Consider the following 72,089-nt stretch of genomic DNA (forward strand, 5'->3'; position numbering starts at 1 on the left):
CGATTAGGCCACAGCTTCATCCAAGGAAACGGTGATGATGACGCTCTTCCGGTGGTGCAGGTGAAGACGATGGTGTGGGAATGGAGGTGACGCGAAAGACGAGGGGAACGTCGGGGCAGCTCCTTCGAGGTGGAGGACGGGGTGGCTGAACTAGCGGTACGATGAGATCGACGACGGATCCTCATCTGGTACGGTGGATGAGGGACGTCGAGATGTTGCTGTGGACGACGTCATCGGGGAAGAGGCTCCGGCTGGGTGGCGGACGGAGCTGGGTGTGGGGTTTCGTCGCGGGTTTTCGCGGCCTCGGTGTATGAATGGGTGGGCGGATGGGATGGCAGTGGGGAACCATGGCTTAGAGACGCGCTTGTTCGAAATGTGGGGTAAGTTACGAAAGTACCCCCACCGATTTCAGGCGGTTCTTTCGGTTCAGGGGTACCACGGGCATTTCGCATGTCGGGATTTCACAGGAGGTGGGATTTTTCGCACGTGTTGTAATTTCGGAATAGCAAGGCCCGGGTTGAGATGGAGGGAGTTGTCAGAGCACAACGAGACAAAGGTATATCTTAAATATTTTGGGCTAACAAGGCGCGGGTTGAAATTTTCGGACAAGCCTAACGTGTATTCTACCAAATCAATGCGCACTACAAATTTCATTCAAAATTTTGAATTCATGTTATGTTCAATTAAAATATTTCACTACATGTATAATGCATGCAACCTACTACTCAAATGAACGTTTTAGTGCATTCCAAATGTATATAATACCGCTTCAATATGAACTAAATTTGAATTTGTTTCTCTATTTGAATAAGATCTACAGTAATGATTGTTGTGAAGTCAAAGCATTTGAATTCGTTTCTCTGTTTTAATAAGATCTACAATCATCATTATTGTCAAGTTAAACCATCGTTTGTGTATTATCTTCACAGCACATCACATGATTAGTCTCGAGTTACATATGAACTGTGTGTACTATATGAACTCGAACTAGATTTTTTTAATCCACTTTATTTTGATTACAAATCACATTACATTTCTAGATCTAGCTAGATCTTCATAATCTAAACCATGTCTCATATGTATAATGTGTTTATCACATTATATATGGTGCCCCGCCCCCTACGCCTACAAGTATTTAGATGTGAGTTGCAAACACCACACATTACCACAAATTCAAATAAAATGTGAGAATGTTCGATATATAGTATTGTTTAGATTGTTCGATATTTAGTTGTAAGCTGCAAATGCCACACATTATCACAAATTCAAATAAAATGTGAGATTGTTTGATGTATAGTATGGTTTAGATTGTTCGACATTTAGCTGTGAGTTGCAAACGCCATGCATTATCACATTATGGTATAACATGTGCACAGCACGTGTATCACCACTATATTCATGCATGCAATGTTTAAAATACTATGATCTCCTATTCAAATATATGAATCCGCTTTCATATCAAATTATGATCTTTGTTAGTCTCTTACACCCACACAATCCTCTAACCTTCGTAGGTACCACTAACTTTCTCTCGTGCATGCACACGCCCTCCTCGCCCTCCCCCTCCCTCGGAATTCTATACACCGGGCACATTCATTTTTTTCTTTAGGTCGTTCTCCCAGAGTCTCCACAACTCCTTTTCGACACACACCGATGTATGAACCTCTCCAGCGATGCCTGCCTACAACATACACACACACACCTTCAATCTCCTCCTTTATGTGTCATTGCCTCGTGTCTCTCATACGGTCAGACACACGTGTAAACTCTCGCCCCTCTTTTCATCGATCTCACAACCGCACACTCCTCCCCCTATCTAGCTAGTAGTTGGGCCTCTCGCACCACCTCCTAGCTCCATTCTCTCTGTCTATCTGTCTCGCTGGGCCTTATATGCCTCTAACAAATGGACGTACACCGAGCGATCTCTTGCTATACATATAGCTAGCTAGGTCCTTATAACTCGTTTTTACCCACACGTCAATCGATCTACCTCATTAGTTGTGTCTCTCCCTTCCTCCGACAAACAATAATTGATCTACCGATCTAGTTAGGTTTGCTTACCAAACACATGGTTCCCCTTCATCATCCATGGATGCATCCTGATAGATCTATCACGCACAGGCACACAAAGAAACACATCCCCACTCTTATTGATAACATTGCAGTTCCACCCTCAGTTTGTCTAGTAGGCCTCTCCCACCATCTTTGAGAAGCAACTCCATCACGCATCCAGCACTCTACCCCTCTCCCTCCCTCTCCCTCCATCTGTCTCTCCTCTCTCTCTGTCCCATCATATTTCCCGTCCTTCAGTTATGTATGGATGTTGACTGATCTCCCTCAAGACATAGCTAGGTCTCTCCTTCTCAACACATATATGAGTCGTTCTACCTCTATAGTTAGGCCTCTGCCTACCCCTCCCCCCACCCCCTCCCCCCCCACACACACCGATACATCGAGCACTCTAGTCATGTCTCCCCGCCACACACAAAGTTGACATGTGCCCTCTAACATTCCGGTAGGCCAGTCGCCCTATATCTTTGACTTGCACACACACACAATTCCGATGGCTCTCTTCATCGATCTCGCACCCACCGACTTGATCCTCTCTTTGACTCTATCGATAGCTATGACCCTCCCTCTATTCTCGTGAATTGCCCGACCCTCTATGTATGATATGGATAGGCCTCCATTTCACACATATTGCATGCAAAATTTTGTTTGAGATGTCATCGACACATATTCTCACAAATAATTCACGAAATCAACCCCCCACCCCAAAACAAAAACAACTCACGAACGCGGTTTGTATCTCTCACACACACCCACGTAGGTGGGGGACGTGCATGAAGAGAAGAGGTGCATGCACGACGCACATACTCCCGTCTCTTTCCCAACCACACCCATGCGGGTACACGGTGGAGCTCATTTCTATACAAAAAAGGCAGCCCATGTGGTAATTTGGCATGTGTACTGGTTGTCCACTTGGTGGAGGGAGGATCGTCTACCATGGGTGAACAAACAAATTGCGACTTGACGTGTTATGTTAAAAAAAGAGGCAAACCATGTGGGGCCTACCTTAGAGGCAAGGCTCTATACACTGGAGTACTTTTGATGTGTCCCGTCAACTCGCAGAATGAAGAGAAGCTTGCTTTGTATGCCATCTCCCCCGTTCCTAAATATAAGTCTTTGTAGAGATTTCACCATGAACCACATGCGGATGTATATAGATGCATTTTAAGTGTAGATTCATTCATTCTGTGCCGTATGTAGTGGAATCTCTAAAAGACTTATCTACTAGTAATAGCTAGCGACCACTACTAGGAATTCTCTATCCTCTCCTTGAGCCACATCATCAAAATTGATGTAGCCATTAGATGAAGTAAATCAGTCCATAATAGCCATCTGATCTAGACGTTGAGAGGCTCCGCACTAAGCCACATGCAAGCATGCAGAAATACAGTAGCACATGCATGTGAGTGAGTTTTAAATCACATCAACATGTCTGCATGCAAGGATGCACCGGTAGCATGCATGTAAGTGAGCTTTTATGTCCCATTAACATGTCAAAAAGAAAAATATAATCCCATTATGCAGTAGGAGTTGGCTGATCTTTTTTCCTTACGTGGATGATCTAAATGATGATGGGAGCTTATTTAGTTTGGCAACCACATTTGTCATGCGGTTATAGAGTTTTTTTAGTTCTACGAAATCGATAATTTTGCGCAGAGAGATATACCGCTGTTCCGCGGCAACGCGCGGGGACTCATCTAGTAATATTTAGGAACGGAGGGAGTACTATGTAAAGAGTTAGGTGTCGCACGGTGATAGTGTGAGGTGGGCCATGTAATCACTAAGCCTGTGTGTTTTCTCTGCTCTTGCATGCCTCCACTGTAAGAATGGAGAAAATTGTAATCTAGTAGTAGTACTCCCTCCGGTCCTTTTTACTCTGCGTATTAGGTTTGGGTCAAGTCAAAGCTTGCAAAGTTTGACCAAATACATATTAAAACATATCAACATTTACCATGCCAAATATATATTCCATGAAACTACATTTCATAATGAATCTAAAGATATTGATTTGACAATGTAAATCTTGATACCTTTTTCTATAAGTTTGGTCAAAGTAGAGATGCTTTGACTTCACACAAAACTTATATGAAAACTAAAAAGGACCGGAGGGAGTACCTCCTTTCGCTGAGAGTGTGGGACATCCAGCAGTCCTACCACCTCAGTAATAAAGACCAATGAGCCATCAAATCACATAGACCCAGCAGTAAGTTGGACAGATGAAGCAACCATCACTCTTGCGCTAGTGAGAGGTCGCGTCCGCTCTGCCAGGGCATGAATGCGGCACCGATTCTTTGTAGCGGGGCTGACCGTTTCGAGCGAGCAGCGCGCGCGGGCGATGGAGGGGATTTGGGTGGGCCAGGCTAGTCAGGAGCGGGCGTGGCAGCTATCCGCATGTCCCTACCGGTCTCGCCCAGAAACTACATGATGCACCACTCTCGCGGCTAAAATCGTACACTACACAACATCTCTCTGTAGGAGTAGGTCGATCTGTTGCTCTCTCTAACACACACATGTTGTTAAACACACGCACACACACGCACACGCACCCACCTTGGTGCCGTTGCACCTTCTAACGTGACTTATTACACCTAGACGGAGGGAGTAGTAAGTATATGAGATACGGTGGCACACTGACTTAAGTCGAATACAAGTGCCCAAAATTTGTGTGCATGTTATAATAAGGACTCACTTAAATTAGTACGTGAGCGAACAGAGGGATCAAGTGGACAGTGGTCCCGAGCAGTAGCGAGATGTGTGAGGTAAGAAACACCGCTGGCGCTTTTAATTTTTCTTATTAATTTTTTTGTTTCACACTCTAACTGGTGGGACCCAACGTACTACGTGGAGAGAGGTAAGGTGACTAAGGCTGCATTATTTCTGCACCACTGTGGATAGTCTTACCACCAAAGCCACATGACACGATTATGATTGAAATCCCAATGACTCCCACACACACAAAAAAACACGGCATGCTTGTCACACGAATGTAGGAATGTATAAAAGGTTATTTCCCCCTCGTTGGACATAACGGGAGGGTTGTGTAGCTAGTTAGCCTGTTCGCTCATCAAACTTCAGGTCTCGGTTTCGATAACTACACTTGAGCATAATTTGTGCCAAGAGGATTCTTTGACTAGTCAAAATGTTTTCTAGGGTTTGCACGCTTCACACTCTTTCTCGAGTATATATATACACGCTGGAGCCTCAGCGCTTGTAGTTGCTCTCTTCACACTCTCTCGCCCTCTCCTGCTAGAGCCTCAACGCTTGTAGTTGCTCTCTTCACACTCTCTCGCCCTCTCCAGATCTAAACAAGACTTCGTTGGCCTCTCTCTCCCTTCACTACTGCTCAAAGAGCCGGCAGGATCCATCCGCCAGGAAGGGAAGGAGGCTTAACGCCGTCGCCGTCGGCGAGGGACTACCGACGCAGTTGTTCACTTTCCACCCAACGGCGGCGCGGGAGGGCCTCCGACCCCTTCTTCTTTGTCGTCGTCCCGTCGCCCACCGACCCACACCCCAAGACCCTTAAGGTATAATTTACTTACTCCACATGCATTGCTCTAGCTGCATGTATACCATGAATCTTAGGACGTAGTTCAAATAGGAAAGGAGTGGGGGGAAGTAGTGGGAAAGGTTGTATATAGCATGAATCTAGGACGTGGTTCAAAGAGGAAACGAAGGGGGAAAGTTGTATAGAATGAATCTAGGACATGGTTCAAAGAGGAAAGGAATGGGGGAAAGTAGTGGGGAAAGTTGTATCGCATAAATCTAGGATGTGGTTCAAAGAGGAAAGGAAGGGGCGAAACTACTAGTTCAAAAAGGAAAGGAAGGGACAAGGCTATAGAGTTTGAGCAGGACTAGATTTGCTGCGCTCACATAGGGAAAGGTGTCTAAAGATAACAAAACTGGGACCAACACAAATATGCTCCTTGGTTTTTTGTTCTTTGTTGCAACAGACTATGCATGACCACAGTACATCGGTAGATGCACATGGTGCTAGTGCGTCCACTGTCACGTGCAACTCATTAGTTGTTGTTAATCTAAGGCCCTGTTTGGTTAAAAACTCCCTAGTCTCTACCTGCTTGGTTCCAGGGACTAAACATGGACTAGAGGTTATTAAATGACATGCTGAAAGACCATGTTACCCCTAGTAATGAACTAATAGAGACAAGGTGCGATGCGTGGAAGGGGCAACTATTGGAAAAAGTCCCAAAAAGACTCCCTCGGGGTCTTCTTTCTTTAGTCCCAAATTTCCCACTTTTAGTCCCTAAAAGCCTCTCCTATTTGGTTTAGATGGGACTGACACAGAGTTTTTTTAGTCCCTACACCAAAATGTCCCTGTAAACAAACACCCTATAATAATGCCGCTGGAAAATTGATGCAATGCCATAGTTAAAAGCAAATTACATGTTTAATGAATTTTATTGTTAATATAATCTCTATGTTAATATTAATCAATGCCACCGTTTGATAAATGCTATTGTCTTGCTTTCTTTCCCATTTAGATAAGGTAGATGCTTCTTTTTGTTGGCTTCTGTGTCATCCATCGTTATTGACCACTAATTGTTTCCTTTGCACCTCTATGTAAACAGGGTTATCTACTTCACCTTGTTGCCATTGTGATCTTTTGTTGCACTACACAAAACACTTTTGTTTTAAGAGTGTTTTGTGCAGTTCAACCAAAATGTCACACCGACAATGTTGCTTGATTGCTTGATCTTAGTGGAACTGCACCAGAGGAGATCTTACTTCCTATCCGTTAAGGCGAATTTGGTTTAGATCTTCTTCTTGTGAGTTGTTTGAATTCCGCATCATGAGAGGTCAGTACTAGCCTTCTTTCACATGATTCTGCAGTGTGCTTTCATATGTTGTGCTACTTGTACGATAATGTTGCTTGATTTTAGTGAACTATACAAATGGAGACAAGACTTCCAATATGTATGTGCACCATAATATCCCATTGAGGTAAGATAAGGATATTTCACAACTACTGGCCTGTATTTTGCCACTTTCATCAGAAAATTAACTTTAGTACTATACTTGTGCTCCCTAATTGACATGCCATATCTTACATTGAAGGAGAAGCTTGTCTGTTATTGAACCAAGTGATGAAAGGGAAGAACAAGCGGAAGGAAAACAAAAATCAACTCCCGGTGCTGTAATGAAGCACTAGAACTGTGATGACACAAGCAACAATATAGTTTGGCATCTTAATTTATTGCTATGGCTGGAACGAGCAATTGTTTTGCCACTGATTTGATGCCACTCTTAATGTAATATGTAATTATCTCTACTTTTGCAAACAGGGATCTTCTTTGAAGATACCATATATTTTAGTGGAACTGCACAAGAAGATGTTGGAAACATTAAACTAATTGAGGAGTATATAGTAAGCATGGCCACCATCGTAGATAGCAAAAGATGGTTCCGGAGAAGTGCTTCATCTGTATGCTCTACACAATAAGCCTCCTGACAAAGGTTGGTACTCGCCCACTGATTTCATCCATATGATTGAGCTTTGTCATCTCTATTGGTGGTGTGCTACTTTTTAGATACTGTCATGAAAAAGTGGTATTGTCCTTGAGAAGTGTTTCATCTGTGTTGTTTTAAATATTTTCTTTCCTTTTTTTCGAGCAAACAGGGATGCTAGCATTTAGTAGTCCTCTTGTCTTTTCACAATAGGATCATCTTCCTCTGAAGCAGAATATGGAGTATGTGAAGTGACTAGTTCCGATTATGCCAGGATGAAGAAGCCATGTCTATCTTATCATCAGAAGGAGCAGTTGAAGTATGGTTACATTACTCCCCACAAGACCAAACTAACTTCAGCTCAGAAGGATTGACAAATCTCCAATTTTTTTGCTGTAATGCGCGAGTACAATGTTGTTCTAGGATTATTTCTGGTGAGTTCTATTTTTCTAAAAGTTTGCTCTACATGGACCATGTATGTGCCTGTTGAAACTGTCAATTCACAGTACAGTTTGCTTTATACAAATCCCTTTTTTGTATTTGTGCAAACAGGGGTGCTCAGCTTGATTTCAATGGGAACTGCACAAAATGTTCATGAATACATCGAATCATTCATTTCCACCACAAGAAAGGAGGTGCCGATAAGTTCAAGGCGTTGCAACATATAAGGGCGAAATCATACAAGCTACGCGTGAATTTGGTTGATTTTGGTGGAACTGCACAAAAAGAACAGCTGGTTTATTTAGCATGAGGTGCCATGTCAATGTCCGAACTGATGGCAAACCCTGCCCATTCCACAATCGTAGGCATTTGATATTTTGGAATGGGACAACCTTGTCAAATTTTGCTCATTGATTTTAGCAAGACATGCGTTTGATATTTTTGAATGGGACGCCCTTTGCTGTCAGTAGTGTCGATCAATTTTTTCTTTATTCTTTAGTTGTGAAGTAAATATTGCCTCTGACATGTGAGTCACTGAGATGCATAATCATCGATTGTTTTGAATGTTCTCTATGAATTGCCAAGCTCGTGTGTTTGATTTCAATGTACAGAAACGCTAAAAAGCTGCTCAAACTCTTCATACTCCTTCTGTTCCTTTTTACTTCGCACATTGTGAAAGTGCATACTTTTTTATATAAGATTGGTCAAAGTAGAGATACTTTGACTGCAGACAAAACTTGTATGCAGACTAGAAAGGACCGGAGGGAGTACATGTGCAACTGCTGCAAACGAGGTGATCACCCTGGGAATAATGCTAGTACGTATTGTTTTGCATGTTCATCCAATGCCAGTGATACAGGAATTCGAACTAATCGAAATAAATTCATTCATACACTTTCAGATTTCATATAAACATGCCAGATTTCATTACATTTCATACATTCTTCAACTAAAAAGGGGTGCGCTGGAGGTATAATTAATTAACCGAAGCTACCCACCTGTGTCCCACTGAGCCGAATAGAAGCTTCAGTGACTTAACTGTAGGTGCAGTTGCATAACTGACATGTGGCCTGTTGGGCCCATGTGTCAGTCAGCCAACTGCACCAGCAGTTAAGTAGAAGCAGCGTTCTTCTCCAGCGCAGCTCTCCGACTCCATGTCGCCGCCAAGAAGCTAACTGGCCGTCAATGGTCAACCCACCTAGCTTGGCTTCAACTAGAGGGTAGCAGCGGTGGCCTTACTTGGACCCGAGCGGTGGCGACCTACCGTGTTCTACTCTTCCTTGTTTTCTGTGTGGTGCGGCCTTGTTGGCAGCGGGGCGGGGCCTCGACGGAGCCGGTGATGTCCTCTGTCTCGTTGCCGGCAGGGTGGGGCCTCGGTTGAGCTGGCGATATCCTCTGCCTCGTTGTTGGTTCCGCGGGGCCTCGACGGAGCAGCGCCCGTCAACGCCAGCGGAGCGGGGACTCGTCGGAGTCAACATTGTCCTATGCCTCGTCCTCGGTCTCGCCAAACAGCACCTTGCCCGCTTCATCGCCCTCTTTGCTAGCCTCTTTGTAGGCGGTCGTAGCCTCCGCCACCTGCATGCGGTACCGCCAGCGCTCGAGGCGGCCCTTGCGGGCGGAGCGGTACGAGTCGAGCAGCTCCTCCTGCTCCGCGGGGATCGGCTCCTCCGCCTGCAGGTGCTCCTGGAGGAGATGGTGGTTGTAGGCAGCGTCGGCCTGCACCTCCCGGAACTGCTGCTCATGCATCTGCCTCACCCTGTCCACATATTGGGCACGAGCGTCACCGATGGTCATGGTGCAATGCACCGAAGAGGACGGCGCAGAGGCGGGGGTTGGCGCCGGATCGTCAACTACCATGTTCTCCATTGGGACGTTATCGTCCTCCGACTGCCTGCCAGCCAGCCGATCGGCAGCAATGGCTGCCATCTCCTTGTGGTCCGTCGTCCGCCCGTCCCGAAGAGTGCTGGAGCGCTCGCTTCTACCACGGTTTTTTCCGTCATGGACGGCCCAAAGAATGTCATGCAGCTGCATCTCCGGCCCGCCCAGGACGAAAAGCCCATTTTCTGTCATGATTTTTTGTCATAGAAGTAGGAGCCCACCACATCTATGATGATACCCGGTTTTTTCACAATTATCATCATAGAAGTGTGATATGTATGACAGAAAAAAAATTTGTTCGGCCCAAAATGTCATGGATGTGTCTTTTTTGTAGTGCTTTATAACAATGAGCCTGTCCGTTGCAACGGATCCAAAGTAGAATAAAACATAATCACAAATTTGAAAGAAAACAGTTTAGTTTTGATATACATATCACTAAAAATATCTTATGTTTCACTCCAAATATATTCTTTGGGCTGTTTTGATGAATAAGGGAGGAATGTGGTTGCTTTCAAGATACTAAGGATTTTTGTGTAAACTGGAGTAGAGAAGTGGGAATTGTTGCAAAAGGCCACGACTTACACCACAACTGTTAGATATAGATCTAATGGTCAGAAATGGCAGATGGCAGACACACCATCATCACCAACTGAGTCTTCTATAGGAGTAGCAGTAGAGAAAATACCGATTTGGTGATGATGGTGTGCCTGCCGTCTTATAATATAGATTGTCCGATCTATATCTGATGGATAGAAAGCAAACAATGACAATTTTACAAAAGTTACCTGCACCTCTCTCTGCATTTATAGATAAGGCCTTGCCTCGTTCATCCTTATCTCCCACAACCTCATTGCTGATCAATTAAAAAAGGAAGTCTCTGGAATAATCTGTCATGGTGGCCGCTGTCGGCGCCGTCCATCCCCATGCATCGGCCCAGTCTGACCACCTGTCACCACCACGCCCCACTCCTCCTCACCTTATCTATCATCTTTCTTGAAATATCATTATTTTGATGAAATGGTCGACATACCATTTTTCGATAGAATTCTCAAGATATCATTAGTTTTTACAGATGGGATTACTCCTGCATGGGTCAATCACAACAGGTGTTTTGTAAAAAATGCATCTTGATGTTTCGTACAATGCATGGGCATATTGCTAATTTTTTTGCATATAATTCCAATCACCACGTAGACACGGTCTTTAACCATTTTACAACTATGTTAGTATCATTGTTAGTGCCCAGCCGGTGCAAGTTATAGCCTCGGGTGTTTTAACCTTTTTTAGTAATGATATCTGGCGATTGTTCGCCACGAGCTCAATCCTGGCAAAGCCCACGTAACTGTCAGATTTCCATCTAATGGTGGCCTGTTTTTAAGCCATAGTATTTGACAAAACCACCACCCTTACACACGTATTGTAAGTGTGTCGCGGTTCGTAGTCGTTCCATGCTCGGGCATTGAACTTTGTAACTATTTTAGATTAGAATATACTACTCCTCCAGTCCTACTCCACTAATATTACTCTACTCAAGCAAGTTTGGGCATAGTTGTAGGTACTATAGGGAGTACCAGTACTGCGATCACTCAAGCAAGTTTTCTAGCATCGATATGACCCTACGCTGCTAGTATGTGTCTCGTAAGTCAAGCGGCGTGCTATAGTCATCATCACATGTCCACTTCCCGTAGCACATATTCGCTTCTCCATATTTATTAGCACATAATCTCGTCAAATCTTCCATCCCGGCTAAGGCGCCTCCCCCTCTCATCCGAATCCCAAGCACTAACGATGGCAGAACTGAGCACCGTCCGCTGAAAGAGTGGCTGGAATTCAGTTCCCACAGAGGTAATCAAGCTCATTGTTTCGCGTGTGGACAATCTCACTACCATGGCGCTCGCCATGTGCTCGTCGGGGCTGTACCCTTTTACTCAAAGCCCTAAGGCTGGAGCTTTTTAAGCCAGGTCCTTGCTTGTTGATGCCGCCTGATCTTTAGAAACGGCGTGTCACATAGCATAACGATCATAGGGTGGTGAGGATCAACCCTCTTGACTATGATCCGATCCCCGTAACGCTCAACTACATTAACGATATGTACTGAGTCGGCATGAACACGTCTTGGATGGTGCTCGTCGACGGTCACGGTACCTGGATGCTCATGGAGGTCTACACCCGGCGATTGATCCTGCTTCCTTCAATTAACACTGCACTGCTTTGGCACCACGACCCAGAATACTCAGAATCTTATAGTAGCCAACATGATACCAAGTTCGATTTGCTCAAGGTTGTAATCTGCCAAGTGCCCACAAGATCTACGAATTATAAAGACTTCAGGCTAATTGCGTTCTTCAACCGCGGTCTCGCCTATCTGATAGGTCACTGTGGTAAATGGATAAATCTGCACGTCCATCGCAGGATCATACATCCTCCATGGTTCTCTGATGCCATTGAACACAAGGGCTTTATTTACGCTGTCGACTCCTTCTATGGCTGGACGTATTGTTGGCCTACTCCAGTCATCGCTACAAATGGCTGTTACAGCAGTATGTTACTTTCCTATGATATCATGATGCCTTCCTTATATTACTGTCTACATTTACTGAAAAAATATTCATGCTCATAACATGCTATTCTTAAGATTGACTACATTAAGAGCCCTTTTTTCACTCCAACTTGATATGATGTTGTAGACCGCATGGTATCCCTACCCTTCCTAATCCCAGAACCTTTCAAAGAAAAGCGGCATGGCAGTTGCAGGTGGTTCCTGGCTCGATCAGACGACGGTGAACGATTGATGATCATTCGCACGTACTGGCCGTGTTGTTTCGTGGAATACAATCACAGTCACTGCAAGGTCTTTAAGCAGGATCCCAGCTTCTCTGGGCCTTCAGGAATTTTTGGCTGGAGGCTAGTAAGTAGCCTTGGTACACGCTCTCTGTTTCTCAGACTGAATTATCTGATTAACCAGGAGATAACCGACGGCAAGGATCATGATGGAAGTGCAGTTTCGTTCATCAGGCAAAACTGTGTGTACACAATGTACCATGCGTCTCTGCATGCACCATACCCTGATATGTGCCGCCACGCTCTGCATCCCAATGTAGGAGAGAGGGTCACAAGTATCAGACTTCCACCTACTGGCTGGAATTTCCCCCATCAGGCACCATCTGGTTCAAGTCGTCAGCCTATCTCCACATCATAATAAATAGTAACGTCTAACTGAGCTAGTTAGTTAGATGCGTACACTTGGTGTAGTAGGATCTTTTTTTTAGTTTGATGAATACACTTGTTCTTTTTGGTAGCCATTTTGTAATGATGGCTGATGTTTGGTTTGGTAGAGAGAGTTGCATCTTTACTCTTCTGGCCTGCTTACTGTTTCTATTGCACCCCCAGCCCTGGTTGCTGCTGCTATTGTTTTCAATGTACAATCAATAGTATATTATGTCTGTTGGTTGAATAAATGTGTTGTTAGAATGACAAACACAATGTTTTGGAAGTCCTTGCACGGACCGATCCTTTGGTGCCCCGTACCGTATGTAGCGCATACTATTTTTGGTACGGAACACATTTTCCACTTGTCGATAACATGCAGCCCACTGATGAAGGCCCAATAGAGGATCCCATAAACATGAATCCGGCCCAGGTACATGCTCATGTTCCCCTAAACATAAATAAGTAAATAAATAAATAAAGCTAAATGCTCATGCACCAGTTCTTTAAATTCATGATTTAACAGGGGGCTATTATTTCCTATGATAGTGTCATTACATTCAATCGATATAATTCTTAGGAAAAGATAGCGACCAGTCTTCTTTCTCCCACCATTTTCTTCCTGCAACCAGCAGACCCATGCAAATCATAGTCAACATCGTAAATAGTTCTGGTCCATTTTTAATTTTCAATAAGAATGTCCAACCCAGCCTAACACATTGGCGACAACACTTTATCCTCCGCCTTGGTGCACTCGCCGCGGCGCCGCCGTCCGGCCTTGTCAACATAGTGAATCGGGAGAGGACTGTAGTTGTGAGTATGACAGTACGGACCCACCAGGTCCACTCCCGAACACAAGAAAGCGCCTCTTTTACTACTCAGATGCACCCCTCGTTTTTTAATCTAATCCACCCTACTGATATCTGGGACCCACATCATTTTCAATGTATAGTCAATTAATGACAGAATTGCAGAACTTTTTTTGAGTAGTAATTCGGAGGAGCAGGCTATAAACTGGGTTGTGCGGTCTCTGCCGCCCGTCTAACAATATGACCAGCCTAGCAGTTTTTTCTTTGGGAAAATAGGCAGCCCAGTATTTCTTTTTGAAGAATACCCAAGCTAAGCCTATTTGTTTTCTCCGACTTATTGGGCTGCAAATCTTTTAAGACGAGGAGGGATGCATTCTAGCCTGGCCAAAGAGTATGGTTAGTGTCTGTTAAAAGTAATATCAAAGGGGTTGCAAATTCCAAAGAAAATTATAGCAAATGGGAAATTAGTTTCTTTTTTTGTTTTTGTTCTTCACTGATATTTTATATTTCATTGGTTTTAACATGACATAGTACTAATTTATTTTTAAATTTGTTTTAGTATGGCTACTAATTTTTAGATTAAGATATTTTTGTTCCTCAGCAAAAAATTACGAATTTTAAAAATTTCGCACATATTTAGTTCAATTTTTTTACCCTGGTACTGACCAGAAAATGGGAAGTAATTTTGAAAATAGAAAATGGGCTGCAATAAATTCAATATGAATTAGAAAATGTGTAAAAATTTATAGAAATAATAGCAAATGGGATGTACACGCCACAGATTTCGAGGCTGACTTGTTTACGCAAGGCTTTGTCAGTCAATACACGATTCTAGCTGCAATGACCGTTGGATGTCCATCCAACAGCCGATGTACTTCTTCAATCTCTAATCTTCCTGCTCCAGCCACCTATACTAGCGCTGGCGGGACTGCCTGCTCCCACCTCTTGTGGCTCGCTGTGATGCCGCGCTGGCTTCACTGGCCCACCCTACTACCTCCGCTGGCCTGGCCGCGCGCAATCAACTACCTCTTTATTACGCGAAAAAATGATTCCTCCCACTGATATCTGGGGCGCACCAGTTGGGAGGCTGACCTATGGGCCTACTAAGTTGACGCGTACGCAGAGCTTGTCAACTTAGTCAACAAATGATTCTAGCAGCAGTGACCATTGGATTTGAATCAAACAGTTCTGTTGCTTCTTCAATCGCTACTCTTCTTGCACCAGCCGCCCAAACGAGCGTCGGCGAGACCGCCTGCTCCTGCCTCCCGTGGCCGGCTGTGCTGCCGCGGAAGCCTCACCGCCCCTACTACTCCAACCGCGGGTTGGGCCCTGCGGCGACTGCGGCCTCACACTTTAGTCGAACGAGTGAACCCTCATACTCCTCTCCGCGTGGGCATCCACTGTCGTGTCTTCCTCGGCTCCGCGTCGTCCCCTTCCTAGACCTCGCCGTCGTCCACCACACTGGTGCTCTCTGTGCGGCTTGGTCAACGTGGTCAAGGAACGACTTCCATCGGAAGAGTACTGTACATGGAGAGGCTGACAGCTAGATCCACGGCCGTAGGAAGGAAGTGCCTCCTTATTATGCGGAAAATAATGATTCCTCCACCTGACAGCGGGGACCCACCGGACAGGCCACCATATTTCACGAAAAAATGTTTCCCCCCTGAATGCTGGGACCCACCAGCTAGATCTTCGCATGCAAGAAAGTGCGTCCATATTATGGGCAAAAAACTTATTCGCCCCCCTGACTGCTGGGACCCACTAGCTACATCTTCGCACGCAAGGAAGTGCGTGACAGTCGGGACCCACCCGGTCGAAGCATATGTAGCTTGGTCATTCTAGTCACGAACGTGTACATACATACTGGTCGATCGGTCTCTCTGCAGGCTGCAGCGATGAATCGTGGCCCTATAAGGAATGGCACGTGTGGTAGTAGAGGCGCGCACGTAGCATGTACACGTACATACAGCGGTCAGGGTGCAAGAAAGTAAATATTGCCACGTACGTACATACGGGTGGGGTCTCGAATGCCTAATCATGCATACGTATGGCCAGGGCTCGTGTACATGGCTGTGGCTGGGTCGGAACGAACAAATTGCGTTGTTGTCATGTTCATGGGGAGGCAACAGAATGAGTCGTGTTCATCGGGAGGCATAGGAACGCATGTTGTTCATCGGGAGCCAACTGGCTTGGACGAAACAGGCGATGGAAACGAGGCCCGACGTACCGTAGAACGGAGGAAACGGCCTTGTGTTCGACTGGCCATGGTGGAAACGGGATCCTGTTCATTGAGAGGGGTCTGGCGTACCGTAAAATGGAGGAAACGGACCTCCTACAGTCGAAACGGGATCCTGTTGATCGGGAGCGGTGTGGCGTACCGCAAAACGGAGGAAACAGACTTGTGTTGGAGCGCGACGATCGTATCGAGGGTCCTGTTCATCGAGAGGGGTGTGGTGTACCTCAAAATGGGACACCACGAGATACTGTTCATCTCCACCGTCGACCTGCTCCAGCATCCATGGGCTACTGTTCATCCACCGTCGACCTCCTCCAGCCTCCACCTGGGACAGTTCATCCACGGGCTCCCGTTCATCTAGCCTCCACCGAGCGCTCCTCCACCGGCTACTGTTCAACCATCCCTCTCCACGGGGGGCCAATTCAACCACCCCTCCACGGGCTACTATTCATCCATCCCTCCACCGTCTACTGTTCAACCAACCCTCCACCAGCTATTGTTCAACCAGCCTTCCACCGGCTATTGCTCAACTAGCACTCCACAGGGTCCTGTTCATCCACGCCCAACCGGCTCGATCGATCGGGTCCTGTTCATCCAACCCCCCCTCCAGGAATTGTTCATCCAACCCCCCCCCAACAACGCTCATTGTTCACCAAGGGAAGGAGGCAGCAGGTTCGATCGGCTTCAGTTAGCAACTGTAGCGAACGAAGGAATCGCTCGATCGGGTTCAGTTAACAGCCATCGATCGATCGCTCGGGCTCAGTAACAACTAGCCTGCAGTGCAATCACTCGTGTTCAGTAGGCGAATGCCTCGCCCGGGTTCAGTTAGAGCGCAATGCCTCGCACACACGCGCATACGTGTACGAGAGAAACGCGCATCGCTTGGCCCCCGACCACCCACCGTACCGAAAACTCTCCGATACCACGCCCTCGCTTCTAGCATGGTTTTTCCCGTCATGGACGGCCCAAAGATTGTCATGCAGCTGCGTCTCCGACCCACCCAGGACAAAAAGCACATTTTCTATCTTGATCTTTTGTCATAGAAGTAGGAGCCCACCACGTCTATGATGATACCGGGTTTTGTCACAATTATCATCATAGAAGTGTCATAAGTATGAGGGCCCAAAATGTCACGGATGTGTCTTTTTTTGTAGTGGTGCTAGGTGACGAAGCCATCATATGCAGTGCATGTGCCTAGAGGGCATCCTAGGAGGCCAGAGAGGATTGCCTCAGGAAGGAGCCTAGAGTCATCGTCCCATTCCTGGCAATGCTAGCTACTGCAACACTTCACTTGACAACTCGGCATTCTTTATACAACCTGAAATAATTCGTAGTGTCATTATAGACTGAAGTAAACTTTGATTTAAAAGTTTCTTCAGTGCTATATTTACCACTGGTATGAGGAAACCTTAGCAATAAATTAATATGGTCGGTAAGATGCATATGGTTTTTTAGTAAGAATTCACCCTTCTAAAGCACGAAACTTGCAGATTGCCACCCATCTTCAGTCACACTTGAGAATAGAGAGACTGAAATTGGAGGCACTGGAATAGACCTCATCTTCCTGGAGGTAAGAGTTATTAAAGAGCTCACTTGCAGGAAGTCTTTCATCTACAGTAGCTAGAAAAATTTCTATGAAATCCTACTTGTGTTACTGACGCTAAGTTACACTAAAGTATTTTAGCAGTAAACATTATGTTAGCGTCAGACTTACATAGTTGCTTTCGAAGAGCAAAAAGTTGAACGCAACTATATTAGCAGGTCAAAAGTAACACCCATTAACTCCATAATCCTAAATCTCAAGAAAAGACTCACCAAACAAAAGAAATAACATGTAATAAAATGTTACCAGGAGTCCAACATTGAGGACATCGCCTTTTGAAGAACAAATGCCAAGTGCACGTGAGCTAAATATACTTATACAGATCTAGGGGATACGATGAGACTATGCTTCCAAGCATAGAAAGAAGTACATGATCGGCAATGGCACAAACAAATCCGCACATAGTGAATAACCCGATGTAGTATAGACTATACTCCAAGGGAAACTGGAACAAAGCGATTCACAAAATGTACAAACTTTACTCTACAGACTCTGCAGGCTATAAAAGCAAAACATATATACTAGGTGCAGGTTCTTGAAAATAACTTCAATTGGTTGCACCTTTTCTTAGATCAAATACAAATAGTAGCTGCATTTGTTCAGAACAAAGAATGAAGCATTCATAGCTTAGCTGCCCTTTGATTCAATTAAACAATACGTGCTAGCTTGATTGATGGTTGTGCCCAAAAAATCCAGAGTGGACAACTATCAACCTGGCTCTAGCTAAAGGAACAAAATCATTGGCTTAGGTAAGCTTTACTCAGGTTGCTTGATGGTTGTGCCCAAAAAATTTAATCAACAACTCTGAACCTGAATCTGGCTAAATTACAGACACCCTGACATGAGTAGCAACCTGAGTAAAGCTTACCTAACAGAATAACATCGCAGAGGCCTTGTGATGCCCCGATTCAATCATACACTAATCATACACGCAAACATGTACAATCAAGATCAGGTACTCATGGGAAGATATCACAACACAACTCTAGACACAAATAAGTCATACAAGCTTTAATATTACAAGCCAGGGGCCTCGAGGGCTCGAATACAAGTGCTCGATCATAGACGAGTCAGTGGAAGCAACAATATATGAGTATAGACATAAGTTAAACAAGGTGCCATAAGATGGCTAGCACAAAATGGGGATACAGATCAAAAGAGGCGTGGGCCTCCTGCCTAGGATCCCCATAACTACTCCTAGTCGGCGGCGGTTTGCACCTAGTATTATGTACCCTTGATGTAGCAGGAGTTGTCGTCCATGGTGGTGTCTAGCTCCTGGGCTCCAGTAACTGGTTGCAACATCCGAGAAGAATGGAAAGGTGGAAAAAGAGGGAGCAAAGCAACTATAAGTACTCATCGAAAGTACTCGCAAGAAAGGATCTACACTACATATGAGTTGGTATCAATGAAATGGGTAGTATCTGTGGACCAAATTGTAGAATGACAGAATAATAGGGGGATAGAAAGGCCCATCAAAGACTACGCTTCTGGCAGCCGCCATCTTGAAGCATGTACAAGAGAGTAGCAAGTGCAGCATCAAGTAACATTGCATAACATAACCATTCCCGGCGATCCTCCCCTCGTCGGCCTGTGGAAGAGCGATCACCGGGTTGTATCTGGAACTTGCAAGGGGTGTGTTTTATTAACTATTCGGTTCTAGTGGTCATGAGGTCAAATACAACTCTAGGCCATCCTTTTATGAGGGACACAGTTATTCGAATAGATAAACTTCCCTGTAGGGGTGCACCACATTACCCAACATGCTTGATTACTCTGGCCGGACACAATTTCTAGCGTCATGCCCGGCCTCGGAAGATCAACACGTCGCAGCCCCACCTAGACTCTTTAGAGAGGTCAGCACGCTGGACTAAATCCTATGTGCGCAGGGGGCTTGCGCCCATCGCCCGTTGCAGACCTGCACATTGCGAATGCGGCTGGAAGCAGACCTAGCCCCCTTATTACAAGTGCAGGCCTTACGGTCCAATCCGCTGCGTGCCACTCAATCTCTAACGTCTTGAGGAGCTTCGGCTGATACCACGACGCCGAGAGCCCATAACTGTTCTTGAGTAGTTGGTTAGTGCGTATATGCTCGTAGCCAGACTCAAATCAAATACCAAGATCTTGTTAAGTGTGTTATTTGATGTATCTGCGAACGCTGAATAGGACCAGGCCCACATATCTCCTAGGTGGTCACAACCTGCCCTATCGCTTCGCCACAAAGTAACACTCGGGGACCGTCGCGAACCCAAGCCCACCACTACCTTGATGAAACCACCTGTCCTTTCAGCCCCACACATCGGAATCACTTGCAGGTACTCTACGAGTTGTAACAGCCTGGATTTTGGCTCTTTTCTTTTTCTTTTGATTTATTTGGTTTTTGCTCTGTTTTCTTTTTGGAGTGGTTCTATGGCCTTGTCACCTAGGAAATCCTCCTCATTCCCCCTCCCAAGTGGCTCATCATTCCTAAAACCTTTGCCAAGATCATGTCACTCCACTTCTTGACCAAACCCTAATTTCTTTTTCTAGGGAAAATTCATTTTTCTATTAAAGGAATAACCCTATCTGCCCTAGGTTGTGAAGGAACCTATATTTCTTCCCATCCAAAAATCCCGAAATAATACTTATAAATTGTTTGGGTCATATCTTCCTCAAATATGGAAAAATATTTCATTGGCCATATTTCTCATCATGCTCAATAAAATCATTTCCTATTTCGTCCTAAATAGCACATTGTGAAGCAAGTGCGATTTATATTTGCCCATTTGATCCCAAACTTTTTGGACATCTTTTCCCGTCCAAATAATTGACCTGTGCCAAAATTAAACTTTATTTGCCTAGCCAAACTTCCTCAGTGATTTTTCAAAGTTCTTGTCTAAGGGAAGCCATTGTGAAGGAAGTAATATCTAGGGTTATCCAAATGAGTTGATATTTTGCACACTCCTTCATGTGCTCATATTTTGACACTCCTCCAAATTTCGGATCCATCCAATCATCTATGTGAGCACAGGACCAAATGTTTGATTTTGGCAATATTTTTAGGTTGTGAAGCAAGTGCATTTTATTATGCTTCATTAATTCTTAGAAAATACCATATTGTTCTACTACCCTAATAACATCTCTCCACCAAATTTGGCATCATTTAACCAAGACAATATTTCTCTAGAATTATTGCAAGATTCTGGTCAGGGAGAATAGCTGTGAAGCAAGTACCATTCTGGTGAACCCAATTGGTATGAAATTATTACATCATCTTACTGTGACCAAATCATTAGGCCTTCCTAAATTTCAGCTCAAGAAAATCAAGTATCTGAGTGTATAATCCAAATCCCTAATTCTGGCCAGTTTTGCACTTTCTACAACAACCCTCATCTAAACACCTCCTCTTAGTCTGATTTTTGGTGATCAACATCATCTTAGCATGCGATCTTCGTCAAAAAAACTATTTACCACGTTACCAAGCTGGATTAACCACAGCAAGTTACAAGTCCCTTCCTTTTGATTTACTTTGGAGCTAAGTGCAAATCTCTTCTTTGCCCCTGGACCGATTTATTTCTTCATTTTGACTGAGGACACTAAGGTCTATCTACTGGACATGGTCGGCCCCGCCAAGACGCGCCGTTTGCACCAGTGCCCGTGGTGAGCATGCTGGCGTCACACATAGTGCAAGCTCTGGCTCGGTCCGGCCACTGTGCTCATCTCCTCCCTCCTCATCTCGACCTCAAACGTTGTCCAGGAGCTCGCCCGTGCTCTACTGCTTCTCCCTGCATCACTACTTCATTGTCGTTCGCCATCAATGCGCCGCTAGAGCTGCGCCCATGCTCGTGCCACGTCTAGCCTCTACCCGGCATTAAAGCTTGGTTGGGAGCTCTTCCGTGAGCTCTAGAGCCATCCTCCGCACCTATATAAGGACCCCCGAATCCCTCCGCACCAACCAGCCTTTCCCCAAGCCTCCTCGACCACCAGAGTGCTCCAATCTCGTTGTTAGTCGCTGTCATCCTCCGTGGCCGCCTCAGCCTCGGCATGATTCCGGCCAACCCGAGCCTCCTCTCCTCTTCCCACCACTTCCACCGAGTCCCCCTTGTTCCACTCAGCCGCCCCACCCACTTGCCCCCTCGCAGGAGTGCCTGCGTCGCCGGAGAGCACCACCACCCGCCCATCCCAGTCCTCCTCCTGGCGCCACCTCTCCCCTCCACCCCTCTCCTCCCCGGCGGCCGTGCTCCCTTTGAACGGGACCCCATCGGTGCCCCGGTCCTGCCGGTGCCCTCGGCTCGGCCAGAGATGGCCGGAGCTGACCGGCCCCCTCACTACTTCCTCCCCTGCTATTCCATTGTCCTGCACGGGAGCACAGGAGCGGGAGGAAGGAGACAAACTCTCGTGCCCCCTCCCCCTACGCCTGGGCCCCGCCTGTAAGTGGCTCCATCCACGGGTCCACGTGCATAAGTGTAGATGGGTTTCTCCCGGGTACGCTTTCCTGTCTCGAAAACGTATTTCCAATCTACTTTGGTTAAGAATACGCTTTTTGTTTCAGAAAACGTACTTCCCCTTATGCGCTTTTAGTTTTTGCTCCCACAGACCCGTTGGTGATGAAAATATTCACAGATTTGTCCCTGATCTTCAACTCCTCACAACTTCTCAACCGTAACTCCGATCGAGTTGAAACCAGTGCTCACTTCTTCGTCTCGTCGAGCTCTATGTTTTGGTAACATTTTCACCAGGTGGTCTCATAGTGAAAAAAGGCTCCGGCTGGGCAGCGGTGAGGTGGCGGATGGAGGAGGGTGGGGTTTCGCTGCTGGAACGAAGAGGTTATGGCGGCTTGGGATTTTGAATGGCGAAAAGGAGGCGATGGGAGGGGGAACCATGACTTAGGGACGCGCTTGTCCAAAATGTAGGGTGTGTTACAAAAGTACCCCCACCGATTTGAACTAGTGGCCCTTTCGGCTCAGGGTTAGAAGGGGGATTTCGCATGTCGGGATTTGCCAGCTGGAGGGAGTTTTCGCACGCGTTGTAATTTTGGGATAGCAGGGCGCAGGTTGTGAAGGCACCAGTTTTGGGAGGACGATATCTGAATTTTCGGGATATAACAAGGCGCGGGTTAAATTTAGGAACAAGCCTAACGTGTAATATTGTACTTGTACGTACCAAATCAATTTGCTCTTCCCTCAACGGAAAAGACGAAAAAAATAAAACTATTCACACCACATAAAGAGAGAGTCTTGTCCCGTTTTACTATACAAAAGCTATTCAAAGCTACTCCCTCCTTCCATCTATATAGGGTCTAATGCGTTTTTGAGGCTAACTTTGACCAAATACTAGAGCAATAATATATGACATGCAACTTACACAAAGCACACCGTTAAATCCGTGTGTGAAAGGAGCTTTCAATGAAATAATTTTCACATTGTGCATGTCATGTACTATTAATCTTGTCAATAGTCAAAGGCGGTCTTAAAAAACGCGTTAGGCCCTATATAGATGGAAGGAGGGAGTATGAATCCATGTTATGTCCAATTAAATTTTTTTGCTAGCTGTATAATGTATGTAACCTACTCATACCAACATTTTAGTGCATTCCAAATGTCTATACTACCGCTGCAATTCAAACTAAATTTGAAATTGTTTCTCTATTTCAATAAGAATCTACAATCATGATTTTTTCCAACTTCAACCATCATTCATGTATTACCTTAACAACACACCACAAGATTAGTATAGAGATAGATATGAACTATGTGTACTATATGAACTCGAATTCAATTTTTTAATACACTTAATGTTGATTCCAAATAATAGTACATTTGATGTACTAACTGTATATTCATAATCTAAACCATGTTCCATACATACACCATGTTTATCACACAAAGTATAGCGCCCCGCCCCCTACATTATGACAAGTATTTAGCCCTGAGCTGCAAAAGCCACACATTAGCCCAAATTATAATCAATGGTCTACATTATGATATCTTCTTCAAGTATCCGTATCCACTTTTTATAATGAATTATGATATTTGTTCGTCTTTTACACCTTCACGATCCTCTTATCTTTGTAGGTAGCTAGTGCTAACTTTCTATCGTGCATGCACACACCCGCCCCCCTCTCAACCTCTGTCGGCGTCCCCTCCATCGCGCACGTTCATTATTTCTCATTAGGTCATTCACCTGCGGTGTGTGTAGGCCCCCCGGCTCCTTCTTTCTGGCACACACCGATTGATATACCTCTCTAGCCAAGTGTGCCTACCACAAACACATACTTCCTATCTTCTCTTCTCATCGTCCCAGTCCCCCTATGTCCAATATGATTCCACGCAGGTGCACACTCCCGCCCCACTTTTCATCGATCTCATACTCGCACACTCCTCCCCCTCGACATGGTAGGCCTCTCGCACCACCTCCTAGCCGCACCCCTCTCCCATGTCTGTCTCTCCGGACATTATTTGCTTCTAACACATGCATGCATGTATACGTACTGTTCTCCCTACATATAGCCAGGTTGACTATAATTCGTTTTGCCCACGCACCGATAGACTTACCTCACTAGTTATGTCTCTCCCTTTCTCGGACACACGATGGTTAATCTTCCTATGTAGTTACGTATGCTTACCACAACCATATCATCTCCCCTCATCATACTTGCATACCTCCCGACCCATCTCTCACACGCACGTGCATAGACAAACAAACATCCCCTGCCCTCTCTTATTTATATTACACTCGTACCCTCCATTTGTCTAGCAGGCCTCTCCCCACCATTTGTGAGATGCCACACCATCACCAACCCTCCGACACTCTACCTTTGTCTTTCTCCCAACCTTATTCCTCTGCTACACATATCCATGGATGCCGATCGATCTCCCTCAATTCATAGCTAGGTCCCTCTCCTTCCCCACACATATACTAGTTGATTGGTCTCTGCCCCCCCCCCACACACACACCGATAGTCGAACGTTGTAGGTAGGTATCCATGCCACAGAGAAAAGCTGCACCTCTGCCCTCTCAAATTCCAGTAGGCTAGCCACCCTGTATCTTTGATGCGGAAAAAACACAAATTTGATCGCACTCTTTATCAATCGCGTAGCCACACAATTCATCCATGTTTTCAATTCTATCGATATCTCGCGTCTATGACTCCGTTTCACACACATTGCATATGTTACGTTTCTTTGTTAGAGATATCATCTACACATTGCCTCTGTTTTGCACAAACCATCTCTCTCACACCCACCCACATATGTACTTACACCTAAAGAAGAGGTGCACGCAGGACGCATGTACTCAAGTCTCGTTCCCTGCCACACCCACGCGAGTACACGATGGAGTTCGTTTCTGTACGAAAAGGCAGCCCACGTGATAATTTGACGCGTGTAGCAGTTGTTTACTCGAAGGAGGCTCGGGTACCACGCCTAGACGGAACAAAGTTCAACTTGACACGTTAGCATTAAATAAAGTTATATATTCCTCAATGGCACGTACAGAATATAAAATGATTGTTGTGGGGAAAATGGAAAAATCTGCTCCACTATATAGAACAGAGCCTGCCTGCCAGGGTTTGTCTCTCGTCACACTATCTCACACAAGGCGGTGGTGGCCTCTCTCTCACACCATTGGTCAGTGATCCGGCCGCATCCCATCGCCGGTGGAAAGGGAAGATGTGCATCATTTCTCCATTCAACAGCGTTGAGGCAGCACGTCCCGATCTGAGGTACCCGTCGTTCTCTTGGACCAAACTCCAGTGTGGTAGGGCCTTCGCCACTTGCTCGATGCCACAATATGGGTAGATTTCAGCCGCCGGCGCCCTCCTAGTAACATCCCGACGACCCTGAGGTACAACTTCCTCCGGCCTTGCTCCACTGCCCATCTTCCCACGTTGCTGCATGTGAATCTTCTTTAGTTGTTTGCTTAAAATGCATCTCGGCTGGCGTACTTTCCATCTTGCAATGTCATCCTCAAAGCATTTTGATAAACCACCATGCTGCTATCTTTCCCTTATTAAATGGAATATACTTTTTTTGTCGGCGTATGTGTCTTCCACTCATGTTATTGGGCAGTAATTGTTTCCTTTCTACCTCCTTTTGCAAACAGGGTTATCCATTTTCACCTTGCTGCTACTACGACCTTTCTACCTCACTTTTTTGTTAAGACTGTTTTGTGCAGTTCCACCAAAATGTCACACGGGCAACGTTTTTACATTTCTGTGGGACTGCAGAAAGGGATATCGGTTTTGCTATCATCCTCATCCAACTCCGTGGCTAATCTTCTCCAACAAGTAGTTAGTCCTAAAGAGAGATCGCGGAGGTGATCGGCTTCTATTTTTGTATGTGTTATGTTTCATCATCTAGTTCCACAATTATTGTAATCAGACTGACCGGATATCTTTGCAAACAGGGATGGTCTACTCAATTTTAGTGGAGCTGCACAAAATGATCAGATTTTGGTATCCTCCATACATCTCTTTTTTGGCTATAGAGCTGGGTGAAACTAGCTGCCAAGCAATGAACACTATGCCTAGGAAATGTTGCCATGCCTATGAACAACATCGCTCAATTATATATTTTTCTTCATTTGTACACCTTCTCACTACTTAGTCATTAGTTGTGATGTGAATATTGGTGCTGATCTTTGAACCATTGAGATGCATTAGCACCCATGGTAGTTTCATTTGTATTTGGTGGAATGTTGTAACGAGATAATCTTGACGCAAGAGGACACATGAATCCTAAATTGAAACCTTTTTCTTCTTGCGGGAACCAAAGTTGAAACCTTCATAGCATCATAGTACAATTTCATTAAAATTATGCGTACATATAAACAAATCCTGAAGGATTGATAGCAATGCCAGAAACAATTCAACTTCCTTTCACCGACATGTGGGACATCCTTCATCTGGCTCCACCTGCCATGCAGTAATATTGAGTGCACAACTGCAGGGAAAGATTCACCTTGGTCGTTGTGCCATAGTAGTAATGACTAGTGAGTAGTCAAATCACAGAGCCCCACCTTCCCACAGTAAGTTGCTGGGACGAAGCAACCATCACTTCCTTGAATCAGCTGGTACTCCTATATTCCTAGAGTAATATGTTGCTCGGGTGAAGAAACCATCACTTCACCTTTCCCACAGTAAGTACTAGTACCTCCTTTTTTTTACTCTAGAAACAACCACACACGAACATTGGCGGTAGCAGCACAGCAACTGAATCAAAAATCGAAACAAACGAATGAACTACTACTAATGGTGAGTGTTTGCTAGTATCATGTACTCTGTATGTCCATGTATATAGGGCTTAATGCATTTTCCAAGACTAACTTTGGACCTGTTTGGATCCATGGGTTAGAGTTAGTTTGAGCTAGTTGGGGCTCAAATAGCCCTAAAGTATCCAAGCATGAGGGTTAAGGGCTCCATTGATTCACATGGTTTAGGAACCGGAGGAATAGGAAAATCCAGGAATAGGATGTACCGTCCACTAAAATCCTACGTTGGGTAGCAAAACTGAAGATTTTTCCCAATAAGTCCAACCTCATGCTTGTTTTCCTGTAAAAATGAACCAAGAAGTCCCTATAGGATTGGTTCCTGAGGAATGCAATCCTAAGAATCAAACAACATGTAAAGGGAAAATTCTAGAGGGTTTAAATCCTGTAAAATTCCTATGCAAACCCTATAAATCAAAGGAGGCATAAATTGGAGCAAGTTGCACCAAACCGACCAAAAAAAACTAACCCACCCAAGAGGTGCTAATTGGAGATAGTTCTCATTGGGCCCACTGAAAAATCTCTTTCCTCTCTCCATCAAGTGCATTTAATGTCAATCTAACACTGTCACCCAAACACCTCTTTGCTACAGTTAGTTGAGGGTTAGTCATGAGTTAGTCTAACCTCCAGCTAATTTAGAGTATCCAAACAGGAGCAGTATAGGACATGCAAGTTGCTCAAAGCATATAGTCAAATTCGTACGTGAAAGGATCTTTCTTTTTGAAAACAGAACGTGAAAGGATCTTCGAATGATATAATTTTTAAATTATATAAAAATTTATCAATAGTCAATGGCATCCTCGAAGAATACATTAGGCCCTATATAAAATCTTATCAATAGTCAAAACCAAGTGTTTTAAACGAGATCAAAAGAAGAAACTGGACCCACTAACGACACGACACACCTGTCTCGTTTGGTCCGTCAGTCAAAGCGCTTCCTCTTCTTGGCATAACAATAGAGTACAATGTTTTTTTAGAATGCTCTTGGCATGTCGCTAACATGTGATGAGTTAACCGACCTCAATAGACGGCAAAAACGCCAGCCCGCCGCACTTTGAGAGAGACAAGGAGTGAGAAGGGATACAGGCTGCTAGATTACTAGTGCTAGGTGTCGCACGGAGGCCAAGAAGTATGGTGATAGCATGGTTTAGCCATCTGGTATGATGTAACTACACTGGTCTTCTGTGTTTCGTACTCTTCCTGTCCACTTTGGAGATGATTGGTTGATTTTATATCGCTGAATAATATAAAATATTATGAGTGCAGATGATCCACCATGAGGTTCCTTGCTCCTTCTTGGTCGTCGGGAATCTATGTTCTTCCACTCTCTTTTTTGACATGAGCTTCGTTCATCCTTTTGCCAACACGCAGCAAATCGCAGAACGACGAGAAGCTTGCTTACTATGCCTTATCCCTTGCCAACGCGTGCGCAGTGGCTCGCAGCACAAGGAGAAACTTTTTCTTACAAGCGATGGACGTGCAGTGGTTCATAGTGGGAGTAACATACTCCTAGGTAGTAACATAGCGCGGTCCAAGACATGGTTGCTTATGTGGCATGTATTTAATGAGGAGAGATGTGTTTAGAGTAACATAATATTTTACTGTAACATAGCGCTTTCCAATAGAGGATGAGTCTACAAGGTAATAAATGAAGCCAAACAATGTGACATTACTACTATGTTACTTTGTATTATGGAGGTAGTAACTTAGATTAGTTTCATATGCATGACACTAGTCTAAGTTACTCTGCACTATGACCAACCTAAGAGCATGGTTAATAGTATAGCTAGCTGATGGCTATAAGAAACTGCCATGTCATGTATAGCCATCATTTAGAGTCACTCATATAGTAGTGTGGGCTACAAGGTTGGCTATAAATTACTTAGTACTTTTTTGAACCTTCTCTCTTTCTCTTTCTTCACATTTACTTTATTTGTCTTGGAATCCGCATATAGCTAGGCTCTTGCATGAGAGACCACTCCCCATAATTTTCTTGGTCATCATTTGAGTCCTGGAAGATCTCACACACATCATCATTAGGCATGCAGCCGCCTTGATAGACAATGTGCACAGAAGGAGTAGAGGCGACTGGGGACGCACCATGTCGTGGGCACTCCGTACATGCTCATGTGTGTGCAGCATGCGTGCTTTTCCATCGGTGCTATCTCTAAGGCCGAGGTTATGATGGTCTTCGTCTCTGACTAGTCGTTGAGCAACAATGGCAAAGAGGTGCTGCAAGAGATGCGTAGGCGCCATTGTGTGCGAGCTTCGTCGTAGCATGACGAACTGGATGTCACCGTAGATGGCGCACGCCTCCATGCAGCCGAGTGTGTGCGCATGCATGTGTTATTCACGTGCATTCTATGGCCGAGTGTGTGTGCATGCATGTGTTGTGTACGTGCATTGTGTGCTCCACACTGTGCGCGTATGTGCATGAGTTGGATCGACATGAGTTAGTGTGTTGGCGTGTGTACATGCGTGGCTGTGTGCGTCCTATACATGCATGGCTTCTTGCGTGGTTATAGATATAAACTATAAAACATCTTCAACTTAGCATCCTGATGTGTCGTCTCTAGTGGTTAGTGAAGAGTTCATGTTCTTTTATTTGATTATAGGTGGGCGGGCGGCAAAAAACAGGGGAAAACATGCAAGGTTCCCTGCAGACGCTCCACCGCGAGGTTCCTTGCTCCTTCTTGGTCGTTGGGAATATATGTTCTTCAACTATTTTTTTTACGTGAGCTTTGTTCATCCTTTTGCCAACATGTGAGAGATCTAGCATCAAGGCACACGTGTCATGCAAGAAAATTGAGATAATCAGATAAGCAGTGCATAAGTGATTCGTGCACTTCGATGGCACCTACTACGCAATATTTTTTCTCCTCGATGGCATGTGAATAGTGCACATACTCAGCGTCGGAACACGGGATGGGGGGTAGTCGTGACATGCTCACCCTTTTTTGGAGAGAGTACGTACTCCCTCCAAATAACTTTGATGTGTCCTCTCAACTCGCAGAATGATGAGAAGCTTGCTTACTATGCCTTCTCCCTCACCAACGCGTGCGCGGTGGCTCGCAACACGGGGAGAAACTTTTGCTTACAAGCAGTGGACGTGCAGCAGTTCATTTGGTGTCAGATTGCTAGAAGTACTACTATAGTACCATCATTATTGTTCAACTTCTGGAAGAGGCGAAGAGCCACACGCAAGGTCACCTACTAACCTTAGTCTAGGCATAGTGGGAGCAACATAAGTAGGGGTACCTCCTTTTTTATTCTTGAAACAACCACACGTGAATATTGGACGGTAGCAGCACAACAACATAATCAAAAATCGAAACCAACCAATGAACTACTACTAATGGTGAGTGTTTGCTAGTATCATGTACTCTGTGTGTCCATGTATATAGCGCTTAATGCGTTTTCCGAGACTAACTTTGGCCCTATTTTGATCCATGGGTTAGAGTTAGTTTGAGCTAGTTGGGCTCAAATAGCCCTAAAGTATCCAAACATGAGGGTTAAATTGGAGCAAGTTGCCCCAAACCCACCAAAAAAATATCCCACCCAAGAGTCGGTAACATGTGATGAGTTAACCGACCTCAATAGACGGCAAAAACGCCAGCCCGCCGCACTTTGAAATAGACGGGCTGCTGGATTACTAGAGCTAGGTGTTGCACGGAGGCCAGGAAATATGGTGATAGCGTAGGTTAGCCATGTAGTAGTACACTGGGCTGCCGTGTTTCGTACTCTTCCGGTCTACTGTGGAGAAGATTGGTTTATTTTATATCGCTGAATAATATAAAATATTATGAGTGCAGATGCTCCACCACGAGGTTCCTTGCTCCTTCTCAGTCGTCGGCAATCTATGTTCTTCCACTCTTTTTTGACGTGAGCTTTGTTCATCCTTTCGCCGACACATGGGACATCTAGCATCAAGGTGCACGTTTCATGCAAGAAAATGGAGATAAGCAGTGCGTAAGTGAGTCCTGCACTACGATGGGACCTAGTGCTACGCAATAGTTTTCCTCCTGGATGGCACATGAATAGTGCATGTACTCAATGATAGAGTACGGGATGGTAGCCATGGACATGGTCAGACCTTTTTGGAGAGAGTACTAAATACTACGTATTAACTTTGGTGTGTCCCGTCAACTCGCAGAACGACGAGAAGCACACACTAAGACTACCCACAGTGGGAGTAACATAGGTAGTAACATCACACATGTCTAGATAAAGTAGATGATGTGGCAAGCAATAAATGAAGAAAGAGAGGAAAGTAGTAACATCACACATATCAAGGCAAGATGTGTCTATAGCCTAATAAATGAAGTGTTGTGTGTTACCACACATATGTTACTATGGAGGTAGTAACATAGACTAGTAACATGAGCATCTTACTAGTCTATGTTACTACCCTTTGTGGCTAGTCTGAGGGGTGTGTGTTCCTCAGCTCGCACCTCTTGCATCAAGGTGGTCGAGCTTGGAGTCATTCATCTGGTACATGTGGCATCTCAGATCTAGACGCAAGGTGATGTACACCGTTAAGGTCCACGGTCAAGGGGGTCAGGGTAGACGTGACCTCTCACTCTATCCGCCATTTGAAGCGGCGCGCTGGCCCAGGGTGCCGCCCGCTGCACTCCCAGTTGAACCCGCCTCCTCGCCGCATTCAAAAACCTAAATTTAAAACCGCGTGGAATGCGAGAAACCAACTCCGGCCACACACGTCGGTTCAGGAGCAGGACACCGGCCAAGATCCTCCTTCCACCATTTTGTCCAATCTTTCGACGGCATCTAACGAGTAGGAAGAGCAGTTTTCCAGCATAAAAGTCATCTGGGTGGCCCGTCGAGCCCGACAGTTACGAGCGAGGTAGCTCGCTTCTCCACCTACCTCACCTAGCCCATCGGAGGCAGTTGCCGCACTAAGGCAGCATGTGGTTCCGCAGTTGTCCTCTCCAATACAGCTCGAAGAAGAGTGCCGACTTGCTCCACGCCGGCTTGTCGGGGAGCACGGCGGCACGAGCACCATCGTTGCCCTCGACGCCGCTGTGTCGTACATCGCCTCTAGTGTCTGCGACTGCACCATCCGCCATCGACGCACTCGTAGCCGCGACATGGAGGCAGAGAAAGAAGCCGCCACAGATGTCGGCGAGGTGCTGCGGCTACGCGGATGTCGACGAGGTGACGGGTAGCACGTCCCCGCCCGCCGCCATCATCAAGGAGAAGTAGAATACTGGAGGCCACCGCCGATTGTATCCCATGAAGGACACCATCGAGTATCAGTGTACACTAATAGGGGTGCATCTTTGTACCCCTTTTCCCAGTGCACGGGCAGTCAGAGCCGCACCCACGGCCACAACAAGCAGAACTAGGGAGGTGAGCCAAGGTAAGATCGAAGCTTAAGACAATCAAAGCAACGCCAAGGCCAAGACCACAAAGAGCAGGGGGACGAAGCAAGTTCCCTCGGCAAGACCCTTGCCGGGTGGCCTCAGCGGCCCCGACAAGAATCTTGCCGGGACAGCTCGCCCCGCACCAACATCGCGAGCCACCTTTGAGCCCACGGCCCACAGTGCCATTATCAGCGTGGGGCCAGGGCTCGGGAAGGCACCCCTATGGTGGCCTGTAGTTCTTTGTGAACACATATTCAATATCAGATTAGAAGACGATGATTCTCAGCAAGATCCTTGCCAAGGAAGGCCACTAGACCCCCGGCAAGATCCTTGTCGGGGATGACAACACGCCACGGTGAGACCCTTGCCGGGACACCCGGCAAGGCCCTCGCCAAAGACACCAGCAAGGCCACCGCCAAGCCCACGTCAACCAAGCTTCCACTGCCGTTCACATGCAGCTGCCATCCCAGCCAGCTGGGCGGGCACCTGCGTGGCAACATGCAGCTCCCAGGCCAACTCATCAAGCGCCTGCGTGGCGGCATTCAGATCTTCGTGAAGGCTCCACCACCGCACCAACTCAGCTGCATGCCTGCTTACATGGCACCACACGCATCCCTGGTCAAGGCGCGTGTCGAAGCGAGGAGAAGCGGCGACGGACGGGACGGGCCTCGCCCCCTTCCCCGATAAAGCAAGAGGACACCTAAGCGATGCATTAAATGCACCTTGTCCTCTAATACGAGGGATAACCTCGTGCCATTGTAGATGTATCCAGCTCCTGTTTACCACTGTGGCAACCCCTTTTTCCTATAAAAGGAGGCCCGAGGCGACGAGGACGGGGATTCGGCTCTTTCGAACCACACGCTGACCACAGCTAGTTCAAGAGCTCAAGAACTCTCAGAAATACACCCACCAAAGCAGGACTAGGGTTTTACGCATCCTCCCGGCCCAAACCTAGGTAAACGATCCTTGTGCTGTCTACTAGCCCTGCTCTCCTCGCAATCCTGCGCCCCGGCAACCGTAGTAGGGACTCTTGTGATCCCATAGGTGTCGTTCCACACCGACATCCTTGCGCGCCAGGTAGGGGGCGCAATTGTGAGAATCTGGTCTGGTAGTTAGCCTAGCGGTTCTTCATCGCTTTCGGTTTCTGAGAAGAAGAAGGCTGGAGGAACGACGCCGTCTCGACGACAGAAAATCTAAGTCATTCAGAGCCTTGGATTATTTCCTCTTACACTTAAGGTTATCATCCTCGGAGATCTGGCCTATGTATGGGAAACCTGCATGCAAGCACCCCCCCCCACGATTGGCAATGCCTTTGTTCTATTTCGAGTCCGCTCAACAGTTCAAAGTTGCGACGTCGAGAGTGGCGGGGTAGCCTTCCGCACCTGGCAACGCTCCTGACTCTGACTCGAGTCAAACTCGATAGTTCGGGCGCCCGCGCTAAGGGCGGTAAGGTGGTTTGCCCAGCAGCAAGCACACCCGACATGCCAATGGGGATACGTCCCCATGATGCCGCCTAGGGTTTACGCACCGGCAAGCCTACCTAGTTACGTAGGGTGGACATACAAGGAAAAATCGAACATGAAAATAACATGCATAATACTAAAAAGTGCTGAAGAGTTATGTTACATCAAATTGTTGCTACGGTTCTAACTAGAGATAGCAATTGTCTTGGTTGTGAACCTGCAGCGGCGATAAACAAAAAACGGGATGCCTAATCCAGGTGCTGGCCCTCCACCCTCAGAATTTTGCCGACTCGGCTGATGATGGGCTCGATGTGCTCCCTGAGCGGCGCAAGGTCGGTTCCCTCTGGCAAGCTCTCGAGCGCGGCGTCAAAGTCGAGGTCGAGGTACCAGTGTGCCACCTTGGTGAGAACCTTGCTCATGGCAGCCTGGCAAAACCTCCGGGACTCGTCGGCCAGTGAGGCCGCCCGGTTGGCGTGGAGCCGCTCCAGAGCACCGACGACCTTCTCGAAGAACATGGTCAGGCTGCAATTGGCGCTCACACCCCACTCTGGGACATACCTCACGTCCGGCATCCCCATGATGGCCAGCTGCGCGGCGTCCTGGTTGGCGACGGTGGCATGGCGATCGAGCCAACGGCTCTCGCCCTCCACGTGGTCCGCGAAGTTGAGGCCGTCGTTCTTCCACAACAGCTTCTCGACCTCCAGCTCCTTGGCCAGGGTCCCATCTCGGGTTGAGGTCTTTGATGGAGTTGTTGGCCTCGGAGAGCTCCCCAGCCTTGCTGACGGCCGCACCCTGCGCCTCTGTCAGGGCACTGTTGAGCGTGTCCTTCTCTTGGGACAGCTTCAGGGCCTGCTCCTTCAGCCTGTCGCGCTCTGCCTCTAGCTCCTCCACCTTGCCAGCGTGAACCTGGGCCTGGGCATTGAGTGCCTCCTTGTGCCTCTGCTCCAGCTGGTCTGCTGCAGGACAAGCTTCTCCACCTCTGCATCCTTGCCGCGAAGCAAGGCGGCAAGCTTCTCCTCGCGCACAACGAGGTCATCCTCCGGGGAGTTCAGCGCGGCCTCGTGCTGGGTCCGAGCAGCTTTGGCGGCCTCGGCCAAGATTTTTACCACCTCCTGACCTTTCTCGACGTCGGCAAGCTTCATGGTGAGATCCACGTCGCGTTTGGCCTGCTCACCCTGGGCCGCCTTGAGCTCCTTGTGGGCCTCGCAGAACCAGTCATGCGCCTCCGCAACGCGCTTCTGGAGGTTCGCCTCCGCCTTCTCCACCACCGTTGTCCTGGACTTAGCCTTGTCCAAGCGGGCGCGGTGGAGCGCATGGAGCTTCCGGAAGCTGGCGCTCTTCCTGCGAGCCGTCGCCGCCAATGATCGGCTCGTCGACGACCTCAAGCCCAGCAGCAGCAAGCACCTCGTCATAGAAGACCTCTCCCTCAACGGGTGTCCTGGTGGTCGATGCGCCTGGAAGGTGGACAAACAAATTGTCACCCACCCTCAGGTACTTGCCGGAGCCGGAAGTAGCAGAGGAGGAAGGCTGGTTAGCAGCCTCCTCCTCCTCCTTGGCAAAGGTCCCGCCGGCTTCCCCGGTAGGCCCCTTGCTGGCCTCCTCAGCGGCAGCCTTGTCGGCCTCCCTGGTGGGCCCGTCGGCGGCATCCTCGGCAACATCTTTGGCGGCCTCCTCAGCGGTAATCCTCTCGGCGTCCACCTCGGCGGCCTTGGCGACGCCCTCAATGACGGCATGCATGCCCTATGGGTCCACTGAGGAAGAATCTGGGCGCCGAAGAAGGGGGTGAGGCAAGGCCAGGACCAGGAGCCAAAAAAAAGGGGTTAGCAGGGACGAATGGTAAACGACTTACCTGTGCCAGTACCTGGCTGGGAAATAGAACCCCCCTCCCTGCCAACATTTGGCATCGAGGCAAAGCCGCCGGCGCCCAAGTTCTCCTCCTCCTCCATGTGTGTGGGCCCGGTGCCTGGCGCCCTTGCCGGGGACGCCCCCGGGGAGGCATGGTCGATGTGGGCGGCATGTTGAGAGTAGCCCTCTGTGTCTCCTCCTGCTGCCGCTCTCCTCCTGCGTACTTGACAAGGTCAGCACCAAGGTGTCGTCCCCCTGACACATGTCGACGGGAGAAGAGTGATGAACTTACGTTGGGGGCTCTGTCGGGGGCTGCTGTCCGGGCTGCTCAACACCACCAATGGTACCCCCAAAGTACCAGCTGGGGGCTGGCCACCCGCAAAGACCTTGGCCCTCTTCTCTCTCTGGGCCAGCGTCTCCCCGTCCCAACAAAGATGAAAACAAGTCAAGAAAAGCAACACAGATTGAGGAGGCAGAGATAACGAAAAGGAACCAGATACTTACTCGTCGTCCGCCTCCTCCTCCGTTGTCTTCCTCTTCCTCCTCCGGCTGAGGAATCCATAATCAAAAGTAACCGCCGTGTCAACATTCGCCAGAGGAGGAGAAGGAGGTGGTGTTTGGGCATGCACAGACGAAGAAGGGGCGGCTGTCTTGTTCTTCACCGCGGCCTTCGCCAGCTTCTTTGCCGCCGCAGCCCTCGTATGGCGCCCGGGCTCCTCCACGGTCAGCTATGACCGTGCAGCCCTGCCGGGCCGGACCGGCTCGCCGGAATTGGCCCGCCACAGGATTCGCCCCCTCCTTGTAGGTACCGTCGGCTCTGCGGTCTTGGCCTCCTCGGACGACGACCCGCCGGTCAAATCCTCAACCAAAGGAGCCTCGGTGTCGGCGCTGCTGGCTCCCCTAGCGGCCCTCGCCCACCGGGAAAGCTCCTCCTCCTCCGCGGCCGCCATGGCCTTTTCCTCCACTCCGCCGGCGTTGCCGGCCTGCCTGGCGAGTTGCGCCTCCCTCGCCCTAGTGGGAGGTGTCCTGGACAAGCACCCGCTCGGCGTCGGTGTTGACATACACCTCGTGCAGGGTGTCAAAGAACTGCTACACTTGAGCGTCCTCCGGCTCCTTCTAGCTTGGGACGGGGACGGGCGCGTTGCAGTCCGGCATCATGGCGATGATCTCAAACTGACGCGAGTTGTTGCACAATGGGACCACCCCCATCGACAGCTTGAACAGAGGCCCCTTGAGGAACTTGCCGGCCTTTGCGGCGGCCCTCGCGACCTTGCCGGTCCCCTCGACCTCGCTGTCGCGGCCCACGTCGAGCTGGAAGATCCGTTGGCAGAAATGGGCGTGCACCATCACTTTGAAGTTGTGGTCGAGGCCAGGGCGGAGCGGCATGTTGTCGGCGGGGTCCGTGAAGAGCTAGGCTGGCCTCCCCTTGTTATGCAGAGGAGCGATCCGGCGACGGATGATGTCCGCCCCGATCATCTCAAGGGTGAGCCCGGCCTGGGTAAGCCGGAGAATCCTGGTGATGGCGACTGTGAGCTTTCTGTCGTCGCCGTCGTCGTCGCTCCAATCGCTTCCGCGAACCGGTGGCGCCCAGCGAACTCTGTAGAACGCCGGCGGGTCCTTCTCTTTGATCCAGCACCACCGGCCCCGCCATTCTTCCCACCTCTCCTTCATGGTGCCGTTTGGGTATGCTCACTTGGATATTGGGATCCAAGCGATGCACCCCGAGATGGCACCTCCCGTTTGGATCTGAGGGAAGAAGTAATGGCGGAAGAGCACCGTGTTGGGGTGCACCCTGGCAAAGCCTTCGCAGAGGTGCGCGAAAATGGCCATGCATGCCACCGCATTCGGAGTAAAATCCATGAGGTTGAAGCCGAAGGTGTGCATGATGTCGCTGAAGAAATCAGAGAAGGGAGGACAGAACCCGCAGGAGAAATAATCAACAAAGAAGGGGTACTGATTTGGGGCAGCCTCGGCACAGTCGGCCGGGATGACGTGCGTGGCCGGATGCCCCAAATTCACTCCCCCCATATTCACTCCCCACAGGGGCGTGATGGAGTCCCGAAGCTCGAACACGTCGACCGTCAAGGGGAAGAAGGAAGATTGCGTCCGCTGCACCGCCAGTGCACTCTCCGGCGGCTCCGCGGCTCCGGCATCCTTGGACACTCCCTTGCCCTTGGCGAATTTTGGTGCCATGGCGACTGGGGGACGAGGGAGGACAGAGGGCGGCAGAAGCGCAATGACGGCAAGCGGGGACAAAGCTTAAGGAAGAAGAAGGTAGACGGAGGTTTCCGAGATTGGGGTTGCGCGGAGGGTAAAAGGAACAGTGCGCCCGTGGTTATCCCTTTTTATGGGGAAGCCGCAGGGTGCGCTACCCATTTACTACGATGTGACGCATGCGTGTGGAAACCGCCCCATGCATGCCGCCCATGTCACGCACACCCCTCCACGCCGCGCCATGCGCGCGGGTCGTGGGAGGCGGAGCGCGTGAAGAATCTTACCATGGTAAAAACCGCCCCACCTGCCTGCGCACCGCTTTGGGCCTGACCCAACAACATCCAGGCCCGGGGGCTCCTGTCGCTGTACAAAAATAGGGGTGCATCTTTGTACCCCTTTTCCCAGTGCACGGGCAGTCACAACCGCGCCCACGGCCACACCAAGCAGAACGAGGGAGGTTAGCCAAGGTAAGATCGAAGCTCAAGACAATCAAAGCAATGCCAAGGCCAAGACCACAAAGAGCAGGGGGACAAAGCAAGTTCCCCCGGCAAGACCCTTGCCGGGTGGCCTTAGCAGCCCCGACAAGACTCTTGTCGGGACAGCTCGCCCCGCACCAACAGTGCAAGCCACCCCTGAGCCCACGGCCCGTAGTGCCATGATTAGCGTGGGGCCAGGGCTCAGGAAGGCACTCCCGTGGTGGCCTGTAGATCTTTGTGAAGACAAATTCAATATCGGACTAGAAGACGACGATTCTCGGCAAGATCCTTGCCAAGGAAGGCCACCAGACCCCCGGCAAGATCCTTGCTGGGGATGACAACATGCCACGGCGAAACCCTTGCCGGGCCACCCGGCAAGGCCCTCGCCAAAAACGCCGGCAAGGCCACCACCAAGCCCACGTCAACTAAGCTTCCACCGCCGTTCACATGCCGCTGCTAGCCCAACCAGCTGGGCGGGCACCTGCGTGGCAACATGCAGCTCACAGGCCAACTCATCAAGCGGTTGCGTGGTGGCATGCAGATCTTCATGAAGGCTTCACCACCGCACCAGCCCAGGGGCCTGCCTGCCTACATGGCACCGCACGCATCCTTGGCCAAGGCGCGTGTCAAAGTGAGGACAAGCGGCGATGGATGGGACATGCCTCACCCCCGTCCCCGATAAAGCAAGAGGACACCTAAGCGATGCATTAAATGCACCTTGTCCTGTAATACGAGGGATAACCTCGTGCCACTATAGACCTTTCCACCTCCTGTGTACCACTGTGGTAACCCCTTTTTCCTATAAAAGGAGGCCCGAGGCGACGAGGACGAGGATTCGATTCTTTCGAACCACACGCTGACCACCAAAGCAGGACTTGGGTTTTACACATCCTCGTGGCCCGAACCTGGGTAAACGATCCTTATGCTGTCTACTAGCCCTGCACCCCGGCAACCCTAGTAGGGACTCTTGTGATCCCATAGGTGCCATTCCACACCGACACCGAGGCGACGCCGATGAATACAGCCGGTGTCTTGCACGATTCTTCTTCTACCGGATTCTGAAGGAGGACAAAGAGATCGGGCGGCGACCTTTTAGATTAGGTATTTTAATTCTACCAGGCTGGTTGTAATGGGAGTATTATAAGTAGTATCATGCATGCCAACTATTAGTAGGCAAATTTGATGAGGTGGAGTAGAATTAAATGAAGAAAGAGAGAGTTGAGTATCATATTATCATACTGTATGGAATTAAGACCTCTTCCAATGCAAATGTGCTTAGATGAGGTGCTAAGTGCATTAAATGTCTTAGCAAATCAAGTCTCCAATACATAGGTGCTTAGTTTCTTGTTGCTAAGCTTGCTTCATTTAATTAGCTATAGACTCAAAATTGTCTTTCCACCGTTTCTTCCTGGGGCCACCAAACTAGTCTCTCTCTTCTTAATTAAATTGCCACATCATATTTTATGCCTACGTGACAGGCTTAGCAGCTATACATGGTGGAGCTCTGGGAGAGGCCAAGGCTAGTCATAGTGGGGATTAACTTATACTGTAACATATTACTATGTTACTCTAAAGATCTCTCTCCTCATTAACTACGTGCCACATAAGCAAAATTTTCTTGGAGTGCGCTATGTTACTAGTACCTAAGTTACTCCGACTATGACGCGGGCGTCGAGCCGACGAGGTAGCCCAACGACCACTTGTGCTTGAAAGGCACCCACATGATCTCCTCTCCTCGTACGGATGGTCGGGGTCCATTGGGTACATCTCCGACGACATCTGCGGCTTCCGACGGCGTCGTTGCCATTTCATTAGTGTAAATAATCAGTCAATTCCTAGTCAACAATCAAAACCGCCTAAACTCTAACATGTGAACACTAAAACCGTTCAAGGGGGTGATATACCCAGTTTTAGATATTTGAGGGTAAAAATCATACCGAAATTGACTTTGGGGGGATATTTGTCCATCAACTTACATTTGAGGGTGAAAAATATACTTCTTTCAATGGTCGCTGGTCATAGTATTCTTTTTAGATTTATAACATGTGGGACTGAGTGTGAGCGAACTGACCTCAAAATTGCCTACCGGACGCAATTTAAGAGAGACGAGGAGCAAGAAGCGATACGGGTTGGTCGTGTCATGCAAGAAAATGGTTGGTCTCATGTTTAAAACTTGTTGTACTATAGTAGAGGAATATGTAGATGTAGATGTAGTGTAGACGTAGATGTAGATGTAGATGCACATGTTGAGATGTAGACAAAAGTGAGACTCACCAACAGTCACCAACGTAGGCCGAGTACGGGCACGAATCACCCACAAAAAAAGGAGTATGTGAACGAAGTGAAAAATTGCACGCATGGATGCAAGTACTCTGTGCCTCATTCCCTAACACACGCGTGCAGGTACACAGTGGAACTCATTTCTGGATGAAGAGGCAACTCACATGATAATTTGACGCGTTTGGTTGTTTTTCACTTAGTGGAGGGTCGGGAATCACACATGGACGAATCAAAATTTGACCATAACGCGGTGGCGTGTTTGTTTTTAATTTTTTCTTCAATGGAACGTATGCAATTTTTTTCTTGAATGGCACGTGAATCATGCACATAATCAATGACGGAGCACGGGATGGGATGGTAGCCATGGACATGGTTGGCCCTTTTTGGAGACTACTACACTAGTACTTTGATGTACATATTGAAAAAAACTACTACTTTGATGTGTCATGTCAACTCGCAGAACGATGAGAAGCTTGCTTACTACGGCATCTACATAGCCCACACTTTGTACCGGTAGTTATAGTGGGAGTCACTTAGCGCACTCCAAGGAAGGTAGATGAGTGGTGGAATAGGGCTCAATTCCGGTTTATAGGGCTCAATTCAAAAATCTCACCAACCAAGGTAGATGATGAGTGGTGGAATACTTTTTGTAATTTGCAAGAGCACCCAATTAATGCTCTTGTTTTCCTCAAAAGTTTATTTTTACCATTGTATTAATTGCAATGCATGCATGTATAAAGTACACGCATTGGTCAATTTTCTCTTAATACTTGCATGCAATTATTTAATGCACCTTGAAATCTAAACTTGTGATGGGGAACAACCAAACTGATCCTTATAAAACGGAAAAACTATGATTTCCAGATAAGCCCTATAAAACGGAAAGGAGGGAGTAGTAACATATACTAGTGTCATATGCATGAAATTACTAGTGAGTATGGGAGCACATGATATTTCCCCCGTTCGGACCGATCCCGAGTTGGCTTCTCACTTTCTTGGCCCAACAAAAACCCCTCCCCTCCCGCGTGCGCTTCTCGCCCGGCGCCAGCTGAGCCCGCCGCTCCACATTGATGGCAAGTCAGGGCGATGCGACCTCTCACTACTTCCTCCTTTGAAGCGGTACGCCGACCAAGGGCACCGCCCGCTGCACACCCGGCATTTCAGACGACACAGTGAAGAGTAACTTTAGAGCAAGTATGACAATTAGATGACAAAAGCAGGCTATATGGATTTAAATATAGTATTTGTGCTAAGTTGAAGGAGACAGAAGAGGTGAGAGAAGAGAAGCAGATTGTAAACTTGTAGCCAGTTGTAGCAGGAGCTCCAACATACTTTGTTAGACAAAAGGTGGGGCAATTATTAATGATATAGTATTATACTAAAGGGACTAAGTATTGTACTAGCAGGTTATTAGGTTGGGTCTAGATGATGTGTCAACTTCATATAGCCGGATGTTGGTTATACTATTAACCATGCTCTAAGTGTGGTGTGAGTGGGACTAAAGTTTAGTCCCATACTGCTAGGTGAGTGTGAGTTGCACCACTTTATAATGTGATCTATTCTAGCATTTGCATTAGCATGATAATAGTAAACCTACACGCACGCTCTTCGGGAATGAGCCTATCCAAGGACAAAAGCTACCCATGTGGTCTATATTTTTGTTGGTCAGAAAATTTATTAAGTCATTAATTAGTAATTAACGGACACCTTAATTACTCAGCCATTTTGGATTTTTTTGCATAGTTGGGCTATTATTGACTTGGACCTGGGGTTTGGGCCAAAGGCCTACTATTATACTTGGTCTTACTCGCATGACCGACCTAACAGGCTCTACCCTAGCCACTGCTGTATCATATGGTTTCGCACCATTCTAGATCTTAGTGCCGCCACGCAGTTCTTCTCTAGCCCTACTTCCAGCTTGCACCGCAAGAAGGGACAATAGTCCTCCGAACCCCGCCTTTCGTGATCCTGTACGGGAGAGGGGCGATCAGGTTTTTGGGGAGCACACTCTTGTGATTGCTGCCAGCGACGACTTCCTCAATGACAACCTTCTTCCCCGACCTCGGTTACCTCTTCACCAACGACATGAGTGACAACATCAACCACATCGGTTCTGCTCCCGCTGTCCAGTATGTGATTCTGTCCTCCTGGTTTAGTCTACATCATTACTTTGATCTTTCCAATTATCCTCATAGTAAATTGCTCATATATTCAACAATCCAATCCATAAACCTGATTATAGGCAATTTACTCCGAGTGGTTTTCCTGCACTTTTAAAGCCGCCTACTTTTAAGGGGGTGCAATATAAAAGGTGGCGCAGAAGAGCAGTATATTGGTTTTAGATCATGTACTGCGATGACGCCACTAAGGGTAAGCCTGAGGGCGATCTTAATCCTACACAGCAGGAAGCTTTTGAGAAGATGAATACCCTCTTCAAAGCCGCACTGCTGAGTGTTCTTGACGATTCCATTGTGGATTCATATATGTCATTTGACAGCGGCAAAGACATGTGGGCTGCGCTCGAGGCCACCTTTGGGGCCTTGGGCGCTGGCAATGAGTCGTACGTCATGGAGCAATTCTGTGACTACAAGATGACTGATGAGCGCTCTGTTGTTCAACAGACTCATGAGATACAGTCACTCGATAAGGAACTTGAGTATTTTAAGTGTGTGTTGCCAGACAAATTTGTTTTTGGGACCATCATTGCCAAGCTTCCACCTTCGTGGAACAATTTTGCTACTTCTCTGAAAAACAAGAGACATGAGTTTTCTGTTTCGGATCTCATTAGCACTCTTGAATTTGAAGAGCAGGCGAGAGCAAAAGACACACGTGCTCGGGTCGCTGAGGGAGCTTCTAGTGCCCACATGGTTCACGAGAAGAACTTCCAGACCAACTAGCACCAAAACACCAAGAACAAATCTCAAGGGAAAGGCAAGTTTGATGCAAAGAACAAGCCGTCACATTCTACCAACTTCAAGAAGAATTCTCATAACAGGAAGGGATACAAAGCTCAATTTTGGTAGCACCACACAAAATTTATATGGCTGCATCTACCTGCTGTCACCTAACCTCATGGTGCTCCAGGTATTCCTACATTCATAACTAGGTACAATGACCACCGCAAGATGAAATAAGCTTATTCGTACGTTGACTTGCTGATTGTAGTGCGGAACGATCCTGTCATGTGTGGAGGAGAAAACAAGCAGTGTAGCCGAAGGTGGAAATCAACCAAGGACTTATGAAACTATATATAATCTTCCTCATGATCGTGTTTTGTCATGCCGAGCTATTGATTTGTGTTACTGTTTTACAACACCGTTTAAGTATATCTATTGTTTTCCTATCTTTTCAGATTTAGGACAGTGAAGATGATTTCAGGGGAACTTCATAATATGGACTCATGTTGAGTCATCTCTATTGCCTCATGTGATTGCTGCAAATGTGTCAGCATCAATTGCAAGATGAGGCAGCTAGCTAGCTCTGGAGTTGCCAACATGCTCAAAGTGCTCACAACATTGAGAAGAAACAAGCATGCCTAGGACATTAATGCGTGCTCAGAGAAGCATCGACCGATTTTCTTTATTTCCACACCTTCTCACAAATGTGTATTGGTTATAGTATGGTGAATCATTGAGATGCATAAACATGCTCAACTTTTGTTCTTCTGAATGTTAGTATGCATACCGTATCTTCTAAAGCTTAGTTTATTGTGAATGTTGACTAGCCTGTGAACCTTCACAATCTAGTAACTATATTGTAGGCCTGTTATTTGACACCTCACTTTGCAGCGCTACGCGACCAGTGTGAGTGTCTGCATCCAGTACCGCATCCTCTAATTTAGTGGATGCCAAGTTGAAAAAGGTTACCGATGAGTAGCGATAAGCTGGAGATGTCTCTTTTTTCTTTCTTTCAGATGGGCAATGAGATGGAGAGTGTCTCGGACTGCCTCTAGCACAAGGCCCTCCAGTATGAAACACGGGCAACCGACTGGGCCGATACAAAAGCCTATCCATATTAAAGCCCATTTGTTTTTGTTTTTTGCGAGGAGAAGCCCATATTTCTTGAAGAGGGGGCGATCCCAGAAAAACCCTCCTTCCTCCTCGATTCCACATATCTGTAGCTCTCTTTCCCGCTTCTCTCCGTCTCCCCCCAATTCCCCCCACTCCCCATCTTCCCCACTCGTCCAGAAAACCCCCGCTCACCTTCTTCCTCACTCGTACAGAAAATGACCGCTCCTCTTCTTCCACTCCTACAGAAAACCCCAACCCTCCTTCTTCCCCACTCGCACTACCACTAGGCTTGTCTCTGGCTACTCTGCTTAAACCCTTGAGTTCGATGCGACGCCCACAAGGAAAATGGACTCGGCTGGCCCCAGCGCCAAGAAGATGAGGCTCCCGCCAGCGGCGACGCCGGTTGTAGATCCCGCACCCAGCAGCGCGGGGAGAAGCGACGAGCCCCCCCCCCCACCTGGATGTAAGGAACCGGTAGAATCTCCGGTGGACCGCATCAGCGATCTCCTGGACGTCATCTCACTTCTCCCCACCAAGGATTGCTGCGGCACACAAGCCCTCTTAACTCGGTGGCGCCCTCTATGGTGCTCCGTGCCACTCAATCTCGGTTGTCGTTAGAAATATGTCCTTCGACTCCTTCCTGAATTTGATCTCCTCAGAGCCATCATCTCCTCTAACCAGCAGGGCCCCGTTCAACGCCTCTACTGAAGGAAATATGCCTTAGAGGCAATAATAAAGTTATTATTTTATATTTCCTTATATCATGATAAATGTTTATTATCCATGCTAGAATTGTATTAACCGGAAACTTGATACATGTGTGGATGCATAGACAAAACACAGTGTCCCTAGTAAGCCTCTACTAGACTAGCTCGTTAATCAAAGATGGTTAAGTTTCCTGACCATAGACATGTGTTGTCATTTGATAAACGGTATCACATCATTAGAGAATGATGTGATGGACAAGACCCATCCATTAGCTTAGCATAATGATCATTTAGTTTAATTGCTATTGCTTTCTTCATGACTTATACATGTTCCTCTGACTTTGAGATTGTGCAACTCCCGAATACCGAAGGAACACCTTGTGTGCTATCAAACGTCACAACGCGACTTGGTGATTATAAAGATGCTCTACATGTGTCTCTGATGGTGTTTGTTGAGTTGGTATAGATCGAGATTAGGATTTGTCACTCTGTGTATCGAAGAGGTATCTCTAGGCCCTCTCGGTAATGCACATCACTATAAGCCTTGCAAGCAATGTGACTAATGATTTAGTTGCGGGATGATGCATTACGGAATGAGTAAAGAGACTTGATGGTGATGAGATTGAACTAGGTATGCTGATACCGATGATCGAATCTCGGGCAAGTAACATACCGATGACAAAGGGAACAATGTATGTTGTTATGCGTTTGACCATTAAAGATCTTCATAGAATATGTAGGAGCCAATATGAGCATCCAGGTTCTGTTATTGGTTATTGACTGGAGATATGTCTCGGTCATGTCTACATAGTTCTTGAATCCGTGGGTTCCGCACGCTTAACGTTCGATGACGATTTGTATTACGAATTATGTGATTTGATGACCGAAGTTTGTTCGGAGTCTCGGATGAGATCATGGAGATGACAAGGAGTCTCGAAATGGTCGAGTGGTAAAGATTGATATATTGGAAGGCTATATTCGTACATCGGAAAGGTTCTGTGTGATTCGGATGTTTTTGGAGTACCGGGGAGTTAGGGTAATTCACCGGGAGAAGTAATGGGCCTTATTGGGCCATACGAGAAAAGAGGAGGCGGGCCAAGGGTAGGTGGCGCCCCCCAAGGGTCTGAATTGGACTAGGCATAGGGGCGCCGCCCCTTGCCTTTTCCTACACCCTCTCTCTTTCCCTCTTTCCTTCTCTCCTACTCCGAAAAGGAAAGGGATTCCTACTAGGACTTGGAAGTCCTAGTAGGACTCCATACTCTTGGCACGCCCCTAGGGGGCCAGCCTCTGTCCCTCCCTCCTTTGTATACATGGGCAGGGGGCACCCCAAAGACACACAAAGTTTCTCTTAGCCGTGTGCGGTGCCCCCCTCCATAGTTACACACCTCGGTCATATCGTCCTAGTGCTTAGGCGAAGCCTTGCGCCAGTAACTTCATCATCACCGTCACCACGCCATCATGCTGATAGAACTCTCCTCCATCCTCATCTAGATCAAGAGTTCGCGGGACATCATCGAGCTGAACGTGTGCTGAACACAGAGGCGCCGTACGTTCGGTGCTAGGATCGGTTGAATCACGAAGACGTTCGACTACATCAACCGCGTTACTAAACGCTTCAGCTTTCGGTCTACGAGGGTACATGGACACACTCTCCCATCTCATTAATATGCATCTCCTCAATAGATTTTTTGAAATACTGTGTTCCCCAACAGTGGCATCCGAGCTAGGTTTATGCGTAGATGTTATATGCGCGAGTAGAACACAATGAGTTGCGGGAGATAATAGTCATACTGCTTATCAGCAACGTCTGACTTTCATTCGAAGGTATTGTTGGATGAAGCGGCCTGGACCGACATTACATGACCGCATTCATGAGACTGGTTCTAACGACGTGCGTCGCACACAGGTGGCTAGCGGGTATCTGTTTCTCCAACTTTATTTGAATCGAATTTGACTATGCCATGTCCTTGTTGAAGGTTAATACAACACACTTGACAAAAAATCGTTGTGGTTTCGATGTGTAGGTAAGAACGGTTCTCGCTAGAAGCCCGTAGCAAGCACGTAAAACTTGCAACAACAAAGTAGAGGACCTCTAACTTGTTTTTCCACGGCATGTTGTGATGTGATATGGTCAAGACGTGATGAGATATAAATTGTTGTATCAGATGATCATGTTTTGTAAAAAGTTATCGGCAACTGGCAGGAGCCTTATGGTTGTCTATTTATTGTATGAAATGCAATCGCCATGTAATTGCTTTACTTTATCAATAAGTGGTAGCGATAGTCGCAGAAGCAATAGTTGGCGAGATGACAATGATGCTACGATGGAGATCAAGGTGTCAAGCCAGTGACGATGGTGATCATGACGGTGCTTTGGAGATGTAGATCAAAGGCAAAAGATGATGATAGCCATATCATCTCACTTATATTGATTGCATGTGATGTTTATCCTTTATGCATCTTATTTTTCTTAGTACGGTGGTAGCATTATAGTATGATGCCTCACTAAATTTCATGGTATAAGTGTTCTCGCTGAGTATGCACCATTGCTACAGTTCGTCGTGCAGAGACACCACGTCATGATCGGGTGTGATAAGCTCTACGTTCACGTACAATGGGTGCAAGCCAGTTTTGCACGTGCATAATACTCCATCTCACGTGAATCATATAGTAGATATGATCAACATAGTGATGTTCACCATTGAAAACTACTCCATCTCACGTGATGATCGGACATGGTTTAGTTGATATGGATCACCTGATCATTTAGATGACTAGAGGGATGTCTATCTAAGTGGTAGTTCTATGTAATATGATTAAATTGAACTTTAAAATTATCATGAACTTAGTCCTAATAGTATTTGCATATCTATGTTGTAGATGAATAGCTTGTGATGTAGCTTCCCCTTTATTTTTTAATATGTTCTTAGCGAAAATAAGTTGAAAGATAGTAGCAATGATGCGGACTAGGTCCATGATCTGAGGACTATCCTCATTGTTGCACAGAAGAATTATGTCCTTGATGCACCCCTAGGTGACGGACCTATTGCAGGAGCAGATGTAGATGTTATGAACGTTTCGCAAGCTCGGTATGATGACTACTTGATAGTTTAGTGCACCATTCTTTATGGCTTAGAACCGGGACTTCAAAAATGTTTTGAACGCCACAGAGCATATAAGATGTTCCAAGATCTGAAATTGGTATTTCGAACTCTTGCCCGAGTCAAGAAGTATGAGACCTCTGACAATTATTTTGCCTACAAGATGTAGGAGAATAGCTCAACCAGTGAGCATGTGCTCAGAATGTCTGAGTACTAGTATCACTTGAATCAAGTGGGAGTTAATCTTCTAGATAAGATAGTGATTGACAGGGTTCTCTAGTCACTATCACCAAGTTACTGGAACTTCATGATGAACTATAATATGCAAGGGATGACGAAAACGATTCCCGAGATCTTTGTGATGCTGAAATCGGCAAAGGTAGAAATCAAGAAAAGCATCAAGTGTTGATGGTTGACAAGACCACTAGATTCAAGTAAAAGGGCAAGGGAAAGAAAGGGAAATTCAAGAAGAATGGCACGAAAGTTTCCACTCCCATGAAGAAGCCCAAAGCTAGAGCCAAGCCTGAAACTGAGTGCTTCTACTACAAAGGAAATGGTCACTGGAAGCGGAACTGTCCCAAATACTTGGCGGATGAGAAAGATGGAGAAGTGAACAAAAGTGTATATGATATACATGTTATTGATGTGTACTTTACTAGTGTTGATAGTAACCCCAGGGTATTTGATACCGGTTCAGTTGCTAGGATTAGTAACTCAAAACAGGAGTTAGAAAATGAACAGTGAATAGTTGAGGGCGAGGTGACGATGTGTGTTGGATGTGATTCCATGGTTGATAAGATCACCATCGCACACTCCCTTTACCTTCGGGATTAGTGTTGAAACTAAAATAAAAGTTATTTTGCATTTTGCGTTGAGCATAATATGATTAGATCATGATTATTGCAATACGGTTATTCATTTAAGTCAAAGAATAATTCTTATTCTATTTACATGAATAAAACATTTTGTGGTCATACACCCAAGGTGAATGGTTTATTGAATCTCGATCGTAGGGATACAAATATTCATAATATTGATGCCAAAAGATGCACAGTTGATAATGATAGTGCAACATACTAGTGGCATTGCCGTTTAGGTCATATTGGTATAAAGCACATGAAGAAACTCCATGCTGATGGGCTTTTGGAATCACTTGATGCTTGTCAACCATGTTTCATGGGCAAGATGACTAAAACTCCGTTCTCCAGAACAATGGAGCGAGCCACTGACTTATTGGAAATAATACATACTGATGTATGCGGTCCGATGAGTGTTGAGGCTCGCGACGGGTATCGTTATTTTCTGACCTTCACACATGATTTAAGAAGATATGGGTATATCCACTTAATGAAACACAAGTCTGAAACATTTGAAAGGTTCAAAGAAATTCAGAGTGAAGTCAAGAATCATTGTAACAAGAAAATAAAGTTTCTACAATCTAATCGCAGAGGCAAATATTTGAGTTACGAGTTTGGCCTTCATTTAAATACAATGTGGAATAGTTTCACAACTCATGCCACTTGGAACACCACTGAGTAATGGTGTGTTCGAACGTCGTAACCGTACTTTATTAGATATGGTGCGATCTATGATGTCTTTTACCAATGTAGCATTATCGTTTTTGGGTTATGCATTAGAGACAACTGCACGTTAAATAGGGCACCATCTAAATCAATTGAGACGACACCATATATATGAACTATGGTTTGGCAAGAAACACAAGTTGTCATTTATTGAAGTTTGGGTTTGCGATGATTATGTGAAAAAGCTTCAACCTGATAAGCTTGAACCCAAATCAAAGAAATTTGTCTTCATATGATACCCAAAGGAGACTGTTGGGTACACCTTCTATCATAGATCCAAAGGCAAGATATTCGTTGCTAAGAATGGATCCTTTCTAGAGAAGGAGTTTCTCTCAAAAGAAGTGAGTGGGAGGAAAGTAGAAATTTATGAGGTAATTGTACCTTCTCCCAATTTGGAAAGTAGTCCATCACAAAAATTAGTTCCAGTGATTCCTACACCAATTAGTGAGGAAGCTAATGATGATGATCATGAAACTTCTAATCAAGTTACAACCGAACCTCGTAGGTCAACCAGAGTACGATCCGCACCAGAGTGGTACGGTAATCCTGTTCTGGAGGTCATGTTACTTGACCATGATGAACCTACGAACTATGCGGAAGCGATGATGAGCCAAGATTCTATGAAATGGCTTGAGGCCATGAAATCTAAGATGGGATCCATGTATGAGAACAAAGTGTGGACTTTGGTTGACTTGCCCGATGATCGGCAAGCCATAGAGAATAACTGGATCTTCAAGAAGAAGACTGACGATGATGGTAATATTACTGTCTACAAAGCTCGACTTGTTGCAAAAGGTTTTGGACAAGTTCAAGGAGTTGACTACGATGAGACCTTATCATCCGTAGTGATGCTTAAGTCTGTCTCAATCATGTTAGCAATTGGCGCATTTCATGATTATGAAATTTGGCAAATGGATGTCAAAACTGCATTCCTTAATTGATATCTTAAGGAAGATTTGCATATGATGCAACCAGAAGGTTTTGACGATCCTAAAGGAGCTAACAATGTGTGCAAGCTCCAGCAATCCATTTATGGACTGGTGCAAGCCTCTCGGAGTTGGAATAAACGCTTTGATAGTGTGATCAAAGCACATAGTTTGATACAGACCTGCAGTGAAGCCTGTATTTACAAGAAAGTTAGTGGGAGCACTACATCATTTATGATAAGTATATGTGAGTGACATATTGTTGATCGGAAATAATGTAGAATTTTTTGGAAAGCATAAAGGAGTGTTTGAAAGGAGTTTTTCAAAGAAAGACATCGGTGAAGCAGCTTACACATTGAGCATCAAGATCTATAGAGGTAGATCAAGACGCTTGATAAGATTTTTCAATGAGTACATACCTTGACAAGATTTTGAGGTAGTTCAAAATGGAACAGTCAAAGAAGGAGTTCTTGCCTGTGCTGCAAGGTGTGAAGTTCAGTAAGACTCAAAACCCGACCACGGCAGAAAATAGAACGAGAATGAAAGTCATTCCCTATGCCTCAGTCATAGTTCAGTCATAGTTTCTATAATAGCAATGTTGTGTACCAGACCTATTGTGTACCTCACCATGAGTTTGGCAAGAGGGTACAATAGTGATCCAGGAGTGGATCACTGGACAGCGGTCAGAATTATCCTTAGTGGAATAAGGATATGTTTCTCAATTATGGATGTGACAAAGAGTTGATCGTAAAGGGTTATGTCGATGCAAGCTTTGACACTGATTCGGATGACTCTAAATCTTAATCTGGATACATATTGAAAGTGGGAGCAATTAGCAATAGTAGCTCCGTGCGGAGCATTGTAGACATAGAAAATTTGCAAAATACATGTGGCTCCGAATATGGCAGACCCGTTGACTAAACTTCTCTCACAAGCAAAACGTGATCACACCTTAGCACTCTTGGGGTGTTAATGACATAGCGATGTGAACTGGATTATTGACTCTAGTAAACCCTTTGGGTGTTAGTCACATGGAGATGTGAACTAATCACATAAATATGTCAACTATTGGTGTTAAATCACATGACGATGTGAACTAGATTATTAACTCTAGGGCAAGTGGGAGACTGAAGGAAATATGCCCTAGAGGCAATAATAAAGTTGTTATTTAATAGTTCCTTATATAATGATAAATGTTTATTATCCATGCTAGAATTGTATTAACCAAAAACTTGATACATGTGTGGATACATAGAAAAAATGCAGTGTCCCAAGTAAGCCTCTACTAGTGTAGCGACCAGACCTCAAACGGTCTGATCTCTGTGCTCAGGTGTCATCCCTGGATCAGTAATGCTGACACCACACAGTACTTGAAGGATTTATAACAGAGTAGCAATCACACACTTATTACATCGAGTGTCTCAAAAGAGAACTTATTACAATAAATATGGCTTAAGGCCATCTAATAACAATAACAACGGAAGGCTTGGAAGATAAGTGAGTCCATCAACTCCAACGGCATCACTGAGTATAGAACCACGACCTAAAAACTCCTTAATCGTCGTCTGAAAAGTCTGCAACATTAACGTTGCAGCCTGAAATGGGTCAGCACATAGAATATGCTGGCAAGGTAACACATAGAGAGTAATGGAATGAAACAGCTATACTACATGCATATTTGGCTGGTGGAAAGCTCTATGGTTATAGTTTTGCGTAAAGCCAATTTTTCCCTACTACAAAGGAATAAACTTTTATTTAACTATCATGGTAGTTGTTAAACATTGAGAATGGTTGACAGCATTCTCAATACCAATTAAGCATCATTATTAAACAAAAACCAACAAAATTAATTTTAGAGTAACATGTTGAGATTCACATGATAATCCAAGTACTAGATACTCAAGATGTCCATAATCGGGGACATGGCTAACCATGATTAGTTTATACACTCTGCAGAGGTTTGTGCACTTTTCCCCACAAGACTCAATCGCCCCCGTTTGGTTTCCCGCACTACATCGTGTTTGAGAAGACGGATGACTGAGACATAGTCTTTCAGAAGCGCTAGCACCTTACGATGGATAGACCGTTACACCTACTTTCCCCTACATCTGCTAGTCTACCCTCTAAGAGTTCGCACGACTTAATCAACAATGCTAGAGCCCATAATAGCTTGTGGCTGCACATGGAAGTTTCTAGTATGAAAAATCTCATGATCCCTTTGGGCCTGTGTGGCGGTCCCTAAAAAACAGGCAATCCTGGAATACCCAGGTACCTCAATCCACCCAGATGTGTATTTAAGTTGCCACCTTAGATAAACCATTAATTAACAAACTCACATCTGTCATGGATATGACTCACCCAATCCACGTCTACTAGCATAGCATGGCATAATAGGCAAACATAGAAGTAACTCCCAAATGTTTGATACTACAACAGGTAATAGGTAGTACCTCAACTACTTCCAATCCCACAATTTAATTAGATCCTAATCATGCAATGTTTGAGGATTGATCCAATGCAATAAAACTGGGTAGTAGAAGGTATGATTAAAGTGTTACTTGCCTTGCTGATGATCCGCGAAACCTAGCGATTCGAAGTAGCAGGCGGCGCACTCCGGGTATTCTATCACAGACAAACAAACAAGCAAACAATAAGTATTCATCTAACACACAGGTAAAACTCGAATAAGAGATCTAACCAGAAAGTTCAACTTAAGAACTCCGGTTGGCAAAAAGAATCAAATCAAACGAAGCAACGAAAGTCAAACGGCAAAAGAAACAGGCTTCGTTTACTATTATGGATCTAGGGCAATTTTTACAGTGGAAAAAACTTGTTTAAGTTGGTTAAAAGGATAGACGGTTTCGAGACGAAACTCCAGGCGCTTGAATCGCCTGATTCCAGTAACCGAGCGAAAAGTTATACTAAAACGAAAATCGGATCAGGAATCGCGATCAGAAAAATCGTGGATTTAATCCGAGAAAAAGAAAAACGACGAACGTTCGCTAGAACGAACGAACGGACGAACGCTTGCTAATTAAATAAATCGGGAAAAGCGATCTATTTTTAAAAAAACCGAAACTAAAAAAACCGCGACTTTTTTTAACCGCGACTTTTAAAAAAAACCGGCGGCGAAAACGAGGTTGACCTCGGGCGGCGGGTCCGCCGGCGGCAGTATCGGGCGCGGTGGGCTGGGGCGGCTCGGGGCGGCGCTATTTAACGGCTGCCCCCGGGCGGAGTCCCGCTCGGGTACGGCCCGAAGTCGGTTCGCGTTTTTTTAAAATTATTCCATGCAGAAAAACAAATAAAAGAAATACTAAACGGACTCCAAAATTCCCGAAATAAATTTTCCCGGACTTCTAAAATCAAGACGCACAAGGTGAACATTTATTTGGGGCCTAAATGCAATTTTGAAAAACGCACATTTTTCCTAAATTCAAATAAAATACCAAAAAACTCCGAAATGAAATCTTGTTTGATTTTATTATTAAATCCTCAATATTTCTTTATTTTGGGAAAGTCATTTTATTCCCTCTCTCATATTTTTGTAATAGAAATAATTGACGATAAAATAATTAAAATCCAATGATCCTATCTTCAAAATTTGAGAAAACTCAAATATGAAAATAATGAATTCCCCAACTCTCTCCGTGGGTCCTTGAGTTGCGTAGAAATTTCTAGGATCAAACCAAAAGCAAAAAAAATATGATATGCATTGATGATCTAATGTATAACATTCCAAATTGAAAATTTGGGATGTTACAAACCTACCCCCCTTAAGATGAATCTCGCCCTCGAGATTCAGCTTGGCTAGAAAATAGGTGAGGGTGGTCCTTGAGCAAATCTTCCTCTCGCTCCCAGGTGGCTTCATCCTCCGTGTGGTGGCTCCACTGAACCTTACAAAACTTGATAACCTTGCTGCGGGTGACTCGGCTGGCAAACTCGAGAATCTTAACAGGTTTCTCCTCATAGGTCAAATCACTGTCCAACCGAATTGATTCCAATTGCACTGTGTCTCTCAAGGGTATGTCAGCCATCTCCGTGTGACACTTCTTCAACTGAGAAATGTGGAACACATCATGAACTCCTGACAATCCTTGAGGTAATTCCAACTTGTAGGCCACTTCTCCCATACGTTCTAATACTCGGTATGGTCCTACAAATCGTGGCGCTAACTTTCCCTTAACACCAAAGCGCTTTGTTCCCCGAAGTGGGGATACTCGAAGATAAACTCGGTCTCCGACTTCGTAAACTGTCTCCTTGCGCTTAGAATCTGCATAACTCTTTTGCCTGGATTGAGCTACCTTGAGCCTATCGCGAATTAATTTCACCTTCTGTTCAGACTCCTTAATCAAATCAGGTCCAAACAACTGGCAGTCTCCAACTTCATCCCATGAAAACGGTGTTCGGCACCTTCTTCCGTACAAGGCTTCGAAAGGGGCCATCTTTAAACTGGATTGATAACTGTTGTTGTAACAGAATTCTCCATATGGAAAATTGTCGTCCCAACTAGATCCATAATCTGGCGCACAAGCTCTCAGCATGTCCTCCAAAATCTGATTGACTCTCTCGGTCTGTCCATCGGTCTGTGGATGAAAAGTTGTGCTGAACTCTAGTCTGGTACCCAAAGTTTCGTGCAACTGATTCCAGAACTTTGAGGTAAACTGGGTTCCTCTATCCGATACAATGCTCCTTGGAACTCCATGTAAGCATACAATCCTGGTCATGTATATCTTTGCCAACTTTGCACTGGTATAAGTGGTCTTTACCGCGATGAAATGAGCTACTTTCGTCAACCGATCAACTACAACCCAAATCGAGTCATAGCCTGAACGAGTCCTGGGTAATCCCGTAATAAAGTCCATGCCTAACTTATCCCACTACCATTCGGGTATCGGCAATGGCTGTAGCAATCATGCTGGCTTCTGATGCTCTACTTTACTCTCTGACACACATCACAAACTGCTACATACTCCGCAATATCTTTCTTCATTCCGGTCCACCAGAAAATATACTTCAAATCCAAATACATCTTGGTATTTCCTGGGTGAATCGAATATGGTGAATCGTGTGCCTCTTGCAGAATCAACTTCCTGATCTCCGGGTCATTGGGTACATAAACACGGTCTTCAAACCATAGGGTGTCGTGCTCATCCTCAAGAAATCCCTTAGCCTTTCCTTCGCTTATTTTCTCCTTTATAGAGGCAATCTCCTTGTCAGTCTTCTGAGCTTCTCTGATTCTATCCATCAAGGTTGACTGAATCTCCAATGCTGCTACATAGCCTCTCGGAACTATTTCCAAACATAACTCTTGAAGATTTTCGGCTAACTCCCTTGGTATTTCTCCCGTCATTAATGTATTGACATGGCTCTTACGGCTCAATGCGTCAGCTACTACATTAGCCTTTCCGGGATGGTAATGCAATCGCATATCATAGTCCTTGATGAGCTCCAACCATCTCCTTTGTCTGAGGTTTAACTCCTTCTATGTGAAAATGTATTTCAAACTCTTGTGATCCGTGTACACCTCACAATGCTTTCCAATGAGAAAATGTCTCCATGTTTTCAATGCATGAACTACGGCTGCTAACTCCAAATCATGCGTAGCATAATTCAACTCATGGGGCTTAAGCTTTCTTGAGGCATATGAAACAACTCTCCCTTCATGCATAAGCACTGCTCCAAGTCCTCGACGTGAAGCGTCGCAATACACCTCATAGTCCTTGGTCTGGTCTGGCAAAATCAATACTGGTGAAGTAACCAAGCGTTTCTTCAACTCCTGGAAACTAGCCTCACACTCCCCAGTCCATATGAACTTGTTATCCTTCTTTAATAACTCCGTCGTAGGTTTTTAAATCTTGGAGAAATTCTCAATGAATCTCTGGTATTATCCTGCGAGTCCAAGAAAACTCCGGATCTCTCCAACCGTTGTTGGGGCTTCCCAATTTTTCGCGATATCAACCTTAGTGGGATCTACTGCTATACCTTCTCCGGATATAACGTATCCGAGGAATCCTACTTCCTTCAACCAAAACTCACATTTTCTAAACTTGGCATATAGTTGATGTTCTCTGAGCTTTCCAAGAACGAAACGCAAATGTTCCTTATGCTCCTCTTGACTTTTCAAGTAAACCAGAATATGATCAATGAACACCACGACGAACTTATCCAAGAACTCCATAAACACTTTGTTCATCATGTTCATAAAATAAGCAGGTGCGTTAGTCAGACCAAATGACATAACGGTATACTCGTACAGCCCATACCTGGTGGTAAAAGCTGTCTTAGGTATATCCTGTTCTCGAATCTTCAACTGGTGGTATCCTGATCGCAGATCGATCTTGGAAAATACCTTAGCTCCTTGCAGTTGATCAAATAGATCATTAATCATTGGTAGGGGGTACTGGTTCTTGATCATTACTTCATTCAACCCACGATAATCAACAACCATCCTTAACGATCCATCCTTCTTTTCCACTAGAAGTACTGGCGATCCCCAAGGCGAAGAACTTGGGTGAATATATCCATTATCCAGTAACTCCTTAATCTGTTTCTTAATTTCCACCAAATCCTTTGGAGGCATCCTATATGGTCTCTTCGATATTGGCCCTGTGCCTGGCAATAGCTCAATCAAAAACTCAATGTCTCTATCCGGTGTCATGCCTGGCAACTCTTCTGGAAATACTTCAGGGAAATCCCGTACCACTGGTAATTTTTCCTGCACAACTCATGTTAACAATTTACTTGAGTCCCTTTTGGCACATGCCGGGATACATACTTGATCCTTCTCCCTTCTGGGGTAGTAAGCAAAATTGTCTTACTGGCGCAATCGATGTTTCCTCCATACATCGACAGCCAATCCATACCCAGAATTACATCCAATCCTTGTGATTCCAAAATGATTAAATCCGAGGGAAACACATGCCTACCTATACTCAATGGCACTTGAAAACATCCTTGACTGGCCATATACTCCGCTCCTGGTGAGCTTACTAGCATAGGTGTTCTAAGAACCTTAGTAGGCAGGTTATACTTATCCACAAATCCCCTTGATATGTATGAATGCGATGCACCAGTATCAAAAAGAATGAGTGCAATAAATGACTTAACCAAAAACTTACCGATTACGACATCCGGCTGCTCTTCATCCTCCTCCACATTAACATGGTTCACCTGTCCCTTGTTGAAAGGGTTCGGCTTCTTGCCAGAGCTCCCATTACCATTTTGGCCTTCAGGACATTCATTGGCATAATGTCTGGTCTTCTGGCACTTAAAGCAAGTGACTTGGCTCAGGTCTTTCTTGGCTGGGGTTGATGGGTTGGTACGGTTCTGGCCGTTGCTTCCTCCATTGCCATTACCATTCTTGGTGCCACTGTGATTGTGCGAGCTACCTCCTCCATGGGTATGCTGAAAATGTCCTCCCGATCTAGGGGTAAAACGTGGCTTCTGTTGAGCTCCAGAATTGTACTTTCCTTGTCCATACTTCCTCTTGCGATTCTCAATTTGTTGCTGCTTGCCTTCAATCATAAGAGCACGATCTACGAACTCCTGGTAGTTGTTGAAGGTTGCTACCATCAACTGCATGCTCAACTCATCATTCAGTCCTTCCAGAAACCTCTCCTATTTAGTTGCATCCATAGCAACGTCATCTTGGGCATAATGTGCTAATTTACTGAAGTCCTCCACATACTGGCCAACTGTCCGTCCTCCTTGGTGCAAGTTGTGAAACTCTCGCTTCTTCATGGCCATAGCTCCTGCTGAAACATGGGCAGTACGAAAAGCCTGCTGAAACTGGTCCCATGTGACAGTGTCGACAGGGAAAGTGGCTGTGAAATTCTCCCACCATGATGTTGCGGGTCCTTCAAGATGATGTGCGGCAAACTTGACCTTCTCCGCATCTGTGCACCCTGTTGTGGTCAACTCCCTAGCTGTCTTGCGGAGCCAATCATCTGCTACTATCGGCTCGGTGCTACTGGAAAAACACCGACGGATTCAGCCTAAGAAAACGGGCTAAGTGATCAACAGGTGCTGCTGGTGGTGGTGGGTTGTTGTTGTTGTTGTTCCCTTGATTCTGATTCTGGACTAGCAACTGCATCAATGTGTTCTGCTGCTGGATCAACTGGGTGAGCTCCGGTGGAAAGGTAAATCCGGGGTCATGTCTCGGCGGCATCTTAGGGTTTAGAAAAGATGAGATTTAAGAATAGAGGGTTCTAAAGAGAAAACACTACCCATATGCACATGAGGCAAAAGCAAACAATTCACTTCATTCAATCAAACAAGGGCATACAATCGATCTAACTATTGCAAAAGTGCTCGGACTACTGTATTTACATGGTGGACTACTACTACTGATGAGGTGGTCTACTAGAAATATTCTTCGGTTGTAGACTCCATGATATCTGCTCCGACTTCATCAACATAGTCATCATCGCTATCATCTGGGTCCGAGTCGGTGTCGTCGATGATGATGTACTCTTCTGGGCGAATCTCCTTGGGTTCTTCGTCTTCTTCTACTGGTGTAGGGCCTCCCACAAATATTCCGATCTTCTTGATCAGATCGTCATTATTCTCCACTAATACTTCTATTTCCTCTTCATAATCTTCACGTGTAGCCTTGAGTTCTTCCTCCAGCTCCTTGATTCTTGTCCTTGCCTTCTTTAGGTCTATCATGTTTGCACACATCTGGTTCTCCTATCGTCGAATGTGCTGGTTTAATTCCTGGATAAAAGCTGCAATTGATCTATCCTTTCTGGTGCTGATCATCTCCCAGTGCTCATCTCGGCGCCCACAAATCTCGTAGATAGTATCCTTGAGATCATTGCGGTAGACTTCTCCAATGCGTCCCATGGCGATGTGAGCTGCCATGCTCTTTCCTAGACTCCAAGTTGGTGCATAAAAAGAAAACTCTATGGGCTCAGTGACTGGCATGAACGTCCTTCCTGGAACTTGAACTTGAATCATCCAGCGCTCTTCTTCAGGTAAAGTGGCGTTGCAGGTTCCGGTGAAGCTTGGTACTCCTATGTTCAGGTATCTAGTGACTTCCATCAAGTGACGTCCAAAGGGTGTATCTTCATCCGGTTGTGTGAACTTGTTCCTTGCATCCGCCATCATAAAGAATAGAAAAGAGGAGAGGTCAGAAGAGAATAGAGTGAATAGTGTTCTAGGTCTTTAGCTTAGTGGTCGTGCCCTACAGTCAGCGTGTGCTCTGATACCATCTCTGTAGCGACCAGACCTCAAACGGTCTGATCTTTGTGCTCAGGTGTCATCCCTGGATCAGTAATGCTGACACCTCACAATACTTGAAGGATTTATAACGGAGTAGCAATCACACACTTATTACAATGAGTGTCTCAAAAGAGAACTTATTACAATAATTATGTCTTAAGGCCATCTAATAACGATAACAACGGAAGGTTTGGAAGATAAGTGAGTCCATCAACTCCAACGACATCACTGAGTATAGAACCACGACCTAAGAACTCCTTAATCGTCGTCTGAAAAGTCTGCAACATTAACGTTGCAGCCCAAAACGGGTCAGCACATGGAATATGCTGGCAAGGTAACACATAAAGAGTAATGGAATGAAACAGCTATACTTCATGCATATTTGGCTGGTGGAAAGCTCTATGGTTACAGTTTTGCGTAAAGCCAATTTTCCCTACTACAAAGGAATAAACTTTTATTTAACTATCATGGTAGTTGTTAAACATTGAGAATGGTTGACAACATTCTCAATCCCAATTAAGCATCATTATTAAACAAAAACCAACAAAATTAATTTTAGAGTAACATGTTGAGATTCACATGATAATCCAAGTACTAGATACTCAAGATGTCCATAACCGGGGACACGGCTAACCATGATTAGTTTATACACTCTGCAGAGGTTTGCGCACTTTTCCCCACAAGACTCGATCGCCTCCATTTGGTTTCTCGCACTACATGGTGTTTGTGAAGATGGATGACCGAGACATAGTCTTTCAGAAGCGCTAGCACCTTACGATGGACAGACCGTTACACCTACTTTCCCCTACATCTGCTAGTCTACCCTGTAAGAGTTCGCACGACTTAATCAACTATGCTAGAGCCCATAATAGCTTGTGGCTGCACACAGAAGTTTCTAGTATGAAAAATCTCATGATCCCTTTGGGCCTGGGTGGCGGTCCATCAAAAAAACAGGCAATCCTGGAATACCCAGGTACCTCAATCCACCCAGATGTGTATTTAAGTTGCCACCTTAGATAAACCATTAATTAACAAACGCACATCTGTCATGGATATGACTCACCCAATCCACGTCTACTAGCATAGCATGGCATAATAGGCAAACGTAGAAGTAACTCCCAAAGGTTTGATACTACAACAGGTAATAGGTACTACCTCAACTACTTCCCATCCCACAATTTAATTATATCCTAATCATGCAATGTTTGAGGATTGATCTAATGCAATAAAACTGGGTAGTATAAGGTATGATCAAAGTGTTACTTGCGTTGCTGATGATCCGCGAAACCTAGCGATTCGAGGTAACAGGCGGCGCACTCAGGGTATTCTACCGCAGACAAACAAACAAGCATACAATAAGTATTCATCTAATGCACAGGTAAAACTCGAATAAGAGATCTAAACAGAAAGTTCAACTTAAGAACTCCGGTTGGCAAAAAGAATCAAATCAAACGAAGCAACGAAAGTCAAACGGCAAAAGAAACAGGCTTCGTTTACTATTCTGGATCTAGGGAAATTTTTAGTGGAAAAAACTTGTTTAAGTTGGTTAAACGGTTAGAGGGTTTCGAGACAAAACTCCAGGCGCTTGAATCGCCTGATTCCGATAACCGAGCGAAAAGTTATACTAATACGAAAATCGGATCAGGAATCGCGATCAGAAAAATCGCGGATTTAATCCGAGAAAAAGAAAAACGATGAACGTTCACTAGAACGAACGAACAGACGAACGCTCGCTAATTAAATAAATCGGAAAAACCGATCTATTTAAAAAAACCGAAACTAAAAAAAAACCGTGACTTTTTCTTAACCGCGACTTTTTTAAAAAAAACCGGCGACAAAAACGAGGTTGACCTCGGGCGGCGGGTCCGGCGGCGGGCGGCGGCGGCAGCGGTTTCTCATATTTTGTTTGAAATACCGAAATATGACAAAAAATTATTCCGCACAGAAAAAAAATAAAACAAATACTAAACCGACTCCAAAATTCCCGAAATATATTTTCCCGGGCTTCTAAAATCAAGCCGCACAAGGTGAACATTTATTTGGGGCCTAAATGCAATTTTGAAAAACACACATTTTTCCTAAATTCAAATAAAATACCGAAAAACTCCGAAATAAAATCCAGGTTGATTTTATTATTAAATCCTCAATATTTCTTTATTTTGGGAAAGTCATTTTATTACCTCTCTCATATTTTTGTAATAGAAATAATTGACGATAAAATAATTAAAATCGAATGATCCTATCTTCAAAATTTGAGAAAACTCAAATATGAGAATAATGAATTCCCCAACTGTCTCCGTGGGTCCTTGAGTTGCGTAGAAATTTCTAGGATCAAACCAAAAGCAAATAAAATATGATATGCATTGATGATCTAATGTATAACATTCCAAATTGAAAATTTGGGATGTTACAACTAGACTAGCTCGTTAATCAAAGATGGTTAAATTTCCTAACCATAGACATGTGTTGTCATTTGATAAACGATATCACATCAATAGAGAATGATGTGATGGACAAGACCCATCCGTTAGCTTAGCATAGTGATCGTTTAGTTTTATTTCTATTGCTTTCTTCATGACTTATACATGTTCCTCTGACTCTGAGATTATGCAAGTCCCGAATATCGGAGGAACACCATGTGCGCTATAAAACGTCACAATGTAACTGGGTGATTGTAAAGATGCTCTACAGGTGTCTCCGATGGTGTTTTTTGAGTTGGCATAGATCGAGATTACGATTTGTCACTCCGTGTAACGGAGAGGTATCTCTGGGCCCTCTAGGTAGTGCACATCACTATAAGCTTTGCAAGCAATGTTACTAATGAGTTAGTTGCGGGATGATGCATTACAAAATGAGTAAAGAGACTTGCCGGTGACGAGATTGAACTAGGTATGATGATAACAATGATCGAATCTCGGGCAAGTAACATACCGATGACAAAGGGAACAATGTATGTTGTTATGCGGTTTGACCGATAAAGATCTTCGTAGAATAGGTAGGAGCCAATATGAGCATCTAGTTTCCGCTATTGGTTATTGACGAGAGATATGTATCGGTCATGTCTACATAGTTCTCGAACCCATAGGGTCCGCACGCTTAACGTTCGATGACGATTTGTATTATGAGTTATGTGATTTGATGACCGAAGTTTGTTCGGAGTCCCGGATGATTTGACAGACATGATGAGGAGTCTCGAAATGGTTGAGTGGTAAAGATTCATATATTGTAAGGCTATATTCGGACATTGGAAAGGTTCCAACTCATTCAGGTGGTTTTCGGAGTATCGGGGAGTTACGTGAATTCACCGGGAGAAGTAATGGGCCTCATTGGGCCATACGGGAAAAGAAGAGGCAGGCCAAGGGGAGGTGGCGCGCGCCCTCCCATCGGTCCGAATTGGACTAGGGGAAGGGGGCGACGCCCCACTTTCCTTTTCCTACTCCCTCTCTCTTTCCCTCTTTCCTTCTCTCCTACTCCAGAAAGGAAAGGGATTCCTACTAGGACTTGGAAGTCCTAGTAGGACTCCATACTCTTGGCGCGCCTCTAGGGGGCCGGCCTCTCTCCCTCCCTCCTTTATATACGTGGGTAGGGGGCACCTATAGACACACACAAGTTTCTCTTAGCCGTGTGCGGTGCCCCCTCCATAGTTACACACCTCGGTCATATTGTCGTAGTGCTAGGCCGAAGCCCTGCGCCGGTAACTTCATCATCACTATCACCATGCCGTCGTGCTGACGGAACTGTCCTTCGTCCTCAACAAGATCAAGAGTTCGAGGGACATCATTGAGCTGAACATGTGCTGAACACAGATGCGTCGTACGTTCGGTGCTAGGATCAGTTGAATCACGAAGATGTTCGACTACATCAACCCCGTTAATAAACACTTCCGCTTTCGGTCTACGAGGGTACATGGACACACTGTTCCGTCTCATTGCTATCCATCTCCTAGATAGATCTTGGGTGATCGTAGGTACATTTTTTGAAATATTGCATTCCCCAACATCTGCATCCAGACATGCTACCTGTTGTCCATAACCGGCATGGTGGACGCTTGGCTGACATCCCCTGAATTCGGAAAACCACAGCAGTTTGAGTTCTACCATTACAACGAAAGTTTCGTACAATGAACACGCAAAGAATTTGTGCCCACACCGACATTTTCCATCTCGCAGTTTTCCTCCTCTCTCCACACCGCCACCTTTGCCCGATGCCATCTACCAGACGATCTAGTACAAATGCTTCGACTCCCACTGCTAATTTTTTTTTCGCTTGTGGTAGTTTATCTATCGGAGGCCTCACTGCACAGAATCATCCACTCCAGTTGCTCTGCCCTGGAGCACTTGCTGATTGTTTTGGGAATAGAAATCCCCATCAGTTGTCTCCAAATAAAGTCGCCTCACCTTAAAAGCATTGTGATTTGTTTTGAACGACAGCAGGTCATCATCGAAGATGCCCCTTCACTACAAAGGTTGCTCCTTGATAATTGTTATAGACCATTGCAAATAACTGTCGTCTCTGCGCCCAAACTGGAGACCTTAGGTGTAATTCATGATCCGTTTAATGATCACAGGAAGTTGGTGTTTGGCTCCTAACTTTTTCAGGTACCGTATATTATCATCTACACATTTGTAATCATAATCTGCATTTTCATTTGTGCGCATAAGTTTTATATCATCTCGGAGTACACTTTGGATACTAATCTTATGTTATAAGCTCAATGAACAGTTCGCCCATGGATTGCCTATCAATGTTGTTGGATTCTGTCAAGATCTTATATTCGGAATGTCTAGTTTTGATCTAAACATAATTATTGGCTTGCTGCGATGCTTTCGATCTCTAGAGAATTTATATATAGAGAGAGGTGATGATTTCATGCACACTAAAAGCCCGTATATATTGTACTAGAATTAGCCATTCAGCTGTCGCTCTTTTGACATACTATTTTTTTAGACCTTAACTGTTTTTGATCTTCATGTCTACTTAGGTACTGCGACCACATGGAGAAAAATGTATAACCAATCGGTGGTGTAATAAGAACCAGGATTTTCTCAGTTCTCATGACACTCGTTTGAGGACAATAACGATGGAAGGATATGCATCCAACCAGGCAAACAGAAGCTTTGTCACATTCTGCCTGTTGAATGCGAGGATACTATTGTCCATGAGGCTTAAGTTTTACCGCAAGAGATTTCTCATGGAAGGACATGTTCAACAACAAAAAAAGAAGTTTCAGGTGGACAAATGGGCATCTAAACGTGCTCGGCTTCTATTTACAACAAGTTGTAGTCATCCTGAAATAATTTTTTTGCATAGGATGTTGATTTTATGGATCAGACTGATCCATTTGTTTGTGACTGCGAAAAAGAGTGGTTGGGTTAGATGTTACTGCCATGTTCAATCTGGGTTTTGTCTAAAAATTTGATGAACTATTAATCCTTGGGCTTTTTGTACTGTTTTGTAAGCTTGAGTTGCATGTTGTTGCCCTCGTACTCCCTCTACCTGCCACTACAATGCCGCATCTTCCACGACTGATGTTCGTTCCTATCCGAGGACTCGCCGTCGTTCTCTGCCTTGGTTCGCTCGATGTGCCCACCGTCGTCTGGCGTTGTCAACATGGTCAACAACCAGGGTCATTGCATTACGCAAGTAGGTGCCTCGTTATTACAAGCCAACAAAACACTCCGTCCAAATTGTTTGACAACTAGGTCCCACGCCATAGTCAATGTAGTCAATAAACGGGAAAATTACACAACAAGCAGATAACACCAGGGACCCAACAGCTTGCCCAGTTGTTTTTTAGTTTCAGAGACGGAGCTCAACCGCGTGCTGTGCATTGGTTGTGGCCCGTCTAGCCCAAGCTTACACTTTTATTTAAGCACATGACGAGCCCAGTTGATATCTTTTTTCTTTCTCAAAATGCCTAGCCTAGTTCTTTTTTTTGGAGAATACCAAAACCGAGGCCTACTTGCTTTTCTCAGCCCTGCTGGGCTGCAAATCTTCCAAGACGAGGAGGGATGTAAGTAGTAAGAAATGGGCTTCCCTAGAAAATGGGCTATAAGTTGTAAGAAATGGGCTGTAAATTTTTAAACCAAAGCCAACCGACAATTAAATTAAAATATCATTTTTCTGGATTTCTCTACTCTCTACTCTTATAAAAACCAAATCCAACTAGCAATTACATTAAAATATCGTCTTTTCTCCCACAAGATAAACTACTCATACAAATCCATCTTCATGTTCCGCACAACGCACGGGCATCTTGCTAGTTAAGATTTTAAGTTTCATTCATTTATTGCATAGAATTGTTTTTTAATTTTATTTTGATATAATTTTTTAAAAATTATTGTTAACGTGACCCCACCGAAATATGCAAAATTTCGTTGAATTTTTTAGCAGTGCCCAGAATATATGGTATGTAATGCTAATAAAAAGAATACGGGCTTCAAATATACTTAAGAATTTGCAAATGGGCTGTAAATTATTGAAAATAATGGCAAATGGGTTGTATGTTGTTTTCCACAGATTTGGAGGCTGATTTCTGGGTCTACAAGGTTTTTTTACCGCATTATGGGCCTACTAGGTTGACGATGACGCTCTCCTAAAAACAATTTGATGCGTACACAAGGCTTTGTCAACTTAGTCAACACAGAGGAGTGACTGTTGGATGTCCATCCAACGGCCGCCGTTCTTTCTCAATCTCTGATATTCCTGTTCCAGCCGCCCAAACCAGCATCGGCGGGATTTCCTTCTCGCTCCTCCCGTGGCTGGTTGTGGTGCCGCCAAGCCATCCCTCTACCCACCCGCACATCCTGTTATTTTCCAGCGATGTCAGCCTCACCCCGCTGCCGACCAGGCAGTGCTCATACGACCTTTAGCGTGGGCATCTACTGAAGCTGCTTCACCGGCTCCAGGTCATTCCCTTCCTAGGCTTCGCCCTCGTCCACCGCGTTTGTGCTCTCGGCATGGCGAGGTCAACATGGTCAACATACAACATCCATCGGAACAGGCTGACAGTAGGGGGCGACACAAGGAAATGCCTCCTTATTATGCGCAAAATAATGATTCCTCCACCTGACAGCTGGGACCCACCGGAAGGGCCCTTGTATTTCGCAAAAAAATGTTCCCCCCGCTGACAGGTCGGACCCACCAACTATATCTTCGCACGCAAGTGCCTCGTTATACACACACAAAAATGAATACTCCCCCTGCTAGCTGGGACCCACCATAGTAGGAGGCTGACGTGTTGGCCTAGTAAGATGACGGGGATGGAGGGATTTGTCAACTTATTCAATATCAATGATTCTAGCTCCAGTGACCGCATGATGTCCATCCAACAGCCGTAGTGCTTCTTCAACCTCTGGTCTTCTTGCTCCAGCCGCCCGAACAAGCGTCCGTCGTGCCGCCTGCTCCTGCCTCCTGTGTCCGGCTGTGCTGCCACCGCTAGCCATGCCATCCCTCTATACTCACCCACACCTCCTATTATTCGCTGGCAACGGCAACCTCACACCGCAGACGAAGCAGTCAACCCACGTACTCCCCTCCGCCTGGGCATCCACTGCCACGTCTTCCTCGGCTCCGTGTCGTTCCCTTCCTAGGCCTCGCCGTCGTACACCGCCCTCATGCTCTCACCGCGCCATGGTCAATGAACGACATCCATTGGACGTGGACTGTACATGGAGAAGCTGACAGCTGGGTCCAGTGACCGTATTTCACGAAAAAAATATTTCCCCCCTGACTGCTGGGACCCACCAGCTACATCTTCGCACGCAAGGAAGTGCCTGACAGTCGGGACCCACCTGGTCGAGGCGTACATAGCATTGTCATTTTGGTCGCGAACGTGTACGTACATAATGTTCGATGTAGAGGCGCGCACATGTCGTAATAGAGGCACACACGTAGCATGTAAACGTATGTACAACCAGGGTGCAAGATAGAAAATACGGCCACGTAGGTACATACATGTGGGGTCTCGAATGCCTACTCGTGCATACGTACGGCCAGGGATCGTGTGCATCGCTGGGTCGGAATGGAGAAACTGCATCGTCGTCGTGTTCATGAGGAGGCAACGGAATGCGTCGTGTTCATCGAGAGGCAACGGAACGCATGCTGTTCATCGGGAGCCAATCGACTTGGACGGAACAACCGATGGAAACGAGGCCTGGCGTACCGCAGAACGGAGGAAACGGCTTTGTGTTTGACCAACCATGGTCGAAATGGGATCCTGTTCATCGAGAGGGGTCTGACATACTGCAAAACGGAGGAGACAAACTTCTCTTGGTTGAAACGGGGTCCTGTTGATCGGGAGGGGTGTGGCGTACCGCAAACCGGAGGAAACGGACTTGTGTTGGAGTGCTACGGTCGAAACAAGGGTCCTGTTCATCGGGAGGGCTATGGCGTACCGCAAAACAGGACTCCACGGGATATTGTTCATCTCCACCGTCGACCTCTGATACGTCTCCGTCGTATCTACTTTTCCAAAAACTTTTGCCCTTGTTTTGGACTCTAACTTGCATGATTTAAATGGAACTAACCCGGACTGACGCTGTTTTCAGCAGAATTACCATGGTGTTATTTATGTGCAGAAACAAAATTTCTCAGAATGACCTCAAACTTCACGGAACAACTTTTCAGAAATAATAAAAAATCCTTGCAAAAGATGAAGGCCAGGGGCCCACCACCTGTCCACGAGGGTGGGGGCGCGCCTGCCCCCTAGGGCGCGCCCCCTACCTCATGGGCCCCATGGAGCTCCTCCGACCTCGACTCCAACAATATATATTGGTTTCGGAGAGAAAAAGATCAAAGAGAATGATTCATCGTGATTTACGATACGGAGCCGCTGCCAAGCCCTAAAACCTCTAGAGAGGGTTGATCTGGAGTCCGTTCGGTGCTCCGGAGAGGGGAATCCATCGCCATCATCATCATCAACCATCCTCCATCACCAATTTCATGATGCTCACCGCTGTGTGTGAGTAATTCCATCATAGGCTTGCTGGACGTTGATGGGTTGGATGGGATCTATCATGTAATCGAGTTAGTTTTGTTAGGGTTTGATCCCTAGTATCCACTATGTTCTGAGATTGATGTTGCTATGACTTTGCTATGCTTAATGCTTGTCACTATGGCCCGAGTGTCATGATTTCAGATCTGAACCTATTATGTTTTCATCAATATATGAGTGTTCTTGATCCTATCTTGCAAGTCTATAGTCACCTATTATGTGTTATGATCCTTTGACCCCGAAGTGACAATAATCGGGATACTTACCGTTGATGACCGTAGTTTGAGGAGTTCATGTATTCACTATGTGCTAATGCTTTGTTCCGGTACTCTATTAAAAGGAGGCCTTAATATCCCTTAGTTCCCATTAGGACACCGCTGCCGCGGGAGGGTAGGACAAAATATGTCATGCAAGTTCTTTTCCATAAGCACGTATGACTATATTCAGAATACATGCCTACATTACATTGATGAACTGAAGCTAGTTCTGTGTCACCCTAGGTTATGACTGTTACATGATGAACCGCATCCGGCATAATTCTCCATCACCAATCTGTTGCCTACGAGCTTTCCATATATTGTTCTTTGCTTATTTACTTTTCCATTGCTATTGCTATCATCACTACAAAATACCAAAAACACTAATTTTACTACTGTTACCTTTTGCTATCATTACCACTACTATCATATTACTTTGCTACTAAATACTTTGCTACATATATTAAGTTTCTAGGTGTGGTTGAATTGACAACTCAGCTGCTAATACTTGAGAATATTCTTTGGCTCCCATTGTGTCGAATCAATAAATTTGGGTTGAATACTCTACCCTCGAAAACTGTTGTGATCCCCTATACTTGTGGGTTATCAAGACTATTTTCTGGTGCCGTTGCCGGGGAGCATAGCTCCATTCTTTGAGTCACTTGGGATTTATATCTGCTTATCATTATGAAGAACTTGAGAGATCTAAAAACCAAGATTTATCCCTCAACTACGAGGGGAGGTAAGGAACTGACATCTAGCTCTGCGCTTGATTCACCTTCTGTTTTGAGCAAGCTTGCGACACCTAAACCTGCTTCTGCTATTCGTTCTGATATCTCGCATGTTATTAATGATGCCACTTCTGCTATGCATGATACTTATGATGAAACTACTTCTATGCTTGATACTACTGTGCCACCTGGTGAATTTCTTGATGAACAACTTGCTAGGGCTAGAGAGAATGAAAATATTGAATTTGATAATATTGATGAAAGTGATGATGAAGACTTGCCTGTTATTCCTAAGGGTTATGTTTTTGATAAAGAAGCTTCTTTACCTATTTTAGCTTGCAAAGATATATACGAACTCAAGAGGTTATTAGCTAAATGGAATCAGCAATCTCTTAATGCTAGAATGAAATCTGACCCTGCTTTTGCTACTTCACCTATCTGTATTACTAATAAGGATTATGAATTCTATGTTGATCATGATATAATTACTTTGGTTGAATCTGATCCTTTTCATGGTTATGAATCTGAAACTGTTGTGGCACATCTTACTAAATTAAATGATATAGCCACCCTGTTCAGTACTGATGAGAGAACTCGTTACTTTTATATTCTTAAAATATTTCCGTTCTCATTAAAGGGTGGTGCTAAGATATAGTTTAATTCTCTTGATCCTGGTTGTGTGCGTAGTCCCCAGGATATGATTTATTACTTCTCTGCTAAATATTTCCCCGCTCATAAGAAACAAGCTGTTTAAGGGATATATATAATTTTGTGCAAATTGACAAAGAGAATCTCCCACAAGTTTGGGGGAGGCTTCTCAAGTTACTTAATGCTTTGCCTGATCATCCTCTTAAGAAAAATGAAAAACTTGATATCTTTTGTAATGGACTAACCGATGCCTCCAGAGATTACCTGGATAGTTGTGCTGGTTCTGTTTTCAGGGAAAGAACACCGGATGAAGCTGAAATTCTATTGAATAATATGCTGGCAAATGAAAATAATTGGACACTTCCTGAACCAGTTCCTGAGCCCATTCCTAAACCAACTCCAAAGAAGAGGGGTATTCTATTTCTCAGTCCTGAAGATATGCAAGAGGCAAAGAAATCTATGGAAGAAAAAGGTATTAAAGCTAAAGATGTTAAGAATTACCTCCTATTGAAGAAATACACGGTCTTAATTTACCGCCTGTTGAAGAAACATATAATCTTAATCCGTTACCTATTGAAGAAACTCATGGTCTTGATAACCCGACACATGTATTAAAGGTAAATTCTCTCTATATATATGATGAAGCTGAAATCCCATTTACTAAGTTTGCTATCCTATGCTTAGATGAGTTTGATAAATTTATGGCTAAGCAAGAAGACTTTGATGCTTATTTTGGTATAAAATAGAAATACAATTAAAATATGCTTGAACACTTGGGTGATTATATGGATAATGTCAAAGGTGAACTTAAACTTATTAGTAAACATGCTTCTATGGTTACCACTCAAGTAGAACAAGTACTTAAGGCTCAAAATGATTTGCTCAATGAATTGAATGGTAAGAATAATGATAATGCTGTTAGAGTTATGACTAGAGGTGGTAGAATGACTCAGGAACCTTTGTATCCTGAGGGCCACCCTAAGAGAATTGAGCAAGATTCTCAAAGAAATAATGTAGAAGCACCTAGTCCTTCTAAAAGGAAGAAAAAGAAAAATGATAGGACTTTGCATGCTTCTAGTGAACCTATTACTGAAACGCATGGGAATCCAAATGATATTTCTATTTCTGATACTGAAACACAATCTGGTAGTGAACCTGAAACTAGTGATAATGTTAATGATAATGTTCATGATGATGCTCAACCTAGTAATGATAATGATATAGAAATTGAACCTGCTATTGATCTTGATAACCCGCAATCAAAGAATCAATGTTATGATAAGATAGACTTTGTTGCTAG

The sequence above is a fragment of the Triticum aestivum genome, chromosome 2A (assembly GCF_018294505.1).
Source record: "Triticum aestivum cultivar Chinese Spring chromosome 2A, IWGSC CS RefSeq v2.1, whole genome shotgun sequence".
NCBI lineage: Eukaryota > Viridiplantae > Streptophyta > Magnoliopsida > Poales > Poaceae > Triticum > Triticum aestivum.